Source organism: Miscanthus floridulus, chromosome 7 (assembly GCF_019320115.1).
Source record: "Miscanthus floridulus cultivar M001 chromosome 7, ASM1932011v1, whole genome shotgun sequence".
Classification (NCBI taxonomy): Eukaryota; Viridiplantae; Streptophyta; class Magnoliopsida; order Poales; family Poaceae; genus Miscanthus; species Miscanthus floridulus.
In genome coordinates, this window is record NC_089586.1 from 83,793,984 (window position 1) to 83,865,494 (window position 71,511).

At 46.6% G+C, this 71,511-nt stretch overlaps 3 protein-coding genes and 1 long non-coding RNA gene across 9 annotated transcripts; 1 reads left to right on the forward strand and 3 right to left on the reverse strand.

Annotated features, from left to right (window-relative positions):
• Window positions 1-14,938: 14,938 nt before the first annotated feature.
• On the reverse strand, window positions 14,939-16,295 carry LOC136463628 (E3 ubiquitin-protein ligase ATL6-like). The gene has a single exon (XM_066462606.1). The coding sequence runs from the start codon at window positions 16,172-16,174 to the stop codon at window positions 15,134-15,136; it is 1,041 nt and encodes a 346-aa protein (XP_066318703.1). The 5' UTR covers window positions 16,175-16,295; the 3' UTR covers window positions 14,939-15,133.
• Window positions 16,296-24,293: 7,998 nt separating this feature from the next.
• LOC136467198 (uncharacterized) lies at window positions 24,294-29,895 on the forward strand. Of its 4 annotated transcripts, none has more exons than XR_010761538.1 (6): window positions 24,294-24,479; window positions 24,583-24,673; window positions 25,013-25,128; window positions 25,643-25,714; window positions 25,849-29,314; window positions 29,415-29,895. It is a non-coding gene; the product is annotated as an uncharacterized lncRNA (long non-coding RNA). The 4 variants fall into 4 exon arrangements; XR_010761539.1 differs by having other exon boundaries at window positions 25,849-25,910; window positions 27,222-29,895; XR_010761540.1 differs by having other exon boundaries at window positions 25,561-25,714; window positions 25,849-29,895.
• Window positions 29,896-30,136: 241 nt separating this feature from the next.
• LOC136467197 (E3 ubiquitin-protein ligase RING1-like) lies at window positions 30,137-31,977 on the reverse strand. The gene has a single exon (XM_066465797.1). It carries the CDS (start codon window positions 31,459-31,461, stop codon window positions 30,430-30,432), a length of 1,032 nt encoding a protein of 343 aa, XP_066321894.1. The 5' UTR covers window positions 31,462-31,977; the 3' UTR covers window positions 30,137-30,429.
• Window positions 31,978-33,234: 1,257 nt separating this feature from the next.
• Window positions 33,235-37,562, reverse strand: LOC136467199 (probable bifunctional riboflavin biosynthesis protein RIBA 2, chloroplastic). 3 transcript variants are annotated; one of them, XM_066465798.1, is made up of 8 exons: window positions 37,429-37,562; window positions 37,160-37,255; window positions 36,284-36,680; window positions 35,979-36,200; window positions 35,018-35,343; window positions 34,454-34,583; window positions 34,049-34,345; window positions 33,235-33,812 (listed from the first exon to the last, which is right to left on the reverse strand). In XM_066465798.1, exons 2-8 carry the CDS (start codon window positions 37,210-37,212, stop codon window positions 33,573-33,575), a joined length of 1,665 nt encoding a protein of 554 aa, XP_066321895.1. In that variant the 5' UTR covers window positions 37,213-37,255; window positions 37,429-37,562; the 3' UTR covers window positions 33,235-33,572. The 3 variants fall into 3 exon arrangements, with proteins under 3 accessions (XP_066321895.1, XP_066321897.1, XP_066321896.1); XM_066465800.1 differs by having other exon boundaries at window positions 36,765-37,255; window positions 37,429-37,532; XM_066465799.1 differs by lacking the exon at window positions 33,235-33,812 and adding an exon at window positions 33,914-33,982.
• Between the last annotated feature and the right edge of the window lie 33,949 nt (window positions 37,563-71,511).

The window sequence follows — 71,511 nt, forward strand, 5'->3', positions numbered from 1 at the left end:
TTAGGGATGACCAAGCCAGAATGTCTTCATCAGGGTTTCCATTTATCGTGCCACCACAGCACCTCCATCTCGGGCTCCTCCCATCATAGGTTCCCACCCAGGACCACCTCATATACCATTTACCCACCACAGGTATCCATTTCCAAGGGTGCCCAGGTAGCACCCCATGGCAAGACTTGCCCCAGGCTCGTCGTATACTCCAACTTGGTCGACTCAACCCTCACCCTCCACGCACCCAAGTCACACACACAGCATTCTCCCCATAGTCCAGATAACACCAGTTTCCACCATGCATCAATGTAGTGCAAGCGTAGTAGAAGTAATAAGCAATAAAATATAGTAGCAAGCGTGTGACTAGCCTAATAGTAGGGTGAGTAGGGGTAAGGTTGTGTCAAGGTAAAGGCCACCAAGTAAGCATACTACCATGCAAGTCCTATCATAGTATGATTATAACAGTAAAGTAAAGCAATAGCAGTTCTATATTAGCCATGCGTAATAGGTGCTACGAGATTGGGTAGGATGTGGCACCTTCAGTGTAGTCGTCTCCGTTCTCCTCACGGTACTCATGATCCTTGTCCATCTGGTTCTCCTCCGAGTCTGCATCGATCGCATTATAGTCGCGTTAGCGACGTCTATAGAATAGCACAAAGAAGCAATGGAAATTCAAAAGAGCCAAATGCACTCAAACATGGGTTCATTGCGTAGAGCTTGATTTAGATGAATTTTGGTCCTAGTTTCGTATTTTTCCGAGGTCGTATGAATTAGTTATGAATTTCCGAAGTTTAAATCATTTCTGAAATTGGAAAAAGGCTGAATTAATGCTAGGCTGACACGTGTCACGCTGTGACTGGTCCACGTGGCATGCTGACATTCCGAGCTGATAGGTGGGGTCCAGCTGATGTCAGCATGACGTTAGCAACATCATCAGTTCTGACAGGTGGGTCTAGAAGCTCTTGGGTCACTGACATGTGGGTCCGGTCAAAGTCAACGTCAGTCAATGGGAGAGTCAACGGTCAATGGTCAACGGTCAATGGTCAGAGTCACTGACATGTGGGCCTGGGCTGCTGATGTCAGCAACTGATGTCATCGTGACGTCAGCCCGGCTGTGTTGGCTTCTGACGTGTGGGTCCCGTGTGACGTCAGCATGACATCAGCATCTGACTTGTGGGCCCATAGTGTCTGTGCCACTAACTTGTGGGGCCAGGTCAATGGTCAACATTGATCGGTCAATAGTCAACATGGGCCGGGTCTCAAACTAGACCTAGACAGGGCTGGATTTGGGCCCGGCTTGGCCCGCCACGTGGCATGCTGTGGCGCTGCCACGTCACGGCCTTGGGCCTTTACTGGGCTTCGTTTCCAGGCTGTGGGCGTGAGCATGGCTCATGGTGGACCCATGTTCATGGTCCATGGACCTAAGGCAGGGTCCATGGTGGGCCAAGTCCACCCTTCTCTCCTCTGGCTGGGTCCATGTACACCGGGTGCAGGCGCGGGCGGCCGGCGAGGGGAATTCCCCTACTTCCTCTCCCGACATACTCCCACTAGCGGCGAGCGCCCAGTGAGCCTTGCCAGCGGTGCTGGCATCCAATAGAGGTGGGGACAGGCTTGGCCAGGCCTCGGCGGACTCGGTGGTGGGGTCTAGGTGATTGCTAGGGCTTCCTACGGCTTTGGCCACGGTGGTCGGTGGCTCGACGTGGCGGTGCTTGTCGGCGAGCCCCTTCCAGCGGCGCGGGTGTTCAACTAAAGTGGGCAACAGCTCGGCCTTACCATGGCGGGTGCCCTGGTGAAGCTAGCGAAGTGGCTGGACGGCTCCAGACAGTTGGCCGTTGTGGCAGTGCACGACGGAGCTCCGGCCGAGGTCCGATGCTCGTGGCCGGGGCGCTGCGGTCGGCTATCGATGACTCGATCTACGCGGCTGTCCTCCAGACGTCACTGTGATCCTCTACGGCTGCGTTCCAGTGCGGCGAGGCGGCCGAGTGCGCCAGCGGTGGCCGCGCCATGGCAACGGCATCATGAGTGCGGTGTGCGCATGCTCTGCTCTGGTGTCCATGGGGCTAGGAGGGGTCAATGGCGTGGTCGTGCGCATGGGTGCGTGTGTACCCAGAGGCCGGAGACGGCCCTGGCCTACGCTCTCCCAGCGTGGAGCACCATGGCCGATGCAGTGAGGTCCGGTGGCGAGCAGGGGAATGACTGGGGGGCTCACCATTGGTGTTGTGGAAGATTGGATGGTGATGCAGTGACGAGTTGCGGCTGTGTAGCTCCGGAAGCAGTGCAGCGCGGCGTCGTGGCGTCGTCTCCTGCTCCGGCGACACCGGCGGCGTCACACGGCTTCGGCACTCCCCCTTCTTCTTCCTCTTCTCCCTCTACTCTCTTGGCTCTCTCTCTTGGCTCGGGCGTGCAGGGGGTGGCCACAAGGTGGTGGCAGGCACAGGAATGCGCTAGGGCAACCGGGGCCGGGGCTCTTATAGTCGAGCGGGGAACGACGGAGCCCGGTGATCGGCGGATGGGGATCAAGGGCGATCAGAGGCGCGTGCTGCATCCAACGGCCGTGAGTGGTTGCGTGGGCGTAGCACCAAGGAGACAAGGCCATGCCCCGGGCGTGACCCCCTGGCCCGCCCCTACCATCGCTGTCGGCCTCCGGTCGCGCGGCGGTTGAGGTGTGGCGTGGAGAAGATGAATAGGAGGGCTGACATGCGGGGCCCGTGTGGCAGCGGCTGTAGGCGAGGTGAGAGCGGCATGCGGGCTGACTGCTGGGCCTGCGCAAGCTCGTGGGCCGACCTGCTGCGGCGCGCTGGCGGGGCTGGCCGGTTGCTGTGCGCTGGTCGGCCGAGCCTGCTATGGGTCTGCTTTACTTCTTTATCTTTTTCTATTTTATTTTCTTCTCCTTTGTTTGATTTCAAATTTGGTTTTGGAATTCGAATTAAAAATTGGTGCACCAAATTCATTAGAGTTTTAGATATGAGGCCCACAACATTATTATATAAATATTAGGAATTTATTTAGCTATTTTGTATAACAAAAATAGGTGTGGTTTTGTTATACAAAAATAGAATTAGTTTTTCTCTTTAATCCTTTATTCTTTGGTTTGAGTATTAATTATTCTATGGTTTATTACTTTATTGGAGTTGTTAAGCATATCATAACTCAAATGGAAATCCAAATCACATTTTGAATTAACAATATATGCAATACTTTATTTGTTAGAATTTAAATAAACACAGTTAATAAATGACATGCCATGCTTGTGTGTTGACTTGGGTTGGGGTTAGACCTAATGCATCTCTTAGGTTGGGTTTCTATACATGACACTCATCATCACATGGGGGTTTTAAGAAAAAATTATAGTTGGTATTTTTAGTGTATGGATTTTTGGGTTGTTACAGTCCTACCCCCTTAACAGAATCTCGTCCTCGAGATTAAAGCGTAACGTACTCTTCAAAAAGATAAGGATAGTGTAGCCGGAGGTCAGACTCTTTCTTCCATGTTGCTTCTCTCTCTGTGTGATTGCTCCATTGGATCTTGCACATAGGAATAGTCTTGCTTCGGGTCTCTTTGGTATCTCTGCCAAGAATTCTGATAGGATGTTCTTTGTACTCGAGTGTATCTTGAATGTCAAGTGTATTAATTGGAACTACTTCATCGGGCACTCTCAAACACTTGCGTAGCTATGAGACATGGAATACGGGATGTACACCCATCAATTCTTTGGGTAGCTCAAGTTTGTAGGAGAGCTTCCCAATCCTCTTGCAAATCTTGAATGGGCCAACAAATCTAGGGGCAAGCTTTCCTTTCACATGGAATCTGACAGTTCCACATAGCGGGGATACCTTGAGATAGATGAAATCTCCCACTTTGAACTCAAGTTCTCTTCTCCTTTTGTCAGCATAACTCTTGTATCGACTTTGAGCAATTCTCAAATTCTCCTTCACTTGCGCAACTCCTTCTTCTGCATCTTGAATCTTAGCAGAGTCAAAGAACGATCTTTCTCCCGGTTGAGACCACATCAAAGGTGTCTTACAAGGTCTACCATACAGAGCTTCAAATGGTGACATCTTGATACTGGCTTGGTAGCTGTTGTTGTAAGAGAACTCTGCATAGGGTAGGCATTTCTCCCAATCTAAGCCATAACTCAGTACACTAGCATGAAGCATGTCTTCTAAGATTTGATTTACTCGCTCTGTTTGTCCATCTGTCTGTGGGTGATAAGCGGTACTGAAATCGAGTTTGGTTCCAATGGACTTGTGCAGAGCTTCCTAGAATCGGGACACAAACTAAGGACCACGATCAGATACAATACTAGAAGGGGCTCCATGTAGTCTGAGAATATGTTCAACATATAGATCCGCTAATTTTTCGGCATTGGTCTTGGTCTTAACTGGTACAAAGTGAGCAATCTTGGTCAAACGATCAACAATCACCCAGATGGAATCATTGCCTTTCTGCGAACGGGGCAATCCAACTATGAAATCTATGGATATGCTCTCCCATTTCCACTCGGGAACATCAAGAGGCTTTAGCAATCCTGTAGGCCTTTGATGTTCAGCCTTGACTCTGTTGTAGGTGTCACAACATGCCACATGTCCTGCAATGTCTGTCTTCATGCCTTTCCACCAAAAGTGTTTCTTCAAGTCTTGATACATCTTTAAACCTCCAGGGTGAATATAGTACTTGGAATCGTGAGCTTCTGACAGAATTTCCTCTCGTAGTACCGGGTCGGATGGAACACAGATTCTATTCTTGAACCAGATGGTTCCTTGTTCATCTTCCTGGTGGTTGGTCTTGTAGCCTAGTTTCATCAGACCACAGAGATATTCGATCTCTTCACAACTTTTCTGAGCTTGACGGATACGATCTACAAGATCATACTATATGCGGAGCTCATTCAACAAGCCATGCGGTAGTATCTCTAGTTGAAAATCATCAATCTCTTCCTTGAGCTCGGGTGGTACGAATTCAGTGATCAAGGTGTGACAGTAACTCTTGCGACTAAGAGCATCTGCGACTACATTAGCTTTTCCCGGATGATAGTGAATTTCTAGGTCATAGTCCTTGATCAATTCTAGCCATTAGCGTTGCCTCATATTTAGATCTTCTTGAGTGAAAAAGTACTTCAAGCTCTTGTGATCCGTATAGATATGACACTTGTTGCCTATCAAGTAGTGCCTCTAGATCTTCAAGGCATGCACCATTGCTGCTAACTCAAGATCATGGGTTGGGTAACGGTTCTCATGTTCTTTCAACTGTCGAGACGCATATGCTATCACTCTTCCATCTTGCATCAGTACACAACCAAGTCCTTGACGGGATGCATCACAATAGACCACGAAATCTTTGCTGATATCAGGCAATGCTAGCACAGGAGTTGTGGTAAGCTTCTGTTTCAATTCCTAGAAGTTTTGTTTGCACTCGGGCGTCCATTCAAACTCCTTAGTCTTCTTCGGAAGGTTGGTCATTGGATGGGCTATCTTGGAGAAGTTCTCAATGAATCGGCGATAATATCCAGCCAATCCCAAGAAACTTCTGACTTCTATCACATTGCGGGGTTGATCCCACTCTTTCATGGCTTCAATCTTGGCTGGATCGACTGCGACACCTTTAGCTGATAGTACATCCCACTCTTTCACGGCTTCAATCTTGCATTTGCTGAACTTTGCGTAGAGCTGATGTTGGGCTAATTTCTCAAGCATGGTTCTCAGATGATGTTCATGTTCTTCAGCGGTGGGTGAATAGACAAGGATGTCATCAATGAATACTACCACGAACTTATCCACTTCATCCATGAAAACCTTATTCATCATGTTCATAAAGTATGCGGGAGCATTCGTGAGTCCAAAGGATACCATAGTGAACTCAAACTGCCCATACCTAGTCACGAAAGCTGTCTTTGGGATGTCACTCTCTCAAATCTTCATCTGATGATAGCCAAATCTAAGATCAATCTTGGAGAAATACTTGGCACCTCTGAGCTGATCAAGCAGATCATCGATCCTTGGTAGGGGGTACTTGTTCTTGATGGTGACTACGTTCAAGTTCTGGTAATCAATGCACATTCTCATTGAGCCATCCTTCTTCTTAACAAATAGAACAGGGGATCCCTAGGGTGAAGCACTGGGTTTGATATATCCCTTTGAGATGAGCTCATCAAGCTGTTTCTTGAGCTCGGCCAGTTCATCAACTGACATGCGATAGGGTCTCTTGGCAATGGGTCCTGTTCCCGGCAAGAGATCCATGATGAACTCTACATCACGGTCTGGTGGCATACCCGGTAATTCTATAGGGAATACATTGGAATAGTCTCTGACCATAGGCACATCATGAACTGTCTTCTCCTCTTTCTGTGATTCTAAACTGGCTTTAAGGGCACACAGGATAGAGGTGGACTTTCCGGACTAGGGTTCACATCTAATGACTTGGCCTGATGGGTGGGTCACTTGGACATATCTAGGTGAACATGATATGATACCTCGGTGAAGGGTTAGCCAATCCATGCCTAAGATGACATCTAGGTTTGTGGAAGGTAATAGGGTTAGGTCGGCTTTAAAGATAAGACCCTTAATGGTAAGACTCACTCCCTTACAGATGTGGGTGCACTTTAGGTCTCCTAAAGGTGAGCTGGTGATGATAGGCTTTTCACGCGGGGTTACAGGTAGGTCATGTTCTCGTGCAAACTTGGATGATATGTAAGAACAAGTTGCTCCAGAGTCAAATAGACCTGATGCAGTATTGCCATTAACTAAAAACATACCATACACAACGTCAGGGGCAGCCTGTGCTTCCTTGGCGTCCAGATGGTTGAGACGTCCACGAGTAGCAGATCCCTTGAACTAAGACTTCTAAGCAGCTGAGTTCTGAGGGCACTCAATGGCTTTGTGACCTAGTTGGCCACAAGCAAAGCAGGTGAAAGGCGTATCGCCTGTAGGGGTTGGCGCAGGTGCCTTCTAGTTTCTAGTGCTTGGTGTAGGGCGGTTCTGTGCTGGGCGTTCATTCGCTGAGCGGGGATAGTTGAAATGGTCCTGAGTGTTGCGGTCCTGTGCATAATGGTCCCGGGTGTAATGATCCTGAGCAGGGTGGGAGTATTTGGCAGTGTAGCTTCCACTACCCCTACTCGATCCAGGGTTGTCATCCCTATTGTGGCGAGAGCGTTCCCTGGATGGTGCATCTCTACGAAACCTCTTGCAATCACGTCCATGGAAGGACTCCTCAGGCTTACGCTTCCTCTCCCTGTACTCTTCTCCAGCTTCAGCGTGATCTTTCTCGATCTAGATGCAGCGATCCACCAGAGCACGCAATGTGTTACTCTCAATACCACCAAACTTCAGCTTGATGTGCGGGTTAAGTCCCTTGCGGTAATAGTACATCTTCTCCTTCTCAGAGTTCACAACATAGGAAGGTGCATAGCATAGAAGGTTGGTGAAACGAGTAGTGTACTCAGTCACCCTGTCCTTTCCCATCTTGATGTTGCGGAACTCCTTAGCTTTGGCCTCCATGACACCCTTAGGAATGTGATACTCAGTGAATGCTTTGGTGAACTCATCCCACGAGATGTTGGCAGGGTCCTCATGGGAATCACTGAAACTGTCCCACCAGGCGCGTGCTGCACCTGTGAGCTGGTGTACGGCTGCTCCAACACACTCATCATCGGTGAAAGTAGTGAGGTCAAGCTTCTTCTCCATCTCCTTGAGCCAGTCATCGGCTACAAGTGGGTTAGGGTCGGTGCCATCATAGGTAGGTGGCCTTAGCTTCAGAAATCCCTCTAGCTTCCTTTGGAAGTCATTCTGCTGACCTCCCTGGCGACAGTTTGCTCCTTCAACAAGAGCTGCAAGAAGCTGGGTCTGTTGTGCCATCACTTCTGCCAGGTTCGGTGGTGGTGGTGGAATGTTCTCCTTAGGCGGCGGGGTATTCTCTAGGTGGAAGGGTATCCCTCCACATCCACGGCCACGGCCACGGCCATGGTTGTTGCCACCACGCCCCCCATTTGGTTCGACTGGTTCGGGGGTGGGTGCACGTCCACGGTTCATTAGGCGATTAGATCGGCGGTTCAGCATCTGCAACACGAATCATAGGAATTTTAGTGTTTGTGCCATCAGTGCTTATAATTTGATATGATTACATGATTTAGACGATTTAAAGAAAAATATTTATTCTATCCAACACTCATCACAAAGAAGCAATAAGGTCCATAAAATGCAATAAGATCCAAAACATTCATCACATGGGTTTTATTACATAGCATCATCTCCAGTAGCTACACTTGAAGACGTGCGAAAATCATACTATGCACAATGTATAATACATCTCATAAGGGGTACATCATGGGGTACAACTTACGGAAGCTACTGACATGACTCATGACCACATAGGATCATCCTACTCTAACTCGTACACCGTAGCTGGGATACGACTGTTCTCGATCTCAATCTCCTCGTTAGACTTGTGAAGTCAGGATACGTACTTCAAGGCCTCGGCCAGCTCCTCAGTAGGCTTGGCTCTAGGTAGGGTAGGGTAGGTGTCTAGGTTAAGGCGGGTCGGTGCTAACTCAAACTCCTCTATCCTAGGCTTCGTCTTGCTGTGAATCTCCTTAGGTAGCTGATCCCACATACCCTTCATCTCCCTGAGGTGCTTCCTATCAGACTTCTGCCAAGCCTACCATGTCCTCTCACACTTGTCCTATAAGTACTCGGTCTACTTGAGTGCCTCGATCAGGTGACCCTGGTTGTGAACGGCCTTCTTCCTGAACTCCTCTAGCTCTTGAGTCATGGTCTTGTTCTGAGATTAGATCTTTAGCATATCAATCCCCTTGGATCTCTCGTTGTCTCCTCTGCGGTTGAACTCGGCCTTCTTGTCGTCCAACTCTCTCTGCAACTCCAAGACCTTGCTGTCGAGGTAGCAGTTTCTGTTGCCTAGGTCAGCTGCTTTATCCTGTAAGTCAGTGACCTCAGCTCTATGGACTTCTTCATGATGGTTGAGCTCGTCCTGTAGCTTGGCAACTATCTCCAGTAGACTAGCTCGCTCCTATGCTCCCTGCGAGTCTCGCTCCTGGTACTCCCATAGAAGGGCCTGGTCCTGACGTCTCCTCTGCTCCAGCTGGGTCACATACCTATCCTGCTCAAGTAGGTGGATAGCTGAGACGTGAAGGCATCTGTCCTCCTTGGCAAGGATAACTCTACCGGCTGTGAAACTCTGCTCACTAGGGGTAAGGCTGAGGTCGAGGGCCTGGGGAAGTAGACGGAACTCTGTCGTCTTTAGGTGCTCGTAGTGGTCCCTCATCACTCTACGAAGTGCCTTGTGTGAGATAGCTTGCAGTCCCTCCTCGACTGTGTCCTCTATAGTCAACTCGGTGAAAGCTGGGATAGAAGGTAAGGTAGTGCTAGCTGGGAACTCGACTGAGGTGACAACCGGTCCTTCGATTCCTCCTTCCTGAGCTGGCTTCCCGGTGCAGGTGACCTTGACAAGCTCATCGGGGACTCCTAACGTGACGAGAACTCGGCAGAGGGTCTGTGCAAAACCCCTGAGCTCACACAGGTCGAAGGTAAGCTTGGTGTGGTCTAGAGGTAGCGGTCCTAGAGGCGGTCAGTCGATGTTCATTACCATCTGCATGTTTTAAGGAACAGGTGTTAGCAGGTCAATAATAGATAAGCCTTGCATAAAAGTAAATGCAAGGTCGGTATATAACCAAAAGAAGGGTTGTTCACGTCCTATTCTATCGTCCATTCCTAAGGGTTTCATCCTATGGCCAAGTATGGCTCTGATACCAACTGAAACGACCCTGATTTCCACGAAGGGAAATCCACAGCGTCGAAGTGTAATAAGACCGTTGTAGATCATATCACCCAAATTCCAGTCGAATATCACATCCATACAATGATAATATCAGAGTACAAGTAGTGCGGAATTATATAAATTATTACATCGCCGCATTGGCAGAATCAAAAGTAGCATTCATTCAGAATAGCTTGAAGATAAGATCACCAAACTCGAGCGTAGGCACGAACCCCTCAACCATCAAACTCCTCGGAGCTATACTCCTTAGCAGAACCTATGTGCCAAAATTTATCAGTACGATTTGTAATGGCCACTCCCGCCCTATGAGCATTGCTTTGTGAAAATTGGATGCATGTTGGATATAATCAAAGGAACCTATAAGGCTGGGGTTTCCTATGCATTTAGCATATCAAGTATGGATAAAAGTATAGTCAAGTTTTAACACCATTCCCACACACATTCCACCCCATTCCCTTCCTAGAGCCAGGTTTCGATCCTGGGATTGATATACCACCATCTCCACACCATTACCATACCATCACTCAGTCGACAGACCAACTCCCTTTTGGCACTGTCTCAAGGCCCATAGCCCCTGGCTACGACCGACACTCTCTCACGGGGGAAGAAAGAGAAGGACTCATCTCACTATCTAGTTTAAGCGAAACCTAGGAAAGGTCCATAGCCGACAAGTCGGCACATGTATCGATCGATTAACCATACACTCTACAGAGGTTTTACATAACCACAAGATCTGCCTTCCTTGCTGACCATTGTCAACTGGGCTGATTCCGGCTGCTTGCTAGACTAGTATAATGCCACTCTACCATTCAGCCCTGGTACACCCCAAGTCCAGTCTGGGGTGGCTAAAACTGTGAGTCATGAGTCGGGTCCACAAGGTCTCCATGAAGTCTCGGAAGGGTGTGGGGGAATCCTCCACGCCCCGTACCTCCTTACACTGTCCGCTATCAACCTAGCAGTAGTGGCAATATCCTACCAAGTAGTCTGGCCATCCAACACCATATAGGGCAAGTGGTACGTAAGGCTTCTCGGTGAATCTGAGTACTAGTAAGTCCTTAGGGATGACCAAGCCAGAATGTCTTCATCAGGGTTTCCATTTACCGTGCCACCATAGCACCTCCATCCTGGGCTCCTCCCATCATAGGTTCCCACCCAGGACCACCTCATATACCATTTACCCACCACAGGTATCTATTTCCAAGGGTGCCCAGGTAGCACCCCATGGCAAGACTTGCCCCAGGCTCGTCGTATACTCCAACTTGGTCGACTCAACCCTCACCCTCCACGCACCCAAGTCACACACGCAACACTCTCCCCATAGTCTAGATAACACCAGTTTCCACCACACATCAATGTAGTGCAAGTGTAGTAGAAGTAATAAGCAATGAAATATAGTAGCAAGCGTGTGACTAGCCTAACAGTAGGGTGAGCAGGGGTAAGGTTGCGTCAAGGTAAAGGCCACCAAGTAAGCATACTACCATGCAAGTCCTATCATAGTATGATTATAACAGTAAAGTAAAGCAATAGCAGTTCTATATTAGCCATGCGTAATAGGTGCTACGAGATTGGGTGGGATGTGGCACCTTCAGTGTAGTCATCTCCGTTCTCCTCACGGTACTCACGATCCTCGTCCGTCTTGTTCTCCTCCGAGTTTGCATCGATCGCATTATAGTCGTGTTAGCGACGTCTATAGAATAGCACAAAGAAGCAATGGAAATTCAAAAGAGCCAAATGCACTCAAACATGGGTTCATTACATAGAGCTTGATTTTAGATGAATTTTGGTCCTGGTTTCATATTTTTCCGAGGTCGTATGAATTAGTTATGAATTTCCGAAGTTTAAATCATTTCTGAAATTGGAAAAAGGCTGAATTAATCCTAGGCTGACACGTGTCACGCAATGACTGGTCCACATGGCATGCTGACGTTAGCATGATGTCAGCATGACGTCATCGTCTCGGTTCCAAGCTGATAGGTGGGGTCCAGCTGATGTCAGCATGACGTCAGCAACGTCATCAGTTTTGACAGGTGGGTCCAGGGGCTCTTGGGTCACTGACATGTGGGTCTGGTCAAAGTCAACGTCAGTCAACGGGTGAGTCAACGGTCAACGGCCAACGGTTAGAGTAACTGACATGTGGGCCTGGGCTGCTCACGTCAGCAGCTGATGTCATCGTGACGTCAGCATGACGTCACCACCGGCTGTGTTGGCTTCTGACGTGTGGGTCCCGTGTGAGGTCAGCATGATGTCAGCATCTGACTTGTGGGCCCATAGTGTCTGTGCCACTGACTTGTGGGGCTAGGTCAACGGTCAACGTTGACCGGTCAACGATCAACATGGGTCGGGTCTCAAACTGGACCTGGACAGGGCTGGATTTGGGCTGAGCTTGGCCCGCCACGTGGCATGCTATGGCGCTGCCACATCATGGCCTTGGGCCTTTACTGGGCTTCGTTTCTAGGCTGTGGGCGCGAGTGTGGCTCACGGTGGACCCATGTTCACGGTCCATGGACCTAAGGTAGGGTCCATGGTGGGCCAAGTCCACCCTTCTCTCCTCTGGTTGGGTCCATGTACACCGGGTGTAGGCGCGGGCGGCCGGCGAGGGGAATTCCCCTGCTTCCTCTCCCAGCGTACTCCCGCCAACGGCGAGCACCCAGTGAGCCTTGCCAGCGGTGCTGGCGTCCAATAGAGGTGGGGACAGGCTTGGCCAGGCCTCGGCGGACTTGGTGGTGGGGTCTAGGTGATTGCCAGGGCTTCCTACGGCTTTGGCCATGGAGGTCGGTGGCTCGGCGTGGCAGTGCTTGTCGGCGAGCCCCTTCCAGCGGCGCAGGTGTTCAACTAAAGTGGGCAACAGCTCGGCCTTACCATGGCGGGTGCCCTGGTGAAGCTAGCGAAGTGGCTGGACGGCTCCAGACAGTTGGCCGCGGTGGTGGTGCATGGCGGAGCTCCGGCCGAGGTCCGATGCTCGTGGCCAAGGCGCTGCGGTCGGCTATCGATGACTCGGTCTACGCGGCAGTCCTCCAGACGTCACTGTGATCCTCTACGGCTGCGTTCTAGTGCGGCGAGGCGGCCGAGTGCGCCAGCGGTGGCCGCGCCATGGCGGCGGCGTCGTGAGCGCGGTGTGCGCATGCTCTGCTCCGGCATCTGTGGGGCTAGGAGGGGTCTACGGCGTGGTCGTGCGCGTGAGTGCGTGTGTACCCAGAGGCCGGAGACGGCCATGGCCGACGCGGTGAGGTCCGGTGGCGAGCAGGGGAATGACTGGGGGGCTCACCATTGGTGTTGTGGAAGATTGGATGGTGACGCAGTGACGAGTTGCGGCCGTGTAGCTTCGGAAGCAGTGCAGCGCGGCGTCGTCTCCTACTCCGGCGACACCGGCGGCGTCGCACGGCTTCGGCACTCCCCCTTCTTCCTCTTCTCCCTCTGCTCTCTTGGCTCTCTCTCTCTTGGCTCGGGCGTGCAGGGGGTGGCCGCAAGGTGGTGGTGGGCATGGGAATGCGCTAGGGCAACCGGGGCCGGGGCTCTTATAGCCAAGCGGGGAACGGCGGAGCCCGGTGATCGGCGGATGGGGATCAACGGCGATCGGAGGCGCATGCTGCATCCAACGGCCGCGAGTGGTTGCGTGGGCGCAGCGCCAAGGAGACAAGGCCATGCCCCGGGCGTGACCCCCTGGCCCGCCCCTGCCATCGCTGTCGGCCTCCGGTCGCGCGGCGGTTGAGGCGTGGCGTGGAGAAGATGAATAGGAGGGCTGACATGCGGGGCCCGTGTGGCAGCGGCTGTAGGCGAGGTGAGAGCGGCATGCGGGCTGGCTGCTGGGCCTGCGTAAGCTCGTGGGCCGGCCTGCTGCGACGCGCTGGCGGGGCTGGCCGGTTGCTGTGCGCTGGCGGGCCGAGCCTGCTATGGGTCTGCTTTACTTCTTTATCTTTTTCTGTTTTATTTTCTTCTCCATTGTTTGATTTCAAATTTGGTTTTGGAATTCGAATTAAAAATTGGTGCACCAAATTCATTGGAGTTTTAGATATGAGGCCCACAACATTATTATATAAATATTAGGAATTTATTTAGCTATTTTGTATAACAAAAATAGGTGTGGTTTTGTTATACAAAAATAGAATTAGTTTTTCTCTTTAATCCTTCATTCTTTGGTTTGAGTATTAATTATTCTATGGTTTATTACTTTATTGGAGTTGTTAAGCATATCATAACTCAAATCGAAATCCAAATCACATTTTGAATTAACAATGTATGCAATACTTTATTTGTTAGAATTTAAATAAATACAGTTAACAAATGGCATGCCATGCTTGTGTGTTGACTTGGGTTGGGGTTAGATCTAATGCATCTCTTAGGTTGGGTTTCTATAGATGACACTCATCATCACATGGGGGTTTTAAGAAAAATTTGTAGTTGGTATTTTTAGTGTATGGATTTTTGGGTTGTTACAGTTCCATTTGTAGGGGCGGCTAGTATCTGGGCACCCGAGCACGCCACTGTAGGGGCGGCTCCATCACCAGCCACCCCTATAAAAAAACGAACCGTTGCTAAAAATTATTTTTTACGTAGTGTTAGCCTTGCTCTAAGTCAATTCCATATGGTCAACAGAAGGATAAGAGAAACAAATAATCAATCACGTCATCAAGGGAAGCAAGGGAAATTGATGGTAGAAAAATAACAATTAGTAGCAATCAAAGTGGACAAACAGTACTTATTGTACTGATTTCCTCATCACCAAACACAAATGGTACTAATTTCCTCACCAAAATTAAAAAGGTTCTTTGACCCCGTTCATTTGACTGAAATTGGCTGAAAAATACTATTCCGGCTAAATTGTTGTGAGAAAAAAATACTGCTCCGATTGAAAAAAGAAGCCGAATAAACCAGATTATAAGGTACGCGGAACGGGTGTATGAGTGTCAAAATCTTACACACACCTACCACTGGCTCCAATGAGATCCCACCTATCGGAGGGAGATTACACGGGAGGTTGTCCTAAAAATACTCAGCTTTTTTATAGTGTATAATACAGATACTCCATTCTGGAATAGAAGATATTATACTGTCTTCTGAGGAAAATCCTGTTTAAATTCATATGAATAGAGGACAAGGGATTTATCATTCATCCTTCTCACTTATACCGCTGAGTATACGGCAAAATGGAATAGCACATGCATGTGTCAAATCGGATAATTTCTCCGTTAGAAAAAAACGGATATGTCCTTGTTCTGATATCTTTTTCTCACAATGTCACAAAGATGGAATGGAAATAGAAAGAACAAAATTCTGCAACACTGCATATCAACCGAATTGAGAGAACAGAGTACTTATTTGGTGCTTAACCAAGGTTTCTCTCCCTGCCTTTTGCCGATCAGGCGCTTCTCTTCTCTTCTCCCACTGCTCCTCTGGACGAGTTCTCGCGGCGGCGAAGAGATGACGCCCCAGTGGTGTCTGCCTTGCCGGACTTGTCGTCGCCATCGCCCTTCCACCCGGTGCCCGGCGCAAAGAGCGACAGCAGCCTCGCCATGGCGCTCCTGACGCTCCCGCCCACCACACTGCTGCCCTCCATGACGCGCACGGATGCCACCGAGCTCGTCACGTGCCTCAGCCTGTGCGACATGAGCAGCTCGAGGCGCACGTGCTCGGGCAGCCGCAGCGCGAACCGCTCCATCCCGCCGTCGTCGCTGGCGCTGTGACCCGTCGAGTTGGACCGCGGCAGCGCCTGCCGCCCCGCCGCGCGGCGGTTCCTCGCGAGGAGCTGGATCCTAGTCCAATCCTCTTCTTCCCCTTCCGCGCTTGCGCTTGCGTCGCCGATTAACACGACAGCCGAGGGAACGGGAGACGAGTCCGGCGTTATCAGCGGCGGCGGCGGTGGCGCCGTCTGGAGCTGCGCCGCCAGAGCTGTTGGCGCATCGAGGACGCTGGCGCGGCACAGCGGGCAGGTGGAGTGCCTCTCGAGCCAAAGGCCGATGCACTCCGGGTGGAACGAGTGCGGGCACGTCGGGAGGAGGCGCAGGGCGTCGTTGTCGTCGAACTCGAGGAGGCAGACGGAGCACTCGAGCACGTCGTCTTCGCGCCCGTCCACGATCCGGTGCTGCCTCACCTCGCGGAAGAACACCAGCGGCAGCGCGGCGATCGCGGCGGCGTCGAGCCCTCCCTTGCGGCTGCTCCCGCCGCCGCGGGGCCACTGCGGTGCCGACGCCGCGTCCGGAGTCTGCGGGTCGTCGTCGGGGGCCCGGAACAAGCGGAGGCAGGCGAAGGCGAGAAGCACGACGAAGACGGGGAAGAATACGGCCATGAACACAGAGATGCTCATCACGTCGGCGATCATTGGGTTGTCGCGCGGCTCCGGGGACTGCGCCGCAGCGACGTATGCCGCAGAGGCCGCTGCCAACAAAGCGGCGGCGTACATGGCGGCGTCACCAGGAGGCCGGGGCTAGGGTTTGGGCGGAGACGGCATGTGCGGCGGCGGGTTTGATTAGCGGCCCGTGAGGGTTTAGATGCCGAGAGCCCCAGATGACAGACTAATTGCGTGAGAAATAATCCAGCAGTTTTCCCTTTTTTTTGCGAATTAATCCAGCAGAATTAATTGGCGTCGGCTGTACGCAAGGATGGCAGTTCAGATATTTCTGCCGTACGCGTTAACCAAGACAAGAATGGTTGGCAAATTTCGCATTTTGAAAAAAAAACAAATATTACTCCTTTTCTTTGAGTTACAAACTATTGTGTTACAATTTACACTAAACCAACATATAACCTTTGAATGCAAATATAGCCTTTAAGATGTTGCGGATGATCCTTTAAATCGTTGTTCGATGCATCTCTCGACGAGATTCGGTGGCATTATAGATGGCCTTGCCGATCCTAAGACAACCTCGATGTGCATCTCTCGACTGGTCTTTCCAAGAGGCGATCTCGAGCTTCTTCGGCAAAGAACGAGCTTCAAATCGATTCTACCGATGGGCTGGTCGGTACATATTGATTTCGGAGTTACTCGTTGCGTGATTAAGTCGTGTGCGACCTCGAACGTGCTAGCCTTTGCTACCGTGTGATCCAAGATTCTAGAAGCAGTTTCAATGGCATATCTAATTTGCAAATTTCATGTAGCAAATCTACGTGCTTTACAGGAGAGAAAATAGGACAGCTAATAAACACAATGGACATATATAGTAAATCATAGCAAGAGTACGAATTCGTCATGATAAAACCTACTCGTGTATACATAGGTTATTTCTACTGGTTAATTATCTTCGAACATAATTTAATTAGTTAATTTTTTTTGAGAAACAATTACTAGTTAATTATCTTCGAACATGGAGTATATTGAGTATATGCCTTCAACAAATTTGCACAACGGCGCGGCCCGCCCTGTCCAACAAGTCATTTTCTTCTGAACGGACTAATCAGCCCAACAGGTAGCGTTTTTTATTCCATTCCACATTCCAGGCCCAGATGCTTCCGTGACACGGACAGCATAATGAATTGAACGAATGGAAAAACACACCCAAAAAAAAGGTTTGGGTAGTGTCCTGTGTCGTACCGAAATTCCTCTTCTCTCCTCGCCAATCAGCTCGCGGGCGACATGCCCCCACTTACCCTATATTTTTGCTCCATTTCTCCTTCTTTTATTCCTTGTTCTCTTCCCACCTGTCCCATTTCTTACTTTTGGCTGGCCCTTTCCTTCTTTTTATCTTTTTTCTAGTAGATAAAAAGCATCCTGCCGTATTAATTTTGTGTATTAGGATGCTCTACTAGTAGACATTTTTAGAAACTTGTTTTTCTTACAAAACTTGTTTTCCCACATATCCCATCTATTATTTTTTGCACATCCCTTCCTTGTTATTTTTTCTCTTTATACACATCGTGACGTCTTTCTACATATCTCTCAAAATTAGTTTTCCAAAATACTTACGACCACAAAATATATTCAAATAAGTCTTCACCAAAATTGTTTTGTAAAATTTTATGTATTAGGAAGTTTTCTAGTAATACATCTCAACAAGTTTTGAACAATTGTTCGAAGATGTTTTTCTTGTTCCCAATGGACGGCGATGTGGGTCCGCGCAAGCAGCGCCGCCATCGCTTGGCAGCCCAGGTATAGCCTCCTAGCCAACGCGGCAATTCAGGTTGATCATTGTCCAATGTAACACCATAGCTTTCAGTACACTAGGTAGGGTCCGAGCGTCCATGTAAATCTCTTATGACCCCCTACGATGCCGTTAAAGCATGGTGTATTTATTAGAAGTAGAGAGTGAGACAAAAGTGAGAGATGCAAATAATTCTGTGTTGTATTCCAAAGAACAGTGTGTACATATATATATATATATATATATATATATATATATATATATATATATATATATATATATATATATATATATATATATATATATATATATATATATATATATATATATAGCCCATGTGGATGGTTACAAGTGTGAAAGAGAGAGAGGGGTGAAAAGACACCCTTTGGATTAATCACTAATTGAGCACTAAATAATAATTCTCAACACTCCCCTTTGATTAATTAACTCCTTGTAGTCTTCACTGTTCATCTATTATGCATATTTATGAATCTTTAGAAAACCCTATGGGAAAAAACAAAATAATAGAGGTATACTAGACAAAACTCCTTAAAATCCAGTGGGAAAAATAAGGAGAAACACCATGATATACAATCACCAATGTTATTAGACCCTTTGAGATAAACCCAAAGCCTTAGTCTAAAAACACCTTGGCCATAGGGTCAATATGCTTCAAAAATCATCTTCCAAAAACCGTGGTGGGGAAAAATAGATGATATAGCATATACCTTTGTGTTGAACATTGCCTCATCAAAAAACTTTATATGAGAAATCATAAATGGAAAACTCACATAAAGAAAAGAGTACAATGCATCTTATGTGCCAATATCATCCACCAAAAACCCATGTGGGGAAAAATGAATGATATGACATAACCTTATGTTGATATTGCCTCATTAAAAACTTTATATGAGAAACCCCAAGAAAAAACTCATACAAAGAAAAGAGTGCAAAATAATGTTTGTAACAAGTTATTAATCAGAGAGACTCTCCCCATGATACTAGCAAACCTCGAAGTAAATTCATACCAATGCACTCAACACATAAGAAATGTAGAGTATGGTAGATTCTGTGAATATCTCTGCAAGATTATCCAAGACTTAGTTTGCAAATGTTTTAATGGCCATATTACCTATGGAATAGAACCATCTTAAGGCAAAATATTACATTTAATATAACTTGTCTCCATCTACACAACACAAGTTGCATTACCTTTATAGATAATGACTATTGATTCAAAGAATCAACACCGCATAACTTCAATATGTGATATATCATTCTGCCAAGCTATACACATTCATGTGAAGCCTTGTACAATGCAATGTCAGAATGATTAATGAAATTGACCACTAAATGTCTATTTAAAGACTATCACAAAATGGTCTTTCCATATCCATGTAAAGCCTATTTCAATGATCTGGAATTTGGGGATCTTATAGATAACCAAAATCATTATATCCATATAATCGGATCATGGATTACACTAGGACCATATGTGCTATTTAAGATATCAAAATATATTATTAACTTCAATCCACCAACATTTGGTAGTAGCGCTGCTACTATATAGCAAATTATTGCAAAAATAATATCCGATCGAGACCTTTTGCAAGATTTATTAGCGCATAAATAGCACAGAGATAATGGACCACATGTCCCAATATCTCATCTCAGTCACTATGGCAAGAAACAATCTTCCTCTATCATGAGGTAGAATAACCATAGGATACCTTCATATTGAATCACTCAATATGATCTGGATATAGATAGCTTTTCGTACAAAATCCTAAGAGAAGATGCTTGGATTATAAACACAAAATGAAATTTTGGTGTAGTCCGTATCTTCCATCTCAAACTCTGTCTTTAGATTACAACGTGCTATTAACATGTGTTCATCACAAATGATGTAAAGATTATTGACTATTAAATAACACTATGAAATCTAATCAAGGACTTCAAAATGAACACCACGTGTAATCAATCTTGTATCCCTTCAGTTTAGAAAATACACAAAGTCAATTGTACCAAATTGGACTTAACTGCTTTAAGCCATATATTGACTTAAGCAATACACAATATGTGTTGCGATTTTATGTATGAGAGTTGGGTATGTGAACTCCTTCTCAGAAGCTTCACAAATACACCAAATCAAGTGATCATATAAATATATACAATCACTACATCTATCAACTATCAACTGCAACGATAGATGCTTTTGTACTGCCAATCAAAAGATAGTATCAAAAATTTATAACTTACTATGGAGAATAATTTGCATTGAAAATCAATGCCTGGGCTTTACGTAAACCCCTTGTGATACTAGTCTTGCTTTGATCTCACCACCACATTGTTCTCAATCCATTCTAGGATGAAAACACTTTTGTACCCACAGTAAAGGTACCATGAGGTGTTGGCATCACAGTCAAAAACACCTCTTTTCTGGTGAGCAAGACTATCTTTACATGTATTACATCACTCAACAAGTTCCAGTAAGAGTGAGCAAAGCACTCTGCCATGGTCTTATTGACTGGATGACTTGGAATGTTGTATACAGTTTATTCAGAGAAGTACGTGTCAACACATGTAGCATTTCTATGATATAATTCTCCGGTCCATCAAAATCAAAATACCCTAAATGACTCATCGTTACTTCACGAAATGAGAGTCAGGGCTTCCCGATATCCTAGCATCAGCATTTAGGTGAACTTCTGAGATAGGTTTGTGGATGACATCCATCCACTGGGTAATAACTAAATTTTACTCACAAGGTGTCGCCAACCGTAGGTTGACATGCATTTACAATCTTATTAGAAGGAAAATGCTATCATGAATAATCCTGCTTTATGGCCATACTTCTCCCCCCTCTTATTTATAATTGAGAGTTAAGTGGGTTTACTTGGTACCACCACTCTTTCTAGCACATACTTCCAATGGATTAAAAAGTTCATAAGACACCTTAGTAATCAGTAAATACATTTGGCAGTTTATTTGTAATATTATGCAAATCAACAATTCTTTGAACTCAACATTTAGTGTGTGATCCTAAGCTTGAAATGCCTTATGCATTCCAAATAATTTCCTGGCATTATGTATGGTACATCAAATCTCCCCCTAATGCTAGTAAATGCTCATTATCAAAATAAAACCATCATATGGGTCATAAATAGATCCTCCATAAAAGATCTAAATACTTAACAATCGATGGAGATTGAAATCTCATATTGATCCCTAGTTTCCTGTGTGTACCCATCAATGTATGCTGTGGTGGTGAGATTGGTACATATACAACGTGCTCAATCTTACGCAAATAGGAAATCTTCTTTGATTTCCACGTACTAAATACATATGCGGGATATGCAGTTAATCTCAAATCAGGAGTGTGTAAATCTACCTGCCCTCAACACGAATTTGGCAAATAGCAATTCACTAACAATGGTCCTGCTATGACCTTGATATCATACTCATAGATTCCATTTATCCTTTTGGATATGTAACTAAATTCTTATTATACCAAACAATCGTCATTGTAGGTACAAAAATTCAGTAGTATTCTAGATAATGAGCTCACAACAAGAGCCATTATTTACCAAATGCATGGCTGAGTGTGGATACTTTCACATATTCTAGATCATCTTATAGATGTATCTTTACAACCATGAAATGCATGAACTGTCCATATGATATTTATATCGAACCCATACATATTCTCTTGAATATGATCAAGAAATCTAAGACATTTAATCTGATTTTAAGATAAGTGGATCTTAAAATCTATTTCTCTTGTGACACTTATCGTATACATACTTTGGGAAAATCTTGACCAAAAGAATTGCCAATAAATTTTCACCTCATCCCATATGATGGCCAAGTTGTTCATTCCAAATCTGGAATGCATCAACAGTGTGAAAAATTATCTTACACGCAACATGTTATACGGGGTTGGTTGTATACATAATACAACCAAAATGAGACTTATCTCATTACTTATATGCCATATCCAATGTTGTCCTTTTGTGTTCATATATGAAAACACATTTGGATATCTCTATAATTTAGTAAGATACAAGTTGAATTAGGACATAATTAAATATCCTCAATTGCTAACTCAGTGTCTAAGGAAGAATGATAGTGGCAAAATAGGCCAAACAATCATTGTATTGCATCAGCGATATCCAAAATATTCTCTCTTCTTGTCATAAGAACCAGGAACATTTTGCTTTCCTAGTTATAGAGTTTGTGGTAAAAATACCCACTAGGCACATATCATTCCACATTGGAATGATTCCCGTACAATCTATATATAAGAGTTTAATGAGATTCTCGTCTAATATATAGAAATCCATAAATATTGTCGAGTATCAAATACATCAATATGATGCCCACAATAGTTATGCGTTGACAACACAAATATTACAACATCTTTGATGTACATTATCACATGTTATCAACGGACGATGAAATTATCCCAAATCTCAAAACAAATCATTCGAAGCATATTCGATGATCATATTGTCCATCTATGTGATGTTCTCTTTACGAGAAAAGGAGAAGTGTTGTTATGTGATCCCATAAGGTCTAGCATAAACAACCAACCTCCTATGTGGCTTCAAATTTTAAGATTGAAGCACCCTTCATATCTTATTTCTATAGCTCATGTTTCATCCCTTATAGAATATTGATATAGATCAACTACAAATTTAAGAGTACGACATTGTTTAGCGCTATGCTAAACACAACCACATATATGACGATACTCTTTGTTATTCTTGGGTTCACATTGCCAACACTTATATTGCACATTAGGCCTTTTGCTTTTACTAGTAGAAGCAAATTGTATGGACAATATGATCATAGTCTTCAATAGGTTGAAAAACAAGACACATGATCCACTCATGATTAGCCTCAAGCTATGAGTTTTCTTTATTGTTCATAATACTCCTAAAGAGTATGACACCAATTATGTGCATTTCTTTCCACAAGATATCTTTCGATGATCTTTATGGACGTAGTACCTTAACTACAATAAGGCACAATTTCCTTTTATCTATAATGAAAGCAACCCCTAATTGAGGTTCATTAAATGCTTCCATTAGTCCATGGGATAAAACCAATGTCAATGTCCATTGTCCATGTGGGATATTGATGCCATCAAAAGTGAGTTCATCAAACTCCTCTGAAGTCAGTATCCCCATGTGACAAACCATTGATTTAATTAATTTACACCTAAGGTAAATTAAAAATCACTATGGTGATGTTGTGATCTCTAATGCAAAATTTAGGGAGGTCCATATATTGTTACTTTGTTTTGGACTGTTGGAGATAGTCCAAAAAATTGTAAACTTTCCAACAATTAGAGGTAATCACAAGATGTGTAAACCTCATAAACAATCATTATTAATGTTGGCACACACATTGAAGATAATCTCTATGTCCGAAACATAGAGTAGATCTCTCAGTAGTAGGCAAATAAATTGTTGTTATAGGCACGGTCTCTAGGTTGATATATTCATAGGAATATGCCGCAGACAATGCCTAAGACTCTACCACCTGCGTATAGCCTTTAATAATGGATGATGGTAGTCACCATAAAAGTGTACCATTCTAATATTTCTAAAACACTTATTTGGGACAACACAATGTAGGTAATCATCAAGTTTAAATAAACATGATGTAGACCTCTCAGTAATAGGTGAATACCCACTACCATAGGCACGGTCTCTGGGCCGAATAATTCAAGATGAATTAAGTGCAGCAAATGCCTAGGACTCCATTACTTGTGTTAGGATCCCAAATGTATCCAAGAATATAACATTTTTGCATAATCCACCATTAATTAAGAAACACTTAATTAAGAGGATCTACCGTTGTTAAAATGCAATTTATAGAAAAATTACCTAATTAACAAGGTCAACAAAGTACATGAATAAACACTCTACTGTATTGTACTGATACTATTAAAACAAGAAAACTTACTAAGCACGTGGTGCTACAGTGGGCTAGTGGCATTCTAATATATTAAGGCAGTTTGCTTTGGACGCCTCTTAGCCCATCCACGTCGCTCCTAATATATTAAGGCAGTTTGCTTTGGACGCCTCCTAGCCCATCCACATCGCTCCAAATGTTCCTGCCCGTCCGATCTTTAGTTCAACGTCCTAGATTGCTCGAAGTGGATTCTCGACGACAACCGATTCTTATGCTTCTAGTTGACTTCTCTCACTTCTGTTCTACTTCTCTCGCTTCTTGTCTGAATCAAAAAGTCAAATATATACAACAGCTTCATCTTCTCCTTCCTGATTCTTCTTCTCACCCCGTCCTCTCTGTCTCCTTGCTCTCTCTGCCGGCCTCTTCCTCCCGACGCGGAAACGGGCACGAGTGTGGCACGGCGGCGCCAATCGCCCTCCTCGTCCTCTGTCTCCTGCTCCTCCTTCTCCTCCTCATCCTCTCTCCCTCGCCTACCTCTCGCCTCCCTCCCCTTCCTATCTCTCTCTCTCTCCTTCCCTCTCGGTGCGGCGGCGGACACCAGCCAAGGCAGCGCCCTCGGCGGGCGGCGCTCCGGCGTGGGTGGACCCCGATGGTCCCCATGCCTCTCCCACATCCTCCCCATGGGCTCCGCAACGCCTCCTCCCGATGGTGAGCGTGTGCTCCGCTCCTCCATGAAACCCTAGCTATTTCTTTTGACTGGGTTTCCTAAGATGGCTATTTCTTTTGATTGGGTTTCGTGAGATGATGTCAGCGCGACCAAAAGGGACGGATCTAGTGCACCGTATCTGTCATCGACATCGCCAAGTAGTCCAACTCGATTTTGGGAGTTTGCTTGACCAGAGGTAATCACATTTTCCAAGCTTCCTTTTCTCCTCTATTTGTCCCTAATTATTGTGTACTACACAAAGTCGTCGTAGATCCAAAAACATAGAGTAGTACATTTTATTATGTATCGACCATTGTAGCTTCTAAATTTTGTGAATAATACATTGGGCAACTTTTAATTATGAACTTATCACCTACTGTGTCCTATGAGGTTTATGAAATCTGGCAACCTCTAAATGTTCACTACGCTTGATCTCAGGGAAAAAAATGTTCCAGTCTTATTCCTATCGCATCTTGTGTATCCATGCCTTCTGGTGGTGTGAGATCGAGGTGCTGATTTGGTCATGGTGTTGCAGATAGAAGTTGCTATGGGACTCTCTTCGCTTGGGAGACAATGCTGTCAGGATGATGTGCCTGGTTGCAAATACAAGTTCATGATGAAGCAAGTGCTCTATCCAAATTCACTCAGCCGGTGAGCTCATCCTTAACCTAATTTTGGGACATGTTTTCTTTATAATGGTTGTTACATTGAATACTGCCTATATCTATTGACTAGGTGTCCAAACACTCTATTATAGCAGCTTGGTTCTATGGTGACTCTTAATTCGTAAGGACCCTTATATATAATGTCCCTTTGCTCTATGGTTGTGCCTACAGGCCACAAATATCTTAGGCTACATAGATTCCGCATTGTGCCTTTCTAATTTATGTTGTGCCTACACGCCACAAATATCTTAGGCTAGATAGATTCCGCATTATGCCTTTCTAATTTATGTACGTGAACATATATTCTGCTGCCTTTATTTTATGATGGTACCTTCGTATCTCAATTTTCCTTTCAGAACTTGGCTGTGTTGCTCAAACAAGTTTATTCTTTTTGGTCGCTCTTTTTTTGTGTGTGCAGACTTACGCTATCGCTCTTGCCTACTTTCATCGTCTGCTTCGCTTTCTTTGATTTACGAACATATGCTGAATTGCGTCCACAGGATGCTGAGTTGTGGTGTCTGTGTTCAACGTGCTGTCACCAGCCTCGCCCTCTGACATGCAAACTGCAATAGGTAGCATCCTTTGGGCACCAGTTACCTTCCTGTACCATGAAACTTTGATTTGTGCTTCCTTGATGTAATACATATGTAGATCGATTTGGTGGACCTTTAGCTTGATTTTGTAAATTTGTATTATATTTTTTAAGATTGTAGTTCAATGCAGCCGCTACAGGTGTTGCCGACCCTCCGACATGCAAACTGCATATAGGTAACACGCCATTCTTCAACCTCCTTTGGGCACCAAATACCTTCCTGCATCATGAAGGTTTATATTTTTGCATCCTCAATCTTATACATTTGTATGTACATCGATTTGGTTGATCTTTACTTTGATTTTTTAAATTTATATTACACTTTTGGTGGGTTGTAGTTTAGTACAGCTGCTACAGGTGCTACTTGCTTGTGGATTATGAACCCAGTTGCTTTAGATTTGCCAATTACGTAAGTTAATTACGGAATCAATCCGTGATCGCTTGTGGTCAAGCGAGTCCTCCATGAGAAGATAGCAGTGCATGTATTAGACGATACAGTTTTTGATTAGATATTTAGTCTGTTGCGTTTTCTTACAAAAGCTAGGATTATAATCTACAATTGTCTCCATAGCACTGTTTTTTTTACTATTGCACCAAAAACGCTATTTTTAGTGTTTTTCCTCTACTTCAGTTCATAGTGTTACTGCCTGTGACCGGAAGGTCCCGGGTTCGAGTCGCGGTCTCCTCGCATTGCACATGCGAGGGTAAGGCTTGCCACTGACACCCTTCTCCAGACCCCGCATAGAGTGGAAGCTCTCTGCACTGGGTACGCCCCTTTTTTCAGTTCATAGTATTAAAGCAAGTAAATGTCGTATTGTACATGTTTTCAGGTTCATGAAGTTGTTGTGCAGCACAGGGGAGAAAGATTCAACGAGGTTTCACCATTGTTACATATTTCCCCCTTTTTTTTTGTCTAAGTCTCCATTATTTTGGCAATGTCAACAACAAATCATTCAGAATTGTAGGGATGCTACATGAGGTAAGGCATGATGCCTAATATACCTGGGAGATTATAACCAATGACAACAAAACTAAACTATTGATTTCACTGTTTCCCTACAAAAATAGTTTGACAACCATATCGATGTACATTTGAATAGTTGGATGGTCGAGGGTGAAGCTAGGCTATTCCCTCCCCATCACAGTAGTCATGCTGCTGGTCTTGGAGAAATTGCATTCTTAGTTACCGGACAACTAATGTTATTGAATAAATTTGTGTTCTTATGATCATTTTCCCATAATGAATTCGATACAATCCTCTTACATGCTATATGCTGGATCCACACGGAAATCCAAAACTGAATGTTGGTCTCTTCAGTCACAAGACAACTATGACCTTTTATGCCTTTACCAGTAACCTGTTGCCCTCTTGCAGGACTATCTAAATTTGGCTAGGTTCTTTTTCCTGTGTGCACACCCCTGAACTTGATATGAACACTGATATAGAGGCTTTGTTAAAACCTAATGATATTGCTAAACACTTGCAGATAAATCAGCTTGCATGAAGCCACTGTCCTTTCAATGCATCAGCTGTAGTCAACGTTGGAGATGGAAAAAAGGAGCATTCTGGACCTCTCCCTGGATAGAGGGAAATACCTCAAAAAACATTGCACCAACCTTGTATCAAAAAAACATGTCGGAAAAAAAAACACAATCCAAAAGGCTTTGACCAATAACAAATGGATCGTTCACATTTACCCTCCTAGCACTTAGTTGCTTTTCCACTGAATGTGGATGTAGTCTGTAGTCCTGAGCTGTTTTCTATGATACAATTTCGTGTGTGCCTGTTTACTCAGCTTATTTTCCCATTACTTACTCCATGTAGTGTCTTAGTTGAGTTGTTGATTATTGAAATGGTAATGCCTTTGAGTTTGGCACCATAGCGCTTTCAGAAATTCTGAAACCCAAAGGTTAGTTTGAAAAGAAATATTTTGTTGGCAATATCTACTATCTTTGTTATATAAATGCTGCTATTTTTCATATTACCTATTCTTCTTGCATAATGGTAATTCATATTCTTGTAGCTTTGTCGTCTCTTCTTACACAATCCAGTTACCTGTGTATAGGTAGTGTATTTTTCACCTCTCAGTTCAATTAATTCTTTGATTTCGTGGTTCACTAATGTATTTATATGTGCAGTTTGTTCACGTTTTTCCACATATGTCATTTCCTGGTTATATTTGCCTTCCTAGTTTCTTACATATTCAATATGTCGATTCTCAATGGTACCAGCATCAACTAGGTATGCGCTCCTTTTTTGCCCATTTGGATCTTCAGGTTACATGCGTCTATATATTAACTTACTCATCTTATCAGCATTCTCTCTGAACATACTAAACTGAATTTATTTAGTCAGCGGTGGTCAAGGAGAAACAAATTGGTTGCCAAAAAAAAATCTAGATCTGTATATGATAATCGTCCTAATATACTACGCACGCAAGGGCGTGCGTGATGGACTAGTTACTATACAAAATCCCATAGGTTCAAAGTAAAAATCCACTTTCTATGTTAGCCACATTAGCAAAATGGTTTAGCTGTCATTTTTCTTTTTCGGACTAGGCTCATATGAGCCTAAATCTATCCATCCTTAATTAACTATCAATTAATTAAGGGGCTACGATTTTGTTGCAATTAAAATTAATTGGCAAACAACAAAACCAACAAACTATATATGTTTAAAAAAATGTATAGGAGTAAAAACTCTACCATACTAATATTGTTAGAGTCCATGACTAAAACAGAAAATCGTAGACACAAAAAAACATATCTAAACATGACAATAGTAAATTTATCTACAATTATATATTATGATGCAATTTCTGAGGATCGATGTCTCAAAAAAATCGTCTATTTACGCAAGGCAAATATTGTGCATCATAATTTATTTAGACGTAAAGTCTAAAACAAGCATTTATCAATATATTGCACAATCTATCCGAGGGCTACAACATAAATCTGATATACATTGATAATCTTTCAGAACTATCATGTAATTCACAGAAAGGAAAAGAGTTTATGGGCAAATCTGCATAACCTTATCCTTTCCCATCGTCGTTCGGCCTCGGGCCTCCTCGACCGTGAGGGCGCCGCCGCTGTCGCACAAGCCATGGAGCAGCCGGTCGTCGCCACCAGTCGCGGGCACTAGACCACGCGGGGCTGCCGCGGGAGCAGCCGGCCGCCGCAGGCACAGGGCCGCGAGTCGCCGGGCACAGGGGCCACAGGCTATCGGCTGCCGGCCCAGAGGCCGCGCGCGGCTGGCCGCCGCGGTGCAGAGCCACGCGAGGGACGCCGAGCACCGGGCCATGTCTGCCCGGCCGCGGGGGCCGCTGTCGCGAGCGCGTGCCCAGGGCGCCGGCCGCCGGAGGCGCAGACGCCTCCGACCGCAGGGAATTGGCCACGGGCGCGGAGGCTGCCGACCGCGGGCACAAGGCCGCTCGAGGCCGAGGCGTGGAGGCCGCCTGCCGCGGGACCATGCGTGCGCGCGTGCCCTTCCGCTAGGGCCCGCCAGGTGCAGCGGGCCACGGTCACCGCCGGCCGTCGGTCCAGTCGCAAGGCCGCAAGGACAGGCGTTGAGAGGAAGGTAAACAACGACAAACTCATTCTCTATGGTTGTTATCGTGATTCGTGAGTTCTTCTTCATCGGTGTGAAGAACACCATCGCCTGTTCTTGTTCCGTCTAGACTTGTAATAGAAGCAGCGACGCCCGCGAACTCGTCTCAGCGGAGGAGCGTGCCTCAAAGGAAAGACAGCGATGTCGGCGATCTTCTCCGGCCTTGCTCGTTGGTAGAGATGACGCCGACGGTCTGCAGTGAAAACGACGTGCAACCGCATCGTCGGCCATCGACGTCTTCTTGCTTTCTGGCCCGTAACCAGCGGAGAGCCAACATGCGTGATAACGTGTTAGAAGTAGAGAGCGAGACAAAAGCCAGAGATGCAAATGATTCTGTGTTGTATTCCAAAGAACAGTGTGTAGAGAGAGCCCATGTGAACGGTTACAAGTGTGAAAGAGAGATGGGTGAAAAGACAATCTTGGATTAATCTCTAATTGAGTACTAAATAATAATTCTCAACAGTATTAAGGTTTTCCTCTATCTTAATACTAAAACGCGCAAACCTTCTGTGTGGTCGAGAAAAAAAAATGTTTTCAAACAACCTTTGTTCGAAGAAATATGCATGGAAAGTCATACCAAGGAAATCGAGATATTCTCTCAAACGATCTCGTAGTCATAGAAGTTATCACTAAAAGTTGTTCATGGAATTCTCTTGAAAATTCACCAGGAGAAATTGTCCATAAAAATCTTTGAATAACTTTTAACTTTCCGCATATATAAAAAATACTGAAAAGCGAAAATAGCTTGAACTCGGTGCTCGTAAAAGAAAGAACCTATAGATGGAGTTTCAGTTACAGGGAGAACATTTGGATTTTTTTTTTATCAGTCCAGGCATTCCTCTGAATCTTGCAAAGAACAAGTTGATACTACCATAATACAAGACTCAAAAACGAGGTGTACTGTATACAAGTGATTCTCCAGCGAGACTTTTCATTTTTCTGTACCTGACTGAAATGCAGGTGTGACTGTAGAGCAAACCTCTGCGCTGAACTTGCAAGCTGTACAGAGTATCAGCAGAAACAAGCGTGATCAGTGACAGGCAAAAAAATCCATCCTTACGCAGGAGATAGAGGTCCCCGTTCCATCACAGCGGCAGAAGCGAGCTGCGCGCGCGGCCATGCCGCGAGAGGAGCGTCCACCGGCTGCTGGCGGACAATGACCTCTTCAGCTGATGACCAGGTTCTGGTGACACCTCGCAGCAAACAGCACCGCCAGTCCCCTGCTTCTCGGCACCGGCCTGCTCGTCTTCAGGAGCCTCCTCGGCTGACGCCGTCGGTGGCCACGGCGAGTCCATGGAAGCCACCCGCCGAAAGTTCTGTGCCCGTGTTCCGGGGTGCCGAATCTGCCGATGTGGTCGGTCCAGCGAGCTGGAGTGGTCGGGCTGATCGATTTGGACACGTAGCTCTTGCTGCTCGTTGGCCTGCTGACCGTGCCGCTCCTGTTCCATGGTTCGGGTATTGCTCGCGGGTTGTTCGGCCGAGGCGTCGGCGCCATCGGCGCCCGGGGGTTGTTCGGCCGAGGCGTCGGCGGCCGCGGCGGCTGGGTCCATCACTACGTCGGCGCGGCAGAGCGGGCAGCTGACGTGGGCGCGGAGCCAGGTGTCGATGCACTGAACGTGGAACGCGTGGGCGCACTTGGGGAGCAGCCGGAGGAGCTCGCCGTCCTGGAACTCGCCGAGGCAGACGGTGCAGTCGGAGGCGCCGAGCACGCCGCCGCCGCCGGCGCGGTACCGCGTGAGCGCGATGGACTCAATCGCCGCCTCGTCGAGCCCAACGGTCCGGATGTGCCACACGTGGTGCACGAATTCTTCCCCGGGGCCGTCGTCGGGGAAGGTTGCTGGCGCCGCCGGGGTCAGGGCGGCTTCGAGGAGCGCCTCTTGCCGCCGCCGCAGCCGCCTGCGCCGGACGAAGATAAATATGGAGAGGCAGAGGGCGAGGAAGGCGAGCACCGGGACGGCGATGATGAGAGCGGTGACGAAGGTGCTGCGGCCGTGGGAGGCGGGGGAAGGAGGAGGGTAAGGCGGCGGTGGAGCTGGTAACTCATCAGGCGGGCACTCGAGAGGGCCGTGGCCGCCGTCGCAGTACGAAGAGTTCTTGTTGTCTGGTAGCGGACCCATCGATGCAAGCCGGTCAGGTCAGGCCGGAGACGGTGGCCGGTGCGCGGCCCGCTTGCTCGTGGGTGACGGATGGAGTGTGAGAACGAGGAGACGGGCGACGGCAAGTCGGGAACGCCGCGGAGGGAGAAGGGCGTGCAGTAACTTCCTGCCTCCTTCGCACGCCGCATTAAACTTTGCCCGACGCGGTGCGTGGTGGAAAAACTTTGCCCGCGGGGAGTGCGACGCGAGCGCGCGATGGCTTCACGACGCCGACGCGTGACTTCTGTGTCTGCAGTGGACTGAGTAGTGGCTGACGGAGGCCGAGGCGGGTGTTTTCGGTTGGCTCTTTGTTACGATGGCTGGCGTAGACACAAACGCAGCCACGCAGGCTACGCCGGGGGTTGTTGGGAGTCGGCGACCGCCGGGCCACTACTCAGTCGCCTCAGGGCTTCTTCAACGTGGGCCACACCTCACGTATGCCTCACGCCAAAAGCCTCAGCCTCGTAGACATTCGTCTTATTTGGTTTATAAGCCGTATTTTTTTAATCAACGAATCGTATTTATCTCTTGTAACAAATCATCAACGGTACTTTCAATCATGGCTTATCAGCCAAGTAAATAGGACAATTGATGATTTGGGTTGCTAGAACTCTCAACGCAGGCTATAGATGGCATGCTTCCTCACCGGGCCTAGAATGTGCGTCATATCTGCCTCCTCACCGGGCCTAGAATGTGCGTCATATCTGCCTCCTCACCGGGCCTAGAATGTGCGTCATATCCGCCTCCGTGTAGGTCCGTCGCTCGGTCGCTCCGTGCCGCTCTGTCTCCGCAACACGTGCCAGATTGCTGCTTACAGCTTTTATTAGGTGAGACTAGGGATGAAAACGGTACGGATATTTTCCGACCGTATTCGAAACCGAATCCGTTTAGAGGGGTTGAGATCTGTCCGTATCCGAGTCTGGATATCCAACATCCGATACCGTATCCGTATCCGAATACTCAAATCGCATATTTATGATGTCGATATCCAATCGTATCCTATCCGACATAGTTGACGCTATCTGTATTCGAATCCAAATCCGGACAAAAATATGAAAACAAATGTAATATCGGTGATATCCGTATCCGATCCGTTTTCATCCCTAGGTGAGACCATCGACTCGTCTACAGGAGTCTCTGTCAACCTGCAAGGCCACCATCTACTATGACATGGAGGCTCGTTGAAGAGGTGGAGGCAGGGGCAGCAGACCACCGTGTAGCTTTGGTGAAGCCCTCACACAGCCTCACGTCAATCTGACGAGGCCGGCCACCAGATTAGTCGAAATTGCAAATGATTTTTTTTAGGGGAAAATTGCAAACGAGTTGGTAGGGGTACTTCACAGTGACGATCCAAACATCTCAAAACTTTTTTTTTTGAAAAAGCTAGACCAAAAGCAATACTGACATTTCAACTCAAACATGGCCAACTAGCATCTCCACTAAACCACTCATTCTATGGTTTTTCGCGGGGAAAGGGCAGCGAAAAGCCACACCAAATCTAGAGTTATTACTATGGATTTATTGTGGTCATTACGCCAATGCAGAGAGCTCCTGCACTGTGCGGAGTCTGAGAAAAGATATCAATGGTAAGACTCTACTAATTACACCAGGCCCACCCTTCTACGCTATGAACATAGGTCCAGTATATTTCTTATTTGCGTTAGGATTTTTTTTATATGGAATACCCTACTGCAAAATCTAGGCTCCGCCACTCCACCATTCGATCACAACTCCATCGGGACAACCACACCACCAAGGCGACAAAGCTCAACGCCATTCATTATTAGCCATCTTGAAACCTACGGTTACAATTGAAGAACAAATCAATCTACTGAAACATCGCCGCCTTCTTTGCCAAAGAATCTACGGAAGTATGGCCCCGTTCGGCTTATCCAAAACCGGCTTGTTTGGCTTGTTTTTCAGCCGGAACAGTGTTTTTCTCTCACAACAATTCAGCTAGAACAGTGTTTTTTAGCCAGTTTCAGCCAAGATTCAGCAAGCCGAACGGAGTTCGTGGGGAGATAATTTCACGTGTTCCCCAAAAGAAGAAATCGTATCACTCTTTGTGCCACCACCAACGCGCTTTGTTGGGCCTAATGCTTCTCTTCTGTGCTCTGGCTGCCACCTGGTTGGTTAGCCTGCGCATTAGCCAATCCATATACATGTCCCATCTTTGTTCTTTTGGTCTCCAGGTACCTACGGTTCTCGCTGGTAATTGGCGTAATCAAGGGCACCCTGCCCGCGATGCTCAGTCCATAACCCTTCAGACCACTATATTTTGCAGGATTATTAGTCATCAGCTTCATTGAACGGACTCCTAGATCCCGTAATATCTGCAAAGTAGTGAAATGTCAGTGACCTACTCATCACACGACAGGTTACTTCACTCGATGCACATTACAGTTTCAGAACTGCAACAGGCATGAAATTCTTCAATGCCTTCAAGTAAATTCAAGTTGGAGCTCTAGAAAAATGTATCATACAACTTTCCTACACCAGCAGACTTCAGAAAAAAGGAAGTGTTATGGAGAAAGGTTCCACAATAACTTGAGAGATAATTAAGTTTTACCTGTGCGCCAATCCCATATTCCCGTGAGTCCACAGGAAGACCAAGTTCCTCATTAGCTTCCACAGTATCACGCCCATCATCCTGTAAGTTATAAGCACGAAGCTTGTGGCCCAGACCAATACCCCTTCCTTCATGTCCACGGAGATAAACTAATACACCCCTTCCAGCCTTCTCAATCATCTCCATTGCCATCGCAAGCTGGTCACCACAATCACATCTTGCCGATCCAAAAATGTCGCCTGTGAGGCACTCAGAGTGCACCCTCACTAAAATGTCTTGGCCATCACCAATATCACCCTGACGATCATTGGGTATGAGATTGATAGTTAGATCAGGTGTTGTACAAACAGTAATACCTTACTAAACTAAATTCTACAGAGGCAAAATAGTACTGCAGTGACTTACTTTCACCATGGCAATATGCTCAATGCCATCAATAACAGATCTGTAGCAATAGGCACGGACATTGCCCCATTTCAAAGGCAAGCGTGCAACAGAAGCACGTTCAATCAGTCTGTCTCTTTTCCTCCTATACCTGAAACAGATAAAATCCTGTTAGCATACCAGTCAATAGCTCAAGGATCACCAGCAACAGAACATAAGAACACAGAAGAGGCATGCACATAGCCAGCCATAGGAACTAATATGATTCTTGCAACCATACTTGTTCAAAAAAAATTCTTGCAACCATATGAAGTACCTCACTTTGAATCATATGGTACAACTAGGATAGAGAAAAAATTGTAGGTCTCTGCCTGAAAACACTTTCAGATCCTTTTTTTCTTTTATTTTTTGCCAGCAAACAATGTTTTAGTGTAATTATGAAATAATCGAAGAGAAGTGTTAAATGGTAAGTGAAAGTGGTACTAACACTGTAACACATTGACGTATGCTAGCTAGATGCTGACTACTGTCTTAGTAGCAACATGTCAAGCATCAGAAGCTGAAGTTTCTGTAATTCAAACTCACCTAATCAAGTCAGCAATAGATATAATCTTCAAATTCTCCCTTTCTGCAAAGACACGCAACTTTGGTAGGCGAGCCATGGAACCATCTGCATCATCCACAATCTCACAAAGGACAGCAACAGGAGGTAATCCAGCCAGCATAGCAAGGTCAACAGATGCCTCGGTATGTCCAGCTCGTTTCAGAACACCCCCTTCTCTGAATTTCAAAGGGAAAATGTGACCAGGGCGGTTGAAGTCCTCAGACTTAGAGTGAGGAGATGCAAGAGCCATGACTGTTTTTGCCCTGTCCTTGGCAGATACCCCAGTAGTTGTGCCCTCTTTTGCATCCTGAGAAGCAAAACATTACTGACATCGAAGAAGTTTCATAGGGACCAGATCATAAATAGGCAACTTGGATAGCTATTTCCCTAAATCATTGAAATAGACAGCTATAAGCATCGTTAACTTAGTAAGCCTATAAACACAAAAAGAATAGAAACTTAGCTCACTTTTAATATTCAATACAATGTAAGTGTTGCAGAGTCACTATCTGAATGGAACAGTAAAGAAAGAGCAAACTAATCATGTGACAGAACACTAAACAACGCATTGTCCAAAAATAACAGTATAGAATTATCTCAAATTCATTGCCACAGCAGGAAGGTAGCAGGAACAGTAAAGAAGGAAGTTTTTTCCCCCTTTTACGAAAAACAGGTTCCAGGACAACAGAATCACATACCAAAACTGAATTCAAATGGATAACAGCCAGCTGTTCTAGAAATCCAAGTATGAACAAAAATCACTCGATCAACGCATCTACTATTTCAGCATGTAATAAACAGCAACAGCTCCTGCGTATGAGCTATTTATTTGATACGGAAACCAATCGTGAAGACAACAATGCTACGTGTACATGCTTCTGACAAAAAACAACAAAAGATTACCATATCAATATCAAAATAGTAATGACGATGATATCATACCACTGTAACAGTGAAAGCAGTGCATAGCTTCTCCTCGTTTTCTTTTGTGGTAACCATCAAAGGAAGGTTAAGTCTTTCCAGATCATCTTCTTTCATGCTGACACAAACAATTCCTGTCCCATGCCTTACTATAAAAGCCATAGCCTCTGGGGTAACCAAGGAGGCAGCCATTATCAGATCTCCTTCATTTTCCCTTGATTCGTCATCAACGACAATCACAAGCTTCAAGTACAAACCAATGTTAGCACAGCATTAGATGAGATGGAAGTACAAGATACCATAAGAAAATTTCAAGATATACTAACTTTTCCTTGTCGTATGTCCTCAATGGCATCTGCAATCGATGCGAAGCCCTCTGTCGGGCTATCCAAATCAAGCTCAGTATCTGTGTCATCATCTGAGAACTTCTCCACAACACGTGCCAAATTAGTAGAGAGGATTTCTGGCGTAATCATGGAATCCATTGGGAGTACAGGGTCAGCAACCGGATGGTCCTGGCCACGGATGGATGTGCTTTTTGGCAATAGCGTGTCGCCATTCGCAGAGACACCGCCAGATGGATAGCTACCATCACTTTTGAAGGATGATGCTACTCTCAAGCTCACTGATTTCACCTTGGTTCTGTTTGAATTTGCAGTGAAGACACTGCAGAAGGGTCCCTTTGTCTCCTTGGATACACTGCACCCTTTCAAAAACTGCACCCTGCATTGTCACAAACAGGCAATCAGAAACCAAAAATCGTTCTCAGACGCCGAAAATGAGCGTGGCTTTATTAATGAACATTACAATATTTTTCTCTAGACTTGCGGCAAAGCTTTTGCCGTCCTTTCGAAAAAGTTCCAACTGCCAAGGATACTCTTTCACATCACTGGCATGTAAAAATTGCAACTATGTTCTCCTGCGCTTCATCAATTATTCAGTTTACTGACAAGTTCACACAGGTTGAGATAGATTATATCAGGCATGCAAAAACGTGGCCTTTCGTGCCGATTTTTGTGCTCCAAAGCGGACCAAATCGAAGAGACGAAGACGATCAACAAACCGAGCCACAAAGAAATGTCGGTAGGGGCAACCCCTCCCTCCTGTTTCCTATAGAACAAACCGAGCCGGCGCAAACATGCGAACAAGCAATACGGGCGGGGACTGGTGAGGGAGTGGCGCAGGCAAGAGCAGCTTCTTACGGTTGGCGGGTGAGGGCAGCGACGGAGGAAGACGGAGGCGCAATCGAAGCCATGCTGGCCCTGACCGCTGTGCCGGACGAGGAGGAGCAAAGCAACCTGCAATCACATCAGAGCGCGCGAAGGATTATTAAGCAAACAAGCTCGAATTTCAATAAAATCCCCGTCGGAACGCGAGATCTGGTACAAGCCGAGCCGGGGGAGCCGAGCTGGCGATTCCTCGCGCCTTGCGGGACAACGGGAAGGAGCGGGCGGGGCCGGGAATGTCTTACCGTCGGCGCTGGCTGCTCCGGCGAAGCCTCCGGCGACGTCGGCGATTGTCCTAGGAGGACAAGTTTTGTTTGGGTTTTGGTTTTGGGGGTGATTAGGAGGAAAGCGGGGTTGGTGCGGTGCGGGCGCGGGTGGGAGAGGTGTCGAGACGGAGCGGGTGAATTTATAACGTGCGTGCGGCCACGGACGCGGCAGGTTTCTCATGCACGGGCTTCGGGTGCACTGGCGCTAAACGGGTCTGGATTCGCTAATAAAGAAGGAACAGCCGAACATGTGCACTTGTGGTTGGTCTAACCACTAGCTAAAGTTCCAACAAATTATCAGTTCACTAGATGAGTACACGTGCGTTACAACAGGTGCAACATAAATTGATGAGATGTTTGTTAGTCAAGTCAAAATTAAGAATATATCAATTTAACTTTTTGCGTGTATTATACCATGATAATGTTTAAAAACACATTCATTATCGTAATGAATCTGAAATAAAAGTTAGGCTTGAAGCTTGTTGTCTGAAAGTTACGACAAACATCAGTTGCCTCAAAGGCTGAAAATTTATTGCTAGGCATCGAATTGAATTTATCCATGCTCTGCCTTACCAAAACATGTATACTCGGACTTACAATATCCTAGCCCGCATGAGGCATGACAATAATTTTTTTTAAAAAAAAAAGTATTTGTTGTCAACACGCAACGCGAAGGACAACAAACGAGATTTGGATCACGATCATGAAAATTGTGTGGTGATATTCCAATAAATTCATTTCTCTTCCCATAATTCTCTTTTCGTTTTATTCCATTTTAGGGGGGTGTTTGGTTCTTTAGTCGCTCCTAAAATTCATGTCACATCAAATATTTAGATACTAATAAGGAGCATTAAATATAGATTAATTACAAAACCAATTACATAGATGGAGGCTAATTCGTGATACGAATTTTTTAAACCTAATTAATCCGTCATTAGCATATGTTTACTGTAGCACCACGTTGTCAAATCATGGACTAATTAGGCTTAAAAGATTCGTCTCGCAAATTAGTCATAAGTTGTGCAATTAGTTTCGTAATTAGTCTATATTTAATACTCCATGCATGTGTCCAAACATTCGATGTGACAGAAATTTTAGACGCCCCTATAGAAACCAAACAGGGTCTTATTTACTTGCATTCTAGTGTCTTCATGCGGTGATTATTTGCCTGCCAGTGATTCCGTGAGTTTTATTCTATTTTATTTACTTGCCTTCCGGTGTCTCCATGCGGTGATTACTTACCTTCTGATGCAGCTCTGGTGGATAAGCTTTGTTCTACTGTCCTTGATGAACATCCATGCTGCATCACTCCTGCACGAGTGTTTTAACAAATCCATGCGATTTCAACTAATGCATGGTGCAGACAGGGTAAGTGATTTTTTTTAAATATTGTTTCTTGAATAATGGAAGATTTTGTAGCTGTTATCTTTAACCCTTGAGTTAATCTAAACCTATTCTTGCATTATAACTTACAAGTTCAATATACTGCTCGAGCTATAATTTTAAAAAGAAAATCATTAACTAATTGAGATCTACAGTTATTATGTAGGGTCCTAATCAGTAGTGCTCTTTTCTTTGTTGCGCTGCGTGCTTAAACAGTCTTTATTTGTTTCCTCGTGTTGACAGAGCTCTAGGCAGACAGCTGCGCTTATTGGATGTCAGGCTTACTAAAATCGAGGCTCATGTATTTGGTTGGAAGCAAGAGAGCAGCAAGTCCCGGTCAGCTCTGGCTAACTAATCATGGTCTCCAGATGGCTGGTACATGTCGTCTGGTTCAGTAGATCTAGTGATCCACATCTTCGAAACACTGCAGGTTTGTTTCCTGATCCATGAAACATTGTCATGTCTCATATAGTATGCTTATCAAAATATAATAAATGAAAAGCGATTAAAAAAATGGATCTGAATTGCTATGCCTTGCAGCAGAACAAAGTCGCCTTCATTCCTAGCATTAGTGCAAAAGTGCGGCAAATTCCATTATGCCACACAGCTTGTTCTATTCTCATTCTTTGTTTAAATTTGGTCCAACATGTTGAAACATTTCAAAGTGGAAAGTGATAACATGATAGAATTAATAGTTGGATTGCTGAGGACTACATCCTCATTCCACTCTAGGACTTACAAGAACCATGAATCTAATGCAGTTATAAACTACTCAATGGACTCTACAACATAATGAATAAAAACAAGCTTATATTAGTGAGCTCAGGAATAGGACAAATACCTGATAATTGCATCTAACAAACAACCACATAATTGTTTCTTTACAGATGAAATTTATAGATTTTTTTTACTATACATTGATCACTTTGTCAAGAACATCTTCTCTTAGTGGTGATCAGGCGAACCACATCCACTACTTTTGCTTCGATTATCAAGGCTCTGTTTCAGGTATATATTTCATAGCTCATCTCATATCTGAATCTCAAAGGATATGATATTTTTTTCATTGGTGAAACACTGTCTTTTCAATCCGAGACTTCTTTGAACCTATATAAGCATTCAGTGGACCATGATTAAGTAGTGGTTGGTTTATTAATTGCTTAGCTTCATGAGCAATTTAGATGTTTGAGAATGCAGATGGTACTTGTTCTCAAGCAAAACTGAAAACATATGCTACTGTTATCTCTATTTTTTCTATAGTACAATTGAAAATAGATGCTACCGCTACACTTTCTTTGACCCCTAGCCAATATAGTCTTGAGTTACTAGGGTCAGAGCAACAGGTTACCATATGCCTTTGTGCCGTGAGAGTTAGTTGCTTGTGTTTCTTAATCTGGATCAGTTCTCTCACAAAAATAATGCTTAAGAGTCTAATATTGACACCTTGCACGGAGGTGGTGGCGCCGCCGTGGCGCCCTTCATCGGTGTATTAGATTCTTAATTGTAGAATAGATTCTAAAACATGTATTGTGAAATATAAACTTGTTATGATTATCTTTCTGTAGCACTTGATTCTTAATTGATATATTAGATTCTTAATTGTAGAATAGATTCTAAAACATGTATTGTGAAATATAAACTTGTTATGATTATCTTTCTGTAGCACTTGATTTCTAAAGAAGTGCAAGCTTATCTTTCACGTATCGTAGGCATGAAGTGATGCGACAATTGAAGTTGATGTTTTAGTTTTGCATTCAAATTTAGACTTATGTAATATTGATTGGAACATTATAATTGCAGTATCTATTTTAGATAATAGTATAACATACGCTCATACATATGTTATCATAGTATTATGTGTTCCCATTGCAACGCACGGGCATTTACCTAGTGGATTAAATATATACAAAACACTAATAGTGATTAATCATAAAAATATATTTATTTTATAAAAACTTATTTAGAGATATAAATGCTGATTTTTTTTATAAATTTAGTTAAATTCAAGATAAAAAGCATAAATCTTGAGAATCTTCAATAGGGATCCTGTACATAATTCTTACTCTACCTTTTAGTGCTAGAAAAATACTAATCTATTAGGGCACCAATTTGAGTCTCTATTTTTATGTACCCCCTCCCCCCGAAATCTCCCCCCCCTAGCCCCATCTCTCGAGGTGTGTGGTGGACTCCCTACTTTTTTCATGAAAATTTCCCCGCACCAACTCCCTCTCTTGTGTCTTTTTTCGTCTCGACTCACTTCGCATCGCCACCCTATTCCATCATGTCGCACTGTTAGCAAAGTCAAGCCCACCCCTCCTGACCTGTAGCACCCGATTTTAAGAACAAAACCAGATACACACCATATGTGAGCCCAGGAAGTCAAATCTCACATATAGCTACAAATAAGGGTAATATCAATAAACAATGCTCAATATATAATGTACTTAGTATAAAGAATATAACCTTAGATAGCAAACAACGGAAAGACAACTCTGATCTTCGGATGAAGACTCCAATTCCACAGGGACAACTGACTGGTTGATCACAAGCCTAACTTCTTCAAACTATAGCAATCTGGTACCCATCCAGGATTTTTCCAAAGATTTAAAAAGCAAAGCAAGCGTAAGTACATGTCGTACTCAACAAATATATCATGGGGTTCATGAGGCTCAAAAGGCTGACACTGGTTTAACTGCGATTAGCTTTTAATGAGTCATCTTTTAGCAATTAGGTGGTAACAAGTTTATTCACAAGCCCATATAAACACATGATCAGGTAAACATGAATAATGAATAGCATAAACAGTAATCATTAGTGAGCATCTTTATCATCCGTGTTCATCATCTATTCCGTAAGGGTTCCAAGGCCGCTCGTGATCATGAGCACGACTGATATACCAGTTTTACACTCTGCAGAGGTTGTACACTTTCACTATGAGTCGTGATTTACCCTTTCGCCCGAGGTAGCTAATCTCTTGACCCACTTCCAAGGAAGGTCGGTAGGGTTCACTATGAAGCCTTTTAAAGGTTCGTCTAACAAGTTAGGGCCATTAGATTCACTCGGCAAACAGATGTAGGAACCCCCTTTCCGATAGCACAATGACACGCAGCCTATACATATGGGGATAGAGGCTGTCCTATACCCAATTCGTGAAGCCATTCTTATGCCAATAAAGATAACCTCTAACAAGTTAGAAAAGGCCCTCATACTGAGCTAAAGCCAGAGCCATGTAGCCCTTATAGCTGTACTGTAAGTCATGGATGATCACTTATAGATAAGTCCTTAAGGAGAGGAATCTAGAGCACCATAAAAACAACCCAATGCTGTAGCCTCCTGATTCCATGTTGCTAAAAAGCATCTTTTAATGTTTATTGCATATACCATTAGTCAAGTTACAATTCATGGTCTTTAATTGAGCACTAGCATCATACTACCCTATGCAATACCCAATAGGTAACAAGGCACAAGGTAACAAAGCACTAGGAAATCCTTAGTGGCAGTCAAGGTAGACACATGCAGTATGAATTAAATGATTAAAGGTGTATAGGACAACAAAGAAGATCCCATGCTATACTTGCCTTAAACTCTGATCCATCTTCAAGTCCAAAACTTCAAAGGGACTCCTTGATCAACACGTAAAGCTCACTGACAGGACAAGATCATAAAGCACCACACAAGCATCTATGCAATCATACATGAAGCAAATAATAGAACTAAATTAGAATAGTACATCAAACATATGAAACAGCGGGTAAAAAGGTTACAAAAATGTTTTGCACGTTGCTACAAACACACAGACGCGAATAGCACGCTAATCAGAGCTATGGTGCAAAAGATACAACTATCGAAAGGCTTGCTTTTATAAAAGAGAACCATAGGCTTTATTAATTTTAACTATATAAAAGGATGCATAAGATATTTCAGAGAAATACCTAAGTTGAATTAAGTCAAACTTATATTTAGTTTTGAAAACTAAAGTGGAATTTATCATATTTTATTTATAAATCCAGTGACATAATTATTAATCAAGTTAGGATTTAAACTGTTAGTGCGAAAAGTGACCAACAAGTGAATATTTATAGTTTTGCCATACGTTGTGATTGGATATGGCCTATCACTCAATGACACATGGTTTATACTGGTTTAGGCAACGTGCCCTACATCCAGTTTGAGTTGGTTGGTGACTTTATTCCTAAGCCCAGGTGCTTGAAGTTTGTTGTGGGGTTACAAACGAGTGGGAATAAGATGAGGGTGTTAGAGGTCCGGTCAGACTCTGGACTAAAGGGCCAAGAGTGACAGGAGCTCCTACGTGCGCTAAGTATTGGAACGTATGCTCTGTGTAGCTTTAGAGGTTTAGAGCCGTGGAGCTGTTTGAGTGCTCAGAATGTCTAAAGCTAGCAGAGAGAGAGTCGAAATGACCCATCTGTCTCTTTTTTAGGAGAGAGTGCATCCCCTTTTATAGATGAAGGGGACGGCCTTACAAGTTTTAGGAGAGAGAGAGAGAGAGCGTGTGTGTTTCTTAGTCTTGTTGCCCACGTCGTCGGGTACAAGACAATTTATCAGCGCCCATAATACTGTTGACGCCTAGATGCATGTGGTAGACTCCATCGTGTTCTTCTGGTATGGCAAATGTTGGCACATACCATACTGTAGGACAAATGTCGGTACCCATAACACTATTCGTGTTCTAACATGTCTAAAAGGTTGGAAAGCACCCTTCTGGCATGGCATGACGGTACTGTCCTGCAGGTGTGCAGGGTACGGTCCTCGGTATTGCGGTTGACTTGAGCGCCTTACCTTATCTGCTCCGCCTGATTTCTTGGGTCCTCACCGAGCGGGCATCCTTGGCCGGTTGTTCCTAGTCGGCTCCAACCGCGTCGGTCGGAGAAGAGCCATAAGCAGAGGTTTGGTGTATTCCTGGTCGGAGAAGCGGGTCAAAGTCAGAAGCGAGCGTCATCCCCTCCTTGGCCAGGCCTTCCGGTCAGAGAAGCGGGTCAAAGTCGGAAGCGAGCATCGTCCCCTCCTTGGCTAGGCCTTCCAATTGGAGAAGCGGCTCGAAGTTGGAAGCGTGCGTCATCCCCTCCTTGGCCAGGCCTTTCGGACAGAGAAAGCGGGTCAGAGTCAGAAGTGAGCGTCGTCCCCTCCTTAGCTAGGCCTTCCGGTCGGAGACTGGGTCACCTCTTTCGGCCTATCATTAGGTATCTAGGCCAGCCCAGGAGTTGCGCATTGTTTGTAATGCCGTCTGCTGGGCCAAGCTTTATGAACCCGAAAGGAGCCCCCGAGCCCCCGGGTGATTCGGGTAGAATTGTCCTGGGGATTTTTTTTGACTTGCCAGTGGGTGCGTCTGATTGGTGAGTCGGTTGGAGGCTGAGTATCTTGGTACTCTTTCCTAGGGCCGCAGACTCCTATGTTTCTACCGGTCGGGGTGTTCACCCATGTTTGTCCTACCAGTGACCTACGTGGTCGGTTGGTTCCCCGAGTCAGTGTTGGGTGACTCGAGCCCCTAAGCCCCGTTGGGTTTGGTAGGGGTTGGTCTAGTTTCGTGCATTACCCCATCCATGGTTTCCACAACCGGAGGGGCTGAGCTAACGTCGCTTGCCTCGATGGCTTGAGTGACATGCTCGATGAACTCACTAACGGGCACGTTCGAGTGGAATCCGGGTTCATCGTTCGTAACTGGGTCAGCATAGCCCTCATGTGGCATTCCACTGCTCCTTAACCCACCTCCCGATAGATGCCCAGGTCATTTCAGAGACTAACTCAGGTGGCCCGCTGGCCTCCCATCGATGGAGATTCTATGGGCATGGCTCGAGGTTAGGACCGAACGAGAAGGTCGAGATGACCCTGCCTACTTCTGAGCATATCGGGCGAGGGCCACTAGGGCTCATCTGCATTTTCTCCCCTAGCTCTGTTTGACGCGAGGTGGCCTCGAGCCTTTCACGAGCTGGCCTTCGAACCCCGGTCGGTCGTTGCTCATGTTGAATGAGGCAACTACTGCTTTGTGACCCAACACGAAGCGTTGTGATGCATTAATTGCATATGCGATGCTTTGGATGTATGGGATGAATGAATGATTGTATGAATGAATGTGTGAATGCGTGTATGAGAAAGGATGAATGAATGATTATGCATTAGAAAATAGAGTAAGAAGGTTTGGTAAAGTTACCTTGATGACTCGAGTGATGGGTTTGAGGAGCTCTTATCGAATATGTCCAAATGGGATCTGTGTCCATCATTCGTGACGGAGTCAGCGTAGCCCACATGGGGCATCCCACTGCTCCTTACCTGCCTCTCGGCAGTCACCCGAACCATCCGATCGACCCAGGTGGCCAATTGGTCTCCCCTCAATGAAGATCCTATTGGTGGGCCCTTCCAAACCCTACTTGGGAAGGCGGAGGGTCATTTGCATGTGGTTGTGCCTTGTTTCCTACGCCTAGGTTGTGGTAGTGGTAGGCCCAACCCAGGCCACATCCCGCTTTATCTAGGTGATGTTTCATTGGGCAGGGTGTGTCCCATTAGTTAGGACACGTCCCACCGCATGCCTATCATCATTAAATAGGGGAAGGGAGAGGGTTTTCGTCCCATTCATTCGCCTTTCTCCATCTACCGCCTCTCCTCCTTCTTCCTTCTTGCCAAGCACGTTCGTGTGCTATGGCGGTTCCAAGGAGAAAGAGGGTAGAGCGAGGGAGAGGAAAACTCATAGATCCATTCGTGAATCTAGAGTGTGATGTTGAACTGGAGGCTATCCAATGTAGATGAGGTGGTGCTGGCTGTCTTCGCCGAGAAGGGGCTACTTCTGCTGAAGGAGGTGGCGCACTAGAGGGCTCCTGTGCCCTAGGAAGCCATTCTGTGACCTCAGGCCAATGAGGTTGTCTCCTTCCTCGCCTTCCATGAGCACAGGCTAGAATATCCCATGCATTGGTTCTTGCGTGGGCTCCTCAACGAGTGAGGCCTGGAGCTACAGCACCTCAATCCGACTGGGGTGCTGCATGTTGCCGGTTTCATCACCGTCTACAAGGCCTTCCTTGGGATGGAGCCGCACGTGGACCTCTTCCGGCGGATCTTCACCGGGCGAGCCTTATCAGAGGGGAAGCCACCAAGAACCGTGCCAGTTGGGGGCTTTGCCTTGGAGAAGAAGCTGAGGCCATCGGGCTCCTACCCCGTGTACTCCCCTATGACTCTAATCGGGGGTGGCATGGGGAGTAGTTCTACATCAGGAACCCAGTGGAGGCACCATTCCCGCCATTCACCGGAAGAACACCGGAGAGGCAGGAGAGTTGGTCATGGGGTCCCTCCAGTTGGCAGAACAAGCTAGAGGTCATTAAGGCGGAGCTCCAGAAGCTGGTGTAGCTTGGCCGCGAGCTTGGACACCGTCGTCGAGCGAGAGGTGAAGCGGGCATGGTCGTTGCGCCCTTCGAAGGCATCGTTGGCTTCGCTCCCCTACTCCAAGCGTGGCGGGGCATGCCGGCTAGTCGGAGGAGCATGCTCGTACCCCCGTATCTTCGGGGTTGGTGCGTGCGTGCGACCCACAATGGCAAGATGCCCCGTCAGTTGCCCCGGAGGGTGCGCCATGAGCCGGCGGTCGCGGCGACTCACAGGCCAGTTAGGAACCGGCCAGGTTGGCTCCTCCCTTGGTCGATGTGAGGGGTGTGGGTCATGACCCATGAGCGGTCCTTATCCGAAAGGCTGATTGCCAGCAGGTTGGGGCTTCAGGGCCCTGCCACTTTTGTCTAGGTATGCATCTACGTTCCTTTTTGATCTCGCAGTTGAGTTTTTTTAGCACGACTGACCTGTACTTATTTGACAGCGGCCAGGGACTGATAGGTCTAGGCATAGCCACGCCTCTCATGCGGGAGGAATGGAGGCCCAACCTACAACGAGTCACGATGAGCGGCGGGGAAAGCAGACTAGCGGCGGTGCGTCCTTCCCTTCTGGGGGTTGTGCCCCACAGCCGATGATGAGTATGGTGGCAGCGGTGGTGGTGGTGATGGTGGCGATCCTTGTGGTGATGACAAAGGTTGGGTCAGAGGTGACCCTTGTGATCCCTCCCCTAATAGCCACAGCAGAAGAGAGGAGGGAGACCGGGCTCCCTACCTTGCCCGGCGGAGGAACACACGGCTCGGCCTCCTGGTCGGAGCTGGAGGGGTTAGGAGGAGATGCGGCCAGGCCGGAGGCAGAACATCCACCGGTGGGCCACAAAGTTGAGATAGTGGAGATCCCTTGCTCTAGTGAGGTAGGCGCCAGGGTGGAGCCGTCGGCCATCCCGCCATCGCAGGAGCTGGTGGTGGTCTAGTCGTCGCACGATGTTATGGCGGCTGGATCTTCCAGTGGGTTGGGGGTACCCGTGAGCTGGTGTGGCCCTACCTCGATGATCCGAGGAAGGCTCGGTTCATCCTTCACGATGAGGAGGAGGTGGCACACTGGCACTTCCTAGAGGAGAGAGGACTATCGATGGAGTCCGACCTCGCCCAAACCAAGGTGAAACTCAAGGAGGCCTTGGAGCGGGTTGAGCTCGTCCATCAGGCGGTCTCAGTCAACCTACCATGCATTGCCGAGGTAAGCCTTCTGTGTTTTTAGTGTTTGTCCTCAACTCCTTGGTCTTCCACTGGTCGTCTCAGTGTGCTTGCTTCTCGCTTTACAGGAGTTAGAGGCGACATCAATCCACAAGTCTCATTTCCTTCAACAGGAACATGGTCAGATGGAGCGAGAAGCCACGATGTCACGGTGGGTCAACGAGCTTGAGCTCCAGCTAGAATCCACCCGCCGTGAGTTCCAAGACCGGGCGGCGAAACTGCTCACGATGGAACGAGTGACTACTGCCGAGAAGGGACTCGATGTAGTGAAGGTCCACCTAGAGGAGACCAAGGCGGCACTCCAAAAGTCCTTGGAGGCTCTAGAGATGGAGCAGAAGGCTCGGTCGGAGGCTGATTAAGAAGTGCTCGTGCTCCGGGGGTAGGTGCTTGGGGTGGAGGAGTCGAACGCCCAACTACTCGAGAAGGTCACCCAGCAAGAGGAAGGGCTCTCCATCCTAGAAGGCACCCACCTCAGTATGTATCTGTTCTACCTTTGGTTGATGTCTTGGTTTTTCCTTTCCCTTGCTTCTAAACTTGTCGTGCTTTTTTCCAGAACTGGGCGAAAAAATTGGTTCTCTGGAGCGGGAGCTGGAGACAGCCAAGGCAGCGATCGGTCGGAGCGTGGAGGCTCTAGCCAAGTCCCTTGAAGAGCGATGTGGCCTCAAGGGGGAGCTCAACTAGATTCGCAATGTCGCCCAAGTGGTTGTCTCCGAGGTGTTTGGGTCAGCACCGAGCACCAACACGCCCGCCATCCAACTAGCGAAGGTCTAGAACGAAGTTCGGACGCTTATCTTCGATGAGACGTTGGGGGTGCGGACCTCAATGGCGACGCACCACCTGGGCCTAGACTTCACCGCCATCTACAGAGGGTACGCTGATGGCTGGAGCATGAATGCCATCCATGCGCTCGGGGAGAGCTTGGTGCCATACGCACAAATGGTTGCCGAGCAAGTCTTCGCGTAGTGGGTGTTGGAGGCTCACCATGCGAGCGTGGCTGAAGGCGTGCATCAAGAAGATGTCATCTTGCATGCAGATGAAGTGGAGACAGGGTCAGGAGCGAGTGTCATCCTACCTCCGACCGAGCCGAATATCGTCCCATTGGAAGGTGAGCAGCCCTTATCCTGATTGACCGAGCCGTCCGCTAATGCTGCCGGGCGGCCATAATAGGATTTAGGGTGGAAACAGTTAGTACATGTAAAGGTTAAGTTTGTGGGGAAGCCCTTGTGTGAACAGTTTTACGTATTCATGAATACTTTAATTTTGTTTTGTGATGGAATCACTTCATAAGGGGAAGCTTGTCCCATCCGTTCCTTGTTTTTACCCTAGCATAGCTTTGTTTTTTATCCTTTCTTTTTTGCACCTGTCCGTTTGACCCATAGGCTCCAACCTTAAGAACCCGGGCGTGGTCCGCGAGGTTCAGCTACTCGTAACCGTAGGTCGTGGCGGGGTGTGATCGGTCGGGAGTTTAAAACAAAGTTACATAGGGTATTTAAAGGAATAGACTACCCTTTCATTCGGGTAAAAAGTATTTACTATATGATAGTAAAAAAAGAGAGGTGGTATCACACCCTTGTGGAGCCCCCGAGTGACCCAGGCCAAGAGTGCACGGGCTAGGGTGCTTGTAGGAGCAAACATTGAGTGAAAGAAAGCGGTAAGACCGAGTTTTAGGGGAAGAAACGACATAACTGTTCGATGTTCCATGTGTTGGTGAGAACGTTGCCGTTGTTGTCCTTCAATCAGTAGGCACCTGGTCGGATCATCTCGGTCACCGTATAGGGTCCTTCCCATGGCAGAGAGAGTTTATGTTTCTCCTTGGTTGATTGGGTTCTTCGGAGCACAAGATCACCGACCTTGAGGATCCTCCCTCTAATTTTTCTTTCATGGTACCTGTGGAGAGTTTGTTGGTAGCGAGCAGAGCGAATGATGGTCGTCTCATGAGCCTCCTCAAGTAGGTTGACCGAGTCCTGCTGAGCCTCCGTGGCTCGGTCTTAGTCGAAGGCCTTCACTCTTGGGGCGCCATGGTCGAGGTCGGAGGGCAGCACTGCTTCAGCTCCATAGGCTAGGAACAAGGGTGTGAACCCTGTAGATCGGTTCGGGGTTGTTCTTGGGCTCTAGAGGATCGCTGGGACCTCTATAACCCATTGCCTGGTGTACTTATTGAGTCGGTCAAAAATGTGTGGCTTGAGTCCTTGGAGAACCATGCCATTGACCCATTTGACCTGACCGTTAGTACGTGGATGTTCGATCGAGGCCCGGTCGATCCTAATGTCATATCCATCACAGAAGTCTAGGAAGTTCTTCCCGGTGAAGTTAGTTCCATGGTCAGTGATGATACAGTTAGGAACACCAAAATGGTAGATGATGTCAAGGAAGAACTTGACCACCTCTTCCGAGTGAATGATGGTGATGGGCTTCGCCTGTCGACAAAATATAGTTGGTAGTCCTCTGAGGGGTATCCCATGAAGGTAGATTGATCGACAGAGATGGAGTTCAACTGGTTGAAATATCTTAGAGATATGGAGAAATGTGGCAGAGTATTTATGGAGACCACGTATTGGAGTTTGTTAAGTAGTAGCTTAGAGCCAGCGACCAAAAATGGAGATAAAACCGTAATGGAGATATAATGGAGACAAATTATGGCAACCAAAACTTCATTCATTATGGAGTGGAGAATACATATCTGGAGTGTTTCAAGGATAGAAACATATAAGGTGCTCGATGTGCCATGAATTGGGGACGTCGAGTCCGTCCAAGTTGCATAGCTGATAAGACCCTAGTCGGGTAACCTCTTTGACCACATAGGGCCCTTCCTAGGGGGAGCAGAGCTTGTGCATCCCTTTGGTTTTCTGCTTTCTATGGAGAACGAGGTCGCCAATAGTAAATGAATGACCTTTGATGTTGCGGTTGTAGTATCTCCACAAGCCTTCTAGGTATTTAGTTGTGCGGACGCAGGTGATCAGGCGTTCTTCTTTAGCCCTATCGATGTCCTCTGTCCGGACAGCTACGGCTTCCTCTTCATCATAATGTTCCACCCTAGGTGCTTGGAAGAAAATGTCCACTGGTAGTATGGCTTTGGAGCCATAGACCAAGAAATATGGAGACACATCGGTGCTGCGACTAGCTTGAGTGCGCAGTCCCCAGACCACAGCTGGTAGCTCTTTGAACCATCTGCCCGGATGCTTTTCCTCTTTCTGATATAGCCTCTTCTTGAGGGCATCAAGAATCATATTGTTCGCCTATTCGACCTAGCCATTGGTTCTAGGATGAGAAACAGAGACGCATTTGATGGAGATGCAATGGTCTTCGCAGAACTCCCAAAAATGATGACCAGTAAATATAGTTTCGAGGTCGGTGATAATGCTATTCGGGAGACCAAATCTATGGATGATGTCTTCGAATAGCTCGACTGCCTTCTTTGCAGTAGCTAAAATAAGCGGTTTGTATTTGATCCACTTGTAGAACTTGTCGATGGTGACATACACGTACCGGAAACCACCTAGCGCTGGTTTGAAAGGCCTAATCATGTCTAGTCCTGAGCATGCAAAAGGCCAGGAAGCTGGGATGGTCTGCAGTTCTTGTGTCGGCACGTGGATTTGCTTGGCAAAAAATTGACATCCTTCACAACGTCGGACGAGGTCTTCTACATCGGAGATGGCCATGGGCTAGTAAAAACTAGCTTGAAAAGCTTTGCTGACCAGGTTTCTCGAGGCCGTTTGGTTGCCACAGGAACCAGAGTGAATTTCTAGAAGTAGTTTAACTCCCTCTTCTTGGGTGATGCATTTCTGCAGTATCCCTTCCTTGGCACTTTTCCTCATTAAGTTCCCATCCACTAGCACATAATGCTTGCTTCGATGGATTAGGCGTTCGGTTTTAGTCTTATCGACGGGTACTTGATGAACTGTTCCCTCCAATCGGTGGCCAGCGAAGGTACTATAAGTAGCAACTGCTCGACGGGGGAATTTTTTGAACTTCCTTCTCTTCCTTAATGGATGGCGTAAATAGATCTTGAACGAAGACCCCAGGAGGAATCACAGTGTGAGAAGATCCTATCTTAGATAGGTGGTCAGCGAGCTGATTCTGTTCTCATACCACGTGGTGGTACTCGATACCGTAGAACTTCCCTTCGAGTTTCCTGATTTCGGCGCAATATGCATCCATCTTCTAACTAGAGCAGGACTAGTCTTTGTTGAGCTGGTTGATGACCAGCGCGGAGTCCCCATATACCATGAGGCATTTGACGCCAAGCTCAATGGCTATATGGAGTCCATGGAGACACGCTTCATATTCAGCGATGTTGTTGGAGGCCGGAAAATGTATTCAGAGAACGTATCGGAGCTTTTCCTTGGTCGGCGTAATGAATAGAAGCTAGCACTAGCACCATTGATGTTGAGGGCACCGTCAAAGTACATCACCCAGCGTTTGGGGCAAGTAGCGGCGATGGGCTCTTGGATCTCGGTCCACTCAGCGATGAAATCAGCGAGCGCCTGTGACTTGATGGTAGGCCTGCTTTTGAATTTGATGGAGTAAGTGCCAATCTCGACAGCCCACTTAATGATGCGGCCATTGGCCTCTTTGTTGCGGAGAATGTCTCCCAGAGGGAACTCGTTGACCACTGTAATCTTGTAATACTTGAAGTAATGGTGAAGCTTGCGTGACATGATTAGAATATCATATAGCAGTTTCTGAACTTGAGGATAACGAGTTTTGGGCTAGTTAAGGACCTCGCTGATGAAGTAGACCGGACGTTGCACCTTATAGGTGTGCCCGGCCTCCTCACGTTCGACGATGATAGCTGTGCTAACGACACGAGAAGTGGCGGTGATGTAGATCAATAGAGTTTCATCTGGTCGAGGCGCCGTCATGATCGGAGGCTTCATTAGAAACAACTTGAGCTGCTCAAAAGCTGTATCTGCCTCCTCTGACCAGGAGAAGCGCTCGGAGGCCTTGAGGAGTTTAAAGAACGATAGTCCCTTTTCACCGAGGCATGAAATAAAGCGGCTTAGAGCAGCCATGCAACCTGTAAGCTTCTATATGTCCTTTACGTAGGTCGAACATTTCATGTTGGTGATGGCGGAGACCTTGTAGGGGTTGGGTTCGATGCCATGGGCGCTGATGATGTAGCCTAGGAGTATACCGGATGGAACTCCAAAGATGCACTTTGAAGGGTTCAGCTTTCATCGGTACCTTTTTAGGTTGGTGAACGTTTCTTCGAGGTCGGCGATGAGATTATCGGCGGTCTTGGACTTGACGACCACATCGTCGATGTAAGCTTCGACGTTGCGGCCGATCTGTTGATCGAGGCACATCTAGATGGCCCTTTGGTAGGTCGCCCTAGCGTTCTTGAGTGCAAAGGACATGGTGGTATACCAGTACGCACTAAAAGGCGTGATGAACGATGTCTTGATCTGGTCGTCTTCCTTCAGGGATATCTGATGATAGCCAGAGTAACAATCAAGGAAGGAGAGCAGTTCGTAGCCGGCGGTGGAGTCTACAACCTCATCTATTCGAGGTAGACCAAAGGGGTCTTTAGGGCAGTGTTTGTCAAGATCAGTGTAATCAACGCACATTCTCCATTCTTTATTCTTTTTTTGAACGAGAATAGGGTTTGCTAACCACTCAGGATGATACACTTCTTTTATGAATCTGGCAGCTATGAGCCATTTTATTTCTACCCTAATCGCTTCCTTCTTGTCTGGCGTGAATCGTCGGAGTTTCTGCTTGATCGGTTTGGCGGTCGATGAGACATTCAAGGAGTGCTCGATCTACTCCCGTGGTACCCCCGGCATGTCTACAGGTTTCCAAGCAAACATGTCGGCGTTGGCACATAGGAAGGAGATGAGTGTGCTTTCCTATTTGGGGTCGAGGTGAGCTCCAATGTTCACGGTCTTGGAGGGGTCGTCGAGGCCAAGGCCGACCTTCTTGGTTTCCTTAGACTTGGTGAAAGCGTAAGGAGGCTCCAGTGATGGGATCTCCAGGTCATCGGTGGGCACCGTCTTGGTGTCGATGACCACGCTAGCCATCTAGATGGAGAGGTCGGTGGCTTCAGCGAGCGCGAGACTCTTTGTCTCATAGGCATAGGCGGTGGAGAGGTTGGCCCACGGGGCCAGGACTCCTGTAGGTGAAGGCATCTTCAGCACCAGATAGGAGTAGTGTGGTATGGCCATGAACTTGGCCAGAGTTGGCTGACCAAGTATGGCGTGGTAGACGATGTTGAAGTCGGTGATGTAGAAGTTGATGTGTTCAACGCGGTAGTTGCTAGCTATGGTGAACTGTACTGGTAGGGTGATCTCTCCAAGCGGTTTGGATGCCCTACTAGGTACCACACCCCAGAAGGAGGAGTCAGAGGGTGTGAGATCTCCTATCCCAAGGCCTAGCTCCTTTAGGGCTTTGGCGAAGAGGAGGTTCAGAGCGCTCCCACCGTCGACGAGCACTTTTCTGAAAAGCACTTTCTGGACAATTGCATCAAGGACAAGGGGGAAATGCCCTATGTAAGGGATGTCTGCCCACTGGTCGGCCCTAATGATGGTGATGGGGACCTCAGACCAGGGGCGATAGCTGGGGTTGGCGACGGCGTCTTCCATGTTGACGGCGAGCACCCGACGAGCGATGAGCTTCCACTCTCGGCGGAGGCGAGGCCCCCAAAGATGGTGGCGACCACCTTGTCATGATCTTGGAAGGCATTGTTGTTGCCCCCAGGTGGTCGACGGCCTCCAGCTCCGTCGTTGTTGTCGTCGTCCATCTTTTTAGACTGGAACTCCTTAGCCAAGCCGAGGCAGTCCTTCATCTTATGCTTGGCATTCTTGTGGAGAGGGCACGAGCCATCAAGGATCTTCTTGTATTTCTCGTCATAGTTGCACTTGGCGCGAGGTTCGTCAACAGCAGCAACGATATGGTCTGGTCAGTGGCGGCGATATTGACTAGACTTGGATCCTTCTGGCTAATCATGGCCACTATCCCAATGGTGACTGTGGTCATTGTAGCAGCGATCGCTGTGGTGCCAGTCATCGAGGCGATCATCGCTGCGACGAGTTGGGTGATGAGTGCCTGCATCCTCATTGAAGCGCACTTCGGTTTCTTCGGCGTCGGCGTACTGGTTGGCTGTCATAATCATCTCGCTAATCCCCGTGGGTGGCTTGTGGTTGAACTTGGAGCGGAGATCGCGGTGATGGAGTCCTCGAACGAAGGCGGTGATAACCTCAGCTTCTGTGATGTTGGGAATAGAATTCCTCATCTCGAAAAAGCGTCTGATGTAGCTACGGAGGAACTCGGACGGCTTCTGGTAAATGCGGTTCAAATCATGCTTGGTGCCCGGCCGAGTACACGTAGCCATGTAGTTATCGGTGAAGACCCTCTTCAGCTATTCCTGGGATCCGATGGAGTCTGGGGCAAGGCTTGTGAACCAGTTCATCGCGGTTGGCGTGAGCATGATAGGAAGATAGTTCGCCACAACACTAGGATCTCCTCCGGCGGTGCGCACAGTAGTGGCGTAAGCCTGTAGCCACTATGTGGGGTTCATCCATCCCTCATAGGGCTCGACCCTAGTGATTTTGAAACCACAGGGCCATTGGAGTGTTCAGAGTGCTGTCATGAATGTTGGGGGCCCTTCGGGATTGTCGGCGCCATGATCTACAGCGTTGCCAGCATTGAGCGGATCGAGAGCTAAGTCTGGGTTACCAAACTCTTGCTCGTACTCTTGACGGTGGCGTACTTCTTCATGGCGATGGAAGCGGTGCTCATCGATACGTCATCATGCATCTTGAAGATTCTTGAGGTGCACTCGGACGTCTTGGTCCACCTCCTAGTCGTGTTGGCGAAGGTGTTCGATGCGGTTGCCCTTAGCTCCCCCCTGGAGGGGTTGCCTGTCGTCGCGATGCTGGTCAGTGAAATGACTTGGGCAGCGATCAGATCTTGTCGCGGCTGATCGGTGAATCGAGCTTGTGGAGTATGAAGGCCTTTGATCCTGGTAGATCTTGTTGACCTGGCAGTGTGCCGCTTTAAGCATGGTGGCGACCTTCGGTGTCTACGGGAGCTGGGCAAGCTTGTTGGCGGCTACGGCCAAGTTGGCGCTTGGGCTCTTATAGACATCGTGGCCATCAACACGGACAAATTCATTGTCGAGGTCACATTGGAGTTGGTGTGGCCTTCCTTATGAGTCAAGTTGAGCCTCAGCCATCGCAAGGGTAGCCTCGTTTGTTCGGCGCTACACATGGTTGACGTTCCTATTGATGTGGGCGACATAGTCCTCCTCGGTTTCCCCTTCCAGTGGGGGGCTATCGACACTGACGTTGAAGATTGCGCCTCCATAGAAAGGAGGGAAAGGAAGTTGATCGGCAGTGGTTTCGATGACAGTCTCTGTAGAGCTCTAGGACTTGGAGTCTAGATTCTATTCCAAGATGGTTTAGAGGGATGCTCCGGGGCATCGGCCGATGTGTAGCATGTTGACTACCGGCGGGAGATGGTCGGCGATCTGGTCAGCGAGAGGATGGATATCTCCCACCTGGTCGTCGAATTTTCCCTTTAGGGCACCTTGGTAGAAGGCGGCGATGCTGGTGAGCCCAAAGGGTACGGTCGTAACCCCTAGAGTTTCCTGAGCAGTCTTCGATAGATCTAGATCGAAGGGTGGTTGGCGCTAAACCAGAATGGTCAGGGCCAATTCTACGATGGAGAGGCAATCGGCAAGCTTCTAGCCAACCTGATCGATGGATATGATCAAATCGTCGTTGTTGATTTGCCTCCTCTGATAGCGAGGGAGCGGGCAGCGAAATGTCAGTGAAGACGACCTTGGAGGCGGTTTTGAGATTGGACCTGCAGTCGTAGGTGTTGGGGTGATCAACGCAGAATTGATCTGCACCGGCTCGATGAGCTCTCCGACTCCGTCAGCATTGATGATCCACGAGATCGATCCGACCGTGAAGATCTAGCCGGGCTGTGGGAGGGACGAAGAGCCTACAAAATGTACCATCTTGTTTGACATGGAAACGGCATGCACACCCCTACCTGGCATGCCAACTGCAGACAGAATATTGTTGGTAGTCCTCCAAGGGTATCCTAGGAAGGTACATTGATCAGTAGAGATGCATGTAATCGAGAACAAGAAGGCAACAGAGATACATAAGTTAGATAGGTTCAGACCATCAGTATGACATAATACCCTACTCTTGTGGTCTGTTGGATTATATTGGCAGTCGTATGATATTGCAAGAGTTTGGAAGGGGTCCCTGCTGTGGCAGAACCTCCTAAATTATAGGGCCCACATGCACCTATCACTGTCCAATGACGTCTGACGACTATGCATATGTTCCCGGTAACTTAAGAAGTCTGTCGGGTGTCCTCAAGGAACCCCAAATCATCCACGATTTCCGAGCAGGATCCCATTACAGAGTCATTGCAGTATTACACCATTTATTCAAGTATCTACATCAGAGTAAAATAGCGGAAGTCTTATAATAACTTAATTTACAAAACAATTGTTTCACAAACTAAGTTTGATAATTATTACAAACCATAGTAGTAGTGGAGTGGCATTATCATCATAATACAAAACACACAATTAAATTGCCCTACCCAAGGGCCACACATTTACTTATCGTCATCAGATCGAACAACAGTCATGCAGCACGGTCCAAAATAGACCTGCTCATGAGGCTCACCTGCAACAAGGGTCAACGAACCCTGAGTACAAAAATACTCAACAAGACTTAACCGAAATAAAACTGAGAAGACTCAGGAATGCAGGCTCAGGGATTCAAGGTATGGCTTTAGCAATAATCAAAGTTCTTTTGCGTAAAAGCTCTCTAACAAGATTCTTTATATCAACATTTTTATCATCAAAAAGATCATATACAAAGCTGACATGATCCGTATTGAGATCATGAAACTTCGTATCCAACACTTTCTCAAACCTTACTCAAGTTCTAGTTATTAAACTACGATGATGAACAGTGAGTTGAGTCTCCATAACCGAGGAGCAACGACGATTCGAACCGATTAAAACCCATCTGGGAATTCCAGACCACATGACATATGCAGGTCCCTGACCTACATATACCAATCTACACTCAGGTCCTCTAAAACAAGAATGGGTCCGCACCACCCGAGAATACAGTACTCCACCAATCCAGCCCATTGCCACGTGGGTACACGCTATTCTCGCCATCTCTCCACTCCCAGTGCGCGAGTAGCCATTCTCGTAATAGAATCATCAAGTTAAGGCTTACCAGAGTATGTGGTTAGTACTACAAAGTCTCACCTCATGCAGTTCAACAACGGACGGGCCTCAATCGACACAGGCGGAAAGAACCTGCTCACAAGACATCCATGTCTTGTGGCTCTCATACACCGAGTCCGCCCGGTCTAGATTTATTATTCCACATGCTCATATCACATGATAACATAAGTAACCAAACGTAACCAAAGATCCATTTAAACTCACAGGTGATAGGTAATCACCCGACTTTTATCGGTCTAAGCATGGCTAAGCATAACTAGGCATTTACGAAGTAAAACTGGTAACAAGGTAGATATGGAAAAACAAGGTTGGTAATGCACCAATTAGGTTTTCACTCACTCCTAATCACTTAATGTAGTATTGAAAAGCAAAAGCGATATAAATTTGCAAAACACAAGGTAGGTTTAAATGCATCCGGGGCTTGCCTTGGTTGATGGAAAGGTCATGTTCCGAAGACGTTCCACAATTATCAAACCCGACCTCAACAGACGGATTAACTTCCTCCTCAACCTGATTCACTACCACGTTCTCACTTTCGTTCACTACACATAGTAACCATGCCATGTTTAATATGATGCGCGATATGAAACATGATGCTTGATAATGGATGCGAAAGTTAAAAACTTGAATACAATTTTCCTTCGCGGTACAGTTACAAGTCAAAACTAACTAAACCTTTTTCATAACACTTATTTCAATTGCCAAGGATCATCACTTATTTCAATTACCAACTAGTGATCCAAGGTCATCACTCAATCCAAAAATTCAAACAAAATCTAAATCATTAAAGGTTACTATTTGCTTTTATGAATTAATTATTTAATTCAAAATTATGAAATAAATCAACTTGTTCCAATTGAGCTCAAAATTTTTGTAAAGGTTCATCACATGATAACTAAGTGGCAAAACAATTTTCATAATTTTTGGATAATTATTTAAGCCTATAAAATCATGGAAACTCATTTATTAATTAATTGAGTAATTTTTATCACATTCAAAAAGTACTGAAAACAACATTTCATATTTTTTCTAAATATTATACATCACAGAGAGGTCACACAAAAATTTTCATAATTTTTGGAGCTCTAAATAATTGTACACAAAAATAACAAACCACAGTACTATTCATTCAATTCTACAAAATAGAAAAATCCATTTTCAAACACAGAGTCGCTGACAACAGGGTCCCACATGTGAGCGTCTACCTCCCATGCTCATCAGTGACGACCGTACTTTGACCGGCAATTTCTCGCCGCCGGTGAGGTCTCCGACCACGGCCAATGCACTACTACGTTCCCCACATCACAGCGCGTCGATTGGTAGCACTAACGAGACTAATCACGGTGAGGTCCGAGCTTGACGCCGGCCATGGCGGCCATGATGGTGCGGCTGTGCTACACCGGTGAAACAAGGCCGGTAGCGGTTAATTGAAAGGTCTAGGACGCACCAGGAGCTCACCCCGAACGCGTTGGAGTCAAAGGCCGAGCCGAAGGAGCAACAGAAAAGTGGGTCGACGATCACAGCAGCCGCGACGGCGCGAGCAACGTCGACGGCGATGATTCGGTGGCTGTGGTGGACAAATTGATCAAGCAACAAGGTACAAAAGCACCATGGGAACAAGGTGAAGCTAGAACCACACTTTGCAAGGACAAAGGCTCACCGTAGAGCGCTGGCCACGATGGCGCTCACTCGACGGTGGTGCTGTCGGTCGCGAGGAAGAATGGCAGCGAGCGGTGTTTCCCGACGAAGTCAAGCGACCAAGGCTGGTTGGCTGGGTGCGCAAGGAACAAGCAGAGCTATGATGGCTTTGCAGCGCCTAGAACGGTGCTATGGCGTCGGCGCGAGCTCAACGGAGCTATGGCGGCGGCGGCGGGAAAAACAGAGGAGAGGAAAAGAGAAGAACGTCGACGGCACAAGCTTTGTAGAGCGGCCAGGAAGGGAGGAGATGACACGCAGCAGCTTGCTCGTGCCAGCGCAAAGCCGAAGAGGGCCATGGGCATGCCTGGAACGCCGAAGAAGGTCGCCGACGGTGACAGCTGCCCGATGGCACTGTTTCAACTAATTACCGAATTGCCACTCGTCTAATTTCCCAAATTACTCCCAAATTTATATAGTAACTCAAAAATCTCCAAAAATAAAAGTTGTTCCAAATTCAAAGTTCTACAACTTTGCTTTAATAACCATACTCTAATTCAGTCTACATTTTGAAATGCAAGTTTAAATTCAAAAGGGGACACTTTAAGTACATTTCACCTTTTCAAATTACTTCAAATTTTATATAACAACTTTGAAAATTCCAAAAACAAACTTTGTACAACTTGACAAGCTCTACACTTTTGCTTTTAGGCACAACCCCAAAATGTGCTTAGATTTTGAATTGGGTTTTCAGGGTAGAATTAAATATTGAAATTAGGGTTTTCGGAAATCCAATCCAACACAATTGTTTTGAAATTGATTCAACCATCCAAGTCAACACATATAACATAAAAGTAAACTTGTTTTAGTGAATGCATATCCAAGTTTTCACTAAGACCAAATGCTTTATAATGCATATGATGACATGGTAGGTTTTAGTACTTAAAACACCCGAGGTGTTACACCTGCCCGCCTTATATAGTCCAAGGGTAGGGTTACAAGTCGGTTATATATAGGAGATAACCGGAAAGTAATAACAGATTACATGAATCATGGGATCATACGTATCCTAACAGATCTCATAGTATCTTTAGGATATCTTCCCGGTGTCTTGCAGGAGACGCCGAGCAGCGTCATGCCCCGCAAGACTTCATCTTGTGGGCTAGGCTGCCCCTAGGGGCGCAGCCCATGTGGTCTGCCATGGGTATCTAGGGTCGTTCCCTCCACATCGCCTCTATCCACTTGGTGAATTTATCCACCGCTATGAGTAGGTGAGTGAAGCTGTCCGGGCCCCTTTTTGAGGGGTCCTACCATGTCGAGTCCCTAGACCATGAATGACCAGGTGATAGGGATGGTTTGGAGCTCCTATGTCGGCAAATGAGTTTGCCGAGCATAGAACTGGCATCCCTCACACCTGCGGACGACCTCCTCTGCATCTCGCAGCGCAGTGGGCTAGTAAAAACCTCAGCAAAAGGCTTTTCCGATCAGCGACCTTGGGACCAAGTGATGTCCGTAGATTTTGGCATGGACCTCGAGGAGGAGCTCTTTCCCATGGTCAGTAGGGACGCACTTCATGAGTACTCCTAATGGACTTTGCTTGTAATGTTTGTTACCGAATGTGACAAATGTCTTGTTGCATCGAGCGATTCATCATGCTTCAGTCCTTTCTGATGGGAGAATCTCCTTGAGGAGGTAGGTGAGTAGGGGTGCTCTCCAGTTAGCCTGATTGACTGCTACCATGGTGACATCGATGGGTGACATTGTCATGGAGGCACTGAGGTCAGAGCCCCCGAGTGCTAGATTGGCATCAGGGTGTGTCTGGATCAGACCTTCTAGGATGCGGGCAGACGACTCATGAAGGTCATTGAGGAAGACCCCATCTAGAGATGGAACCCACCTGGCAGCCAATTTCGCGAGAAAATTAGCGACATCGTTGTCCTTTTGGGGGACATGATGTAGTTCGATCCTCTAGAATTTGTCCTCGAGCTTGCGCACCTCCTGGCAGTATGCTGCCATACGGGGGCTTTTGTAGGAGGATTCCTTCATGACTTGGTCGACGACCAACTTTGAGTCACCATGGACGTACAGCTATGTAGCGCTAAGCTCGATGGTGATGTGCAGTCCCTTGATGAGGGCCTCGTATTTTGTGGCATTGTTTGAGGCTAAAAAATGGAGGCGGATCGCGTAGCGGAGACTGCTCCCATCCAGGGAGATCAGAATTACTCCAGCCCCCAAGCCGGGTGCCATTATGGACCTGTCAAAGTACATCGTCCAGTACTCATGGGTGACGTCTAGGGTCAGGAGCTAGACCTCCGTCCATTCGGTGACAAAGTCCGTGAGAGCCTGAGATTTAATAGTGGTGCAGGGGATATACCTGATGTCGTGGCCAATCAGCTTGAGTGCCCACTTAGAGATTCATCCCGTGGCATCACGGTTGCAGATGATGTCTCCTAGCGGATATGAAGTGACGACCAAGACTTCGTGGTTGGTGAAGTAGTGTAGGAGCTTTCGGGTCACCATTAGCATGGCGTATAGAAGTTTCTGCACCTAGGGGTACCGAACCTTGGTGTTGGTGAGTACCTCCCTGACAAAGTATATGGGTCATTGGACCTTAAGGTGGTGTCTTGGCTCCTCCCTTTCGATGACTAGGGCGGCGCTCACCACGTGGTTGCTTGCCATGACATAGAGGAGGAGGGGTTCTCCCCGTTCGGGAGCGACGAGGATTGGGGCCGACATCAGTGACGCTTTGAGGCTCTCCAAAGCCTGTTGTGCTTCCTCAGTCCAGACGAACGCGTCCATCTTTTTTAGAACCTTGTAGAGAGGCATCCCCCCGCTCGCCTAGCCGGGAGATGAACCGGCTTAGGGCGGCCAAATAGCTGGTGAGCCTTTATACACCCATGACGTTGCGTATAGGGCCCATGTTGGAGATGGTCGTGATTTTTTTAGGATTGGCCTCGATGCCACGTTCGGACATGATGTATCCAAGCAGCTTCCCCTTTGGAACCCCGAAAACATATTTTTCAGGATTCAATTTGATGTTGAACCTTCGGAGGTTCATGAACGTTGCGGCCAAGTTCACGATTAGGTCACAAGCTTGAGCTGTTTTAACCACTATGTCATCAACATAGACGATGATTGTTGGTTTTGGCCGCTCAACTTGGTTAGGCTGGATGAGCAGGTCGATTTGATCGGTGAAGCATTGCTGCATGCACCGTTGATAGGTGGTGCTAGTGTTCTTCAGACCAAAAGGCATGGTTACGTAATAGTACAAACCATATGGGGTGATGAATGAGGTTGCGAGCTAGTTAGTCTCTTTCATCATGATCTGGTGATAGCTTGAGTAGGCCTCCAAAAAGGAGAGGATTTCGCATCCTGAGGTGGAGTCGACTATCTGGTCTATTCGTGGCAAAGGAAAAAATGGTCCTTTGGACATGCTTTGTTGAGGCCAGTATAATCAACGCACATTCTCCATTTCCTAGTCTTCTTTTTAATAAGAACAGGATTGGCTAGCCAATCAGAGTGGTATACCTCCATGATGAATTCAGCTGCTAGGAGTTTGGCGACCTCCTCACCTATGGCCCTGTGCCTCTTGTCGTCAAAGTGACACATGCGTTGCTTGGTGGGCTTTGAGCCTGGGATGAGGCGTAATGCATGCTCGGTGACCTCCTGTGGTATGCCTGGCATGTTAGAACATCTCCATGCAAAGACATCATGATTGGTGCATAGAAAGTCGGTGATCTCGCATTCCTATTTGGCTGAGAGCTAGGTCCTAATCCACACCGTCTTGGTTGGGTCAGTGGGGTCAATTACCACCACCTTAGTTTCCTTGAGTGGGTGGAAGGCAGTCAAGGAGGTTGGCTTGTTGCAGTCCGGGACAGCTGGGGTCGATGATTCTTCGAGCCAAGGGAGCAGGAGCTCTGAGTTGATAACGGCAGTGGAAAGCTCGTAATGCTCACGGTCGCACATGTAGGCATGTGAAAAGGTGCTACCCATAGTTATGACGCCATTCGGTCTTGGCATCTTCAACTTGAGGTAGGTGTAGTTGGGGATCGCCATGAACTTGGTGTAGCATGGCTGCCCCAAGATGGCGTGGTAGGACCCTGGGAAGTCCACCACCTCGAAGGTGAGCACCTCCAAGTGGAAGTTGGCTCGGTCGCCAAACATGACGGGCAGGTCGATCTGCCCGAGCAGGTATGCCTACATCCTTGGGATCACACCATGGAAGGGAGAGCTCACTGGTCAGAGCTTCGATCGGAGGATGTGCATGGCGTTGAGGGTGTCGACGTAGAAAATGTTGAGGTTGCTGCCTTCGTCCATCAGCACCTTGGTGAGGCACATTTTGTGGACAATGGGGTCGACGACGAGCGGGTAGTGACTCGATCTGGTGACATGGGAAGGATGGTCCCTCTAATCAAAAGTGATCGGAGATTCTAACTAGCTAAGGAAAGAGGGGACAACCGTTTTGGCGATGCATGCCTCTCTGTAGCGCACTTTGTGTTGGCGCTTGGAGTAGATGGCATCAGATCCCTAGAAGATCATGAGGCATTCCTCGAGATTGGGAAATCTATCCCCATCCTTGCCCGCCACACCTCCTTTCTGGGCTACTGCCTCCTTGCCCTTTCCTTCTTTTGGTCCGCCGACCTATCGTAGAAAGCGCTTGAGGAGTTCGCAGTCCTTGTAGAGGTGCTTGATGGGGTAGGCATGGTTGGTGCATGGGCTCTCCATGAGCTTATCAAAGTTGTTGGGCTGGCCCTATTGGGGCTGCTTGGCCGCACGATCACCCGTGGCGACCAAAGTGGAGTTGGCCGGTCAGCGCCGATCCTTCTTGTTCTTTTTGCCCCTTTGCGTGGAGGGGCCCTAGTCTTGGTCATCGCGCTTGGCCTTGCCCTTGTCCCAGCCTCCACTAAAGACCACTCCGACCACCTCCTCACCTGAGGCGTGGTTCATGGTGACGTTGAGTAGGTCATGGGTGGTATAGGGCTTCAGATAGTTGAGCTTGTGGATTAAGGACTCAGGTTGTCCCGGAGAGGAACGCGCTGACGACGTCCACATCAACAACATCAGGAAGGGAGTTGCATTGTTTTGAGAACCTACGGATGTAATCCCATAGGGACTCATTGGGCTCCTGCTGGTAGTTCTTGAGGTCCTAGGAATTCCTAGGACAGACATACATCCCCTAGAAATTCCCGATGAATGTCCTCTTGAGATCCGCCTAGTCACGGATGCTGCCAGGCGGGAGGAATTCGAGCCATGCTCGAACATGCTCCCCCATGCAGATGGGATGGTATTGAATGATGAAATGGTCATCATCCACTCCTCCAGCTCAGCAGGCGAGCCGAAAGTCTTCGAGCCATATACCGGGATTTGTTTCCCTAGTGTATTTGGCGATGTTGGTATGCGGTCGAAAGCGCTGTGGGAATGGTGCTTTCTGGATGCGACGGCTAAAGGCCCATGGTCCTAGGCCATCCAGGCTGGGACTCCAGTCGTTTGGTCGGTAACCATGCCTAGGGTGTGTTTCCCCACTCCCCTCGATGGTCTAGTCAGGGCCCGTGCCGCCTGCTCTCACCGCCCCATGATGGACATCATCATCACGCCGGGCTTGACGCCAATTGTTGATGACACTGCGAGCGTCGGGTCAGGCCATGGTGTAGCTATGGCCTCCTGTTCCACGCCCAACAACTGTAGCGGTGAGCGGATGTAGCGGTTTGACTAGTGCGCCCCCATTCCCCCGGTGGGGAAAGAGACCACAAGTCGGTGTCGCGACGCAGAGCTCTCCACCTGTTGAACAGTGATGGTTTGCACCTACGCTCGGAGGTTCCGATGGACCACCTGCTCCTGGGGGTCGACAGGCTCAGGAAGGCCACGTAGAAGCATCGCCATAGCGGTGATGTTCTGGCCAGCCCGAGCGAATTGTGGGGCATCGTTTCCTCCATCCATGATGTTGCGCTGGACCTAGCGGGCATGACCTCGGGCGCCGCTCACTGGGTTACATGTGCGTGGCGTAGCGTGCTGCACCAAGCGCGCTAATGTAGGTGGCGGCTGGCTCTGCCACCTTTGTCATAGCTCCTCACCGTGCTCCTACGCACACGCGAGGGCCTCCGCACGAGGGTCTAGAGGGGTGTGAGTCTATAGAGACTCCGCTACCACCGGTGGCTATCCCGGAGCGTCTACCATAGCGCACTCTCGAGACAGAGTGTGGCTAGGTGCCATGACATCGCCGATGCTGGAGCCGTCGCTTTCAATCTCGTCATCCAAGAGGTCGTGGAAAGAGGCAGGAGCATAGCCCGCCATCCCCATGAATTCGGATGTGAGAGGGGGCGACATCCGCATCTTTTGGAGCCCCTGTGCATACGTGTCCACAGGGGATGCGAGGCCGTAGGGGAACCGGTTGCATGGAGGTTGCGGTGGGGACAACGGGGTCCCCCTTAGAGAGTCGGCGGAAGATATTAAATAGAGAGTAAAGAACAATATGTACGTTAATCATAGTGGGGTTTGAGCCCAGCGTGGGCTCAAAACGAAGAGCAGGTGTCTCGCCGTTGAGGTCGCCGAGTGTCCCGGCGCCCATCGGAGGGACAAGTGTCTCCTTGCGGAGGTGAAGCACGCCAAGCTAGTCGACGATGAAGTCTAGGCTTCCGAAGAGGAAGGTCTGGGATGGCTCGAAGACGGGAGGAACCCACATCCTAACAGGTGGGAGTGTGGGAAACTCCAGTGAGCCAAAGCGAGTCATATCACTTGAGCCCGCCATGATGAAGATGACGGAAAGGTGGGCCATCTGATGACCAAAAGTGTGAACATACGGCGTCCTCCCCACGGATGGCCCCAATTGTCGATGCGAAAAGTGATCAACAAATGAATATTTATAGTTTTGTCGTACGTTGTGATCGGATATGGCCTAGCACTCAATGACACAGGGTTTACACTAGTTCAGGCAATGTGCCCTATGTCCAGTTTGAGTCGGTCGATGACTTTATTCCTGAGCCTAGGTGCTCGAAGTTTGCTGTGGGGTTACAAACGAGTGGGAATAAGATGGGGGTGTTAGAGGTTCGGTCGGCCTCTAGACTGAAGGGCCAAGAGTGACGGGAGCTCCTACGTGCGCTAAGTATTGGAACATATGCTCTGTGTAGCTTTAGAGTTATAGAGCCGTGAAGTTATTCGAGTGCTCATAATGTCTAAAGCTAGCAGAGAGCTAGTCGGAATGACCCGTCTGTCTCCTTTTTTGGAGAGAGCGCATCCCCTTTTATAGATGAAGGGGACGGCCTTACAAGTTTAGGAGAGAGAGAGAGCGTGTGTGTTTCCTAGTCTTGTTGCCCACGCCATCAGGTACAAGACAGTTTATCGACGCCCACAATACTATTGACGCCTAGATGCATGTGGCAGACTCCATCGTGTTCTTCTAGTATGGCAAATGTTGGCGCCTACCATATTGTAGGACAAATATCAGCGCCCACAACACTATTCATGTTCTGACATGTCTAAAAGGTTGGAAAGCACCCTTCTGGCATGGCCTGATGGTACTATCCTATAGGTGTGCAGGGTACTATCCTTGGTATTGTGGTTGACTTGAGCGCCTTACCTTATCTACTCTGCCTGATTTCTTGGGTCCTCACTAAGCGGACATCCCCGGCCGGTCATTTCTAGTCGGCTTCGACCGCGCCGGTTGGAGAAGAGCCGTAAGCAGAGGTTCGATGTATTCCTGGTCGGAGAAGCGGGTCAGAGTTAGAAGCGAGCGTTGTCCCCTCCTTGGCCAGACCTTCTGGTCAAAGAAGCGGTTAGAGTCAGAAGCGAGCGCCGTTCCCTCCTTGGCTAGGCCTTCCGGTCGGAGAAGCGGGTCGGAGTCGGAAGCGAGCGACGTCCCCTCCTTGGCTAGGCCTTCCGGTCGAAGAAAGCAGGTCGGAGTTGGAAGCGAGCGTCGTCCCCTCCTTGGCCAGGCCTTCCGGTCAAAGACTGGGTCGCCTCTTCCGACCTGTCATTAGGTATCTGGGCTAGCCCAGGAGTTGCGCATGGTTTGTAATGTCGTCTGCTGGGCCGAGCTTTTACTGGGAAGCAGGCCCATTAGGGACCCTAGGTTTATGAACCCGACACAAAACCATAAAAATTCCAGAGCTGGTAACAAGATTAACATTGTTACTAATGTGTAGTTTATGTTGTTATGAATCCAACGCAACTTGAACGGGTCAAATCGGAGTTAAAACGAAGAAACTACGCATAAAATAAGATCAATGACAATTCTGTAAATATTTTGAAATCAATTTTATAATAAAAATAATTAAAAACTGAATTAAAACAGTCCTGTGGACCCGGCGTTGTTTTTGGAAAAACACAGGGGTCAAAACATAAAAACTAGGGGCATTGATTGAATTATTTTTGAACTACGCTAGACGACGGGTTCAAATACAGAAAAACATAGGTTCTCTTTAGCAAGAATGACAGGCGAAGGGGTAACTTTGAATCTAGGACGTTGATCACGTGATGGACGGCTACGATTAAGTGGGAGGGAGGGAGAGAGTGCTATCACCGGGGAAGAAAACGGCGTGGCGGCGTCCATGAATGGTGGTGAGGAAGCTCGTCGACAAACCGGTTTAGGCCCTATGAACCACCATAGAGCAAAATGAGGGCACAGGGAGAAAGAGGACGGCGAGGTGAACTCACCTTAGTAGATCTTAGCGGCGGGCAGTGGACGGAGGCGACGCATGGCGCAACGAGATGACGGCGACCCGATGGCTAGGGTTGCGAGCTCGGGTGAGGCGATTGGAGCGGGCACGGTGGCTTAGGATTATGCAGGGCGATGCGGGTGGCACAACACTACTATTAAAGGGACCTGAGATACTTGGGAGGCACGGCAATGGCGAGGCATAGGCGGCGCAGACTTGGTAGCGGCGGCGGTGGTGTCTAGCTTGGGCACGAGCAGGAAGAAGACGATGCTGACAAGTGGGCTCCGCCTGTCAGCGAGAGAGGGAGAGGGTCAGGGCTGTCGGTCACAGAGAGAGGAAGAGGAGCGTGCGTGGCGGCTTCGACTACTGTGGCTGCAGGCTAGGCCAGCGCCAAAGAGAAGGAAAGGAGAGGGCGCGCTTGGGCTGGGAGCAACAGGCCCATGCGGGTTAGGAGAAGAGAAGAGGGGCAGGCCGACTGTGGGCTAAAAGAGAGAGGGGCGAGGGAGAAAGATAGGGAGAGAGAGATTTTCTATTTTTTTTCCTTTTCTGTTTTCCCTATTTCAAAACCAAATTCAAATATGAACCAATTCAATTTCATATATTTTTTCAAATATGCTTTTCAATTCGAATAAAAAGGAGAAATTTTGGTAAGTTTTCCAAAATAAAATTTACAACTTTTTAAATTCTTTTATTTTCAAATTTTATTTTCTTTTATTTCAAAGCCATTTTCAAATTAATTTCCAAAATAATTTTGAATACATTTTGAATTTTAGATTCAACCACTCATTGCAATAGACCAAATGCACCGACATGTATGCACATCCATGTTGCTACTCCTTATGATGAATTTTAATAAAATAAAAACTATTCTTTTTCCTATATTTCATGTGCACAAAAAATTGAAATTATATCGATTTAACTACATTTCCAAAGTAGCAAATTTTAGGGTGTTACAATTCTACCCCCCTTAAGATGAATCTAGTCCCTAAGATTCAGGAGACGTCGACTAGGAGATAGGGATACTCTATCTTTAGATTCTTCTTTACTTCCTCGTGTAGTTCCATCTTATTGATAAGGATCCCACTTTACTTTGCATACCTGTTAATCTTACTCTAAGTAACTTGCCCAACTGATTCCAAGATTCTGACAGATTCTCCAGACCATGCCTAGGTAACTTCAATCACTAGGCCATTTTTTTCTTTTTAGTCCATACTTATTAGACCTCTTACTTCATATGTTCACCTTCTAACAGAGCATTTTCACTTTCTTGGTCAGAAAGAGAAGCTACCACCAATCTTCAAAACTCTAATGATTTTGGTTAATTTGCTTGGAATATAGTTCTTTAGTCCTTGGTGTCACCCAAACCTTCTTAGCACAATTCTTCGTTGCTAAGGGCATCGGCCATGACTTTGCTCCTTGAAGTGATAGCACTTTTCCAAGTCATAACCAATTTCATTCCAATGAGGATATCACAAACTCAAGACCATCTTAGTGAACATGTCATGTAGATTGTTGTGATCCTCCTAGAGTCACTTTTACTTCCAAAAAGATAGTACTTCCATGCTTCACAATGGATAACTCTAGATAACATGTTAGGTAGTTCAACTCACGCTTCCTTAGTTCACTTAATGAACAAGCCACTACTTTTCTTCTTGTATAAGGACACATCCCACACCTTGACAAGGAGCATCATTGTAGATATAAAGCTCTTGTCCTGATCTGACAAAGTTAATACATAGGTTTTACTTTAACCTCTTCTTAGACTCCTTCAAACACTTAGCTGAGATCTCTTGATCCAAACTAACTTAAAAGCTTCTCCGGTAGCTCTACCAATAATTGATGATCTTGGATAAACCTTCCTTGAACCTCTAACCAAACCTCATTGAAACTCTAAGTTTCTCTCACATCTTTGGGTACCACCTTCCTTATCAGATTAATCGATTCTTCCAAGTGAGAGCTAGAGCGTATGACTTAACTTCATATGGCACCTTGAGCATTCGAAACCTTCTTAGTTGGATAGTTTGCATAGGCATGATCGTCTATCTTATTGATCTCCTCCAAAGGTTTTGATCCTGGAACCTATGGGTTATGGGCCCACCACGCTTCCACTGCACAAACTAGAACGTATGATACTTCAACTTGCTAATTCTTCCACTTGGCTACCCCCCTTAAGAAAAGATCAACTAGGGGACAAAATGGGGTAGCTTGCACCTTCTTCCAGATGAGCTAACTAGTATCACGATGTTCTGACATCCCAATGATACTCTCGTGTAGGGGCAAGAACAAGAAATCTAGAATTCCTCGTGAGCAGAAAAACAATAGTATAGTAAAATAGCTGTAACTCCCATTCTGTTAATCCAATGAAGTTATAGCTTATACCGTTAGAAATCTTATAAAATTCTCCACAACTTCCTTATAGAACATTTTTCCAAATTCTATAGTTTAGGCAGCCAAAAATAGTGCACAATAGAAACTACTCTAGATTTCAGACAGCGCGGTTGCATCATCTTGTGATTTTCATAACTCCATAACCAAAACAGATATGAGGGCGGATCTTGTGGTCGGAGAAATATATTGAAGTCTACTATCGTCCATAATTTTCTCATGATTTTTGATCGTCCAAAATTAGAGATATAACTCGAAGAGTGCAGGCTGTTCCAAAAAGATAGGATAGAGGAAAAAGGAGATAACCAAAACCCGACTATTTATTTCATTAATCCTGATACCTTAGGCTTATAAACTAAATAAAATTGTGGGAACACCTAACAAGATCATTGCAATCATTACAAAGATTCAAAACAAACAGAAGCATAATGACAATTCAACAAAGCAATAAAGGTGCACAACTCAATCATTGACTCAACTTGCGATACTATCGTTCTCATTATACTAGGGGTAACAATTCTAAGACTCGTCTTCAGATTACGCAAGAAGGTGGTGAGGAATAGTTCTAAAAGCATATCAAATCAAGGAGTGAAGATGAGAACAAAGACTTTAAAATAAGCACCAAGGTAGAGATGAATAGCAAGGGTAGAGATATAGTAGAGAAGAAAATATCAAGGTTCATAGAGCAAGAGTTTTTGTAGCAACTTCTAAACCTTAAACGACCAGTTTATACTAGACTTGCGTCCTACAGTCAGCATTGCTCTGATACCACTTTGTAGCACCCGGTTTTAAGAACAAAACCAGATACACACCATATGTTAGCCTAAGAAGTCATATATCACATATAGCTAGAAATAAGGGTAATATCAATAGATAATGCTCAATATGTAATGTACTTAGTATAAAGAATATAACCTTATATAGCAAACAGCAGAAAGACAACTCTGATCTTTGGATAAAGACTCTAATTCCACAGGGACACTGAATGGTTGATCACAAGCCTAACTTCTTCAAACTCTAGCAATCTGATACCCATCCGGGATTTTTCTAAAGATTTAAAAAGTAAAGTAAGCGTAAGTACATGTTGTACTCAAACAATATATTATGGGGTTCATGAGGCTCAAAAGGCTAACACTGGTTTAACTACGATTAGCTTTTAATGAGTCATCTTTTAGCAATTGGTTGACAAACAAGTTTATTCACAAGC

Coding starts and splice junctions, on each gene's coding strand:
- LOC136467197 (XM_066465797.1), bottom strand. CDS start 31,461: ATGGGTCCGCTACCAGACAACAAGAACTCTTCGTACTGCGACGGCGGC.
- LOC136467199 (XM_066465798.1), bottom strand. CDS start 37,212: ATGGCTTCGATTGCGCCTCCGTCTTCCTCCGTCGCTGCCCTCACCCGC. Junction 36,681..37,159: donor GCTGCCCTCACCCGCCAACC/GTAAGAAGCTGC, acceptor GTGACAATGCAG/GGTGCAGTTTTTGAAAGGGT. Junction 35,344..35,978: donor CTGCTTTCACTGTTACAGTG/GTATGATATCAT, acceptor TTTGCTTCTCAG/GATGCAAAAGAGGGCACAAC.
- LOC136463628 (XM_066462606.1), bottom strand. CDS start 16,174: ATGTACGCCGCCGCTTTGTTGGCAGCGGCCTCTGCGGCATACGTCGCT.